At 32.8% G+C, this 72,089-nt stretch overlaps 5 protein-coding genes across 7 annotated transcripts in view; 1 reads left to right on the top strand and 4 right to left on the bottom strand.

The window, feature by feature from the left end:
- Positions 1–5,234: 5,234 nt before the first annotated feature.
- On the bottom strand, positions 5,235–8,060 carry LOC148608592 (uncharacterized). Its single transcript, XM_088546060.1, has one exon. The coding sequence runs from the start codon at positions 7,553–7,555 to the stop codon at positions 5,282–5,284; it is 2,274 nt and encodes a 757-aa protein (XP_088402186.1). The 5' UTR covers positions 7,556–8,060; the 3' UTR covers positions 5,235–5,281.
- Positions 8,061–21,383: 13,323 nt separating this feature from the next.
- On the bottom strand, positions 21,384–24,556 carry LOC148608591 (uncharacterized). The gene is made up of 5 exons (XM_088545574.1): positions 24,423–24,556; positions 23,110–23,273; positions 22,666–22,826; positions 22,382–22,563; positions 21,384–21,488 (listed from the first exon to the last, which is right to left on the bottom strand). The coding sequence occupies exons 1-5, from the start codon at positions 24,475–24,477 to the stop codon at positions 21,439–21,441; spliced, it is 612 nt and encodes a 203-aa protein (XP_088401700.1). The 5' UTR covers positions 24,478–24,556; the 3' UTR covers positions 21,384–21,438.
- A 3,824-nt stretch (positions 24,557–28,380) lies between these two features.
- Positions 28,381–30,739, bottom strand: LOC148608590 (protein toll-like). The gene has a single exon (XM_088545573.1). It carries the CDS (start codon positions 30,700–30,702, stop codon positions 28,396–28,398), a length of 2,307 nt encoding a protein of 768 aa, XP_088401699.1. The 5' UTR covers positions 30,703–30,739; the 3' UTR covers positions 28,381–28,395.
- Positions 30,740–43,148: 12,409 nt separating this feature from the next.
- On the top strand, positions 43,149–60,464 carry LOC148608589 (sodium- and chloride-dependent glycine transporter 1-like). 3 transcript variants are annotated; one of them, XM_088543875.1, is made up of 13 exons: positions 43,192–43,617; positions 48,243–48,374; positions 49,636–49,888; positions 50,650–50,782; positions 51,624–51,758; positions 52,009–52,112; positions 52,817–52,941; positions 54,380–54,492; positions 55,386–55,514; positions 56,053–56,152; positions 58,265–58,365; positions 59,444–59,614; positions 60,272–60,464. In XM_088543875.1, exons 1-13 carry the CDS (start codon positions 43,440–43,442, stop codon positions 60,413–60,415), a joined length of 1,818 nt encoding a protein of 605 aa, XP_088400001.1. In that variant the 5' UTR covers positions 43,192–43,439; the 3' UTR covers positions 60,416–60,464. The 3 variants fall into 3 exon arrangements, 2 of the variants coding, with proteins under 2 accessions (XP_088400001.1, XP_088400002.1); XM_088543876.1 differs by lacking the exon at positions 43,192–43,617 and adding an exon at positions 46,657–47,160; XR_015914936.1 differs by lacking the exon at positions 60,272–60,464 and having other exon boundaries at positions 43,149–43,617; positions 56,053–57,966; positions 59,444–59,469.
- Positions 60,465–68,332: 7,868 nt separating this feature from the next.
- Positions 68,333–72,089, bottom strand: part of LOC148608588 (sodium- and chloride-dependent glycine transporter 1-like) — a 13,146-nt gene continuing 9,389 nt past the window's right edge. Inside the window, exons 10-14 of the mRNA XM_088543604.1 lie at positions 71,697–71,825; positions 70,851–70,950; positions 70,190–70,290; positions 69,111–69,281; positions 68,333–68,531 (exon numbers count right to left, since the gene is read on the bottom strand). Coding sequence (XP_088399730.1) covers positions 68,388–68,531; positions 69,111–69,281; positions 70,190–70,290; positions 70,851–70,950; positions 71,697–71,825 — 645 coding nt within the window. The 3' untranslated portion in view covers positions 68,333–68,387. The remainder of the gene's footprint in view (positions 68,532–69,110; positions 69,282–70,189; positions 70,291–70,850; positions 70,951–71,696; positions 71,826–72,089) is intronic.

Below are 72,089 nucleotides of genomic sequence, written 5' to 3'. Positions count from 1 at the left end.
TAGGTTTAAATGGGTTTGTTTACAACTTTAGTAACAATATTGGTGTATTTATCAGATCATTTTATATCGAATCATAATCACAACGTTGACATTTAGTAATAATGACAACAGCGTGGAATGAGGTTTGAATTTTGTTAGGGACTGATTTGAGACTGCCAATGCTGCAATAAACTCGACGCTGATAATATTCAAAGGAAACAAAATCGGCATACTTCTAAACAAATCATTTCAAACTCAATTGGTTACAATCCTAAGATTTGCAATAAACTATAAGAAATTTAATATTTTAAAAGGAATAATTCCGGTAATATTTGTAAAAAACTATCTTCAATCAAAGTTGGCTAATCGTAAACCGCTTACAGAAAATATGCATAATAGTATATTGAACGTTGGTATTTAATTCAAACAAATTTTTTGATAAATTGTAATTATAATGTGTAATTTGAATTCATCTTTTAGATTACCTCACATGAATGCATGGTTTTAAGTTTTACAAAAAATAATAAATGCTGCATACTTTATTCTGTCGTGTACGCTAATTGAAATTTGCCATCAATCATCATATTACTGTTACGTATCAGTAAAACAAACTAAATCCTCTAAACTAGTATCGAATTTCTTAGAAATCAATAGTATTCACTCAATTAAACATTCCATATCAAAAGCTCGTATTATCTAAAAAATGAGCAAACGAACGATTAATTTGGTTTCTATTGAAATTGCAGACATTCATCATTGCTAAATAATTTCTGTCATGATCAAATGTATAGGACTATGATGGCCGTTACTGGAAAAACCATAAGTGGTGCCATGAAAACAGCATTAAGTCATTTTTAACAAATTCCATATTTTAGAGCTCAACATGCATCCACAAAATCAAACACAAATTACGATATATTCCATTATCTTTTCCCTTGAGACAAGTTATAGAAAAAGTAATTTTACATGGGTATGAATAAAGGATTTTTCTGCTATTGCTTTATATATCACAGGAATATCGAAAAAAACACCGAAGCATCAGCAGTGGGATGTGTGAAATACGTCAAACCTCAAAAACATGGCATAAACTTGGAAACAGAGACGATCTACATACAAAATATAACGAACCGAATAAAACAGATTACACTTAAAAAATAAAAAGATAAGGGAAACAAGACGTCTCACAAAAAACTAGCAATATGAACTCTAAAGCAAACGAGCGTGACAACACGTGCTTGTCCAGCCCCAACAGCGGCACCCGTCATATTGCACTTGAGCATAATCCGGTAATAATCTAGCAACAATAATACGCGGCAAACACTATTTACACAAGAACAAAATAATTCAATTCAACTGACTGTCATGATGTTAAAATAGTTGACGATTTAACTTGACAAAATTAGATTAAGTTTACAAAAAGTACAATCTAACATTCACCTTTATCCACTATTTTTTAAACTGGCGAAATTCGATACCACAAAACAATAAATTATGCGATAAAAAAAATAGGGTCAAAACTTTATTTTACGATTTCAAAATAAATAAAATGTATATCACTCTGGACGCAGAAATCTGATCGGTCATCATATTCAGTTGTGACAACAATAAAAAATCGCATTTGGATTTTGAGAGAAAAAACAAAAAAAAAATTGTGAGATCAGTGTTTTTATTCGTCATTGGCCTTTATGTAATTTAGATAGAAAACCCCCAAGTATTTCCATAGACTTCCATTTTTATATCTAAACCACTTTATAATACAGATATAACTTTTCAAGGACATTAAATACTCCAAAAATAACCTTTCACATGACCCGACTAGAATAATTGTAGTATATAAAGTAGTGTAGTGACGGAAGGTATTACACTATCTTAGATCTATTATTCGAACTTCCTCGTTGCAGAAGAAGTCCCTTATTTTTAGCGTTACATTTTCTAAACATTATTTGTTGTGTTTCTACTGTAAGGGAGATAACAACACATTTATTGGTCCAATCAATGCATCGTGAATTCACTTTAAGACCTTATGTTATTCATGTTATCTATTATCTTTAATTTGTAATAGTTGATATACAAAATTTGTCGATATACCTAGTCATTGTGTGACGAGAGCGAATTATTCCGATAAATATTCCGGTACATAAATGCTGTAGTTGTAATAAGTTTTGTAGTGATTGTAGTTCTACTAAATACATTAACAAGTGATCCAAAAGATATGTTTTATTCAAAAGCCAGCTGATACTTTGTTTCAGTTTTAAAATCAGAGTTTGAAATGAAATGAAGTAGTTCTAGCCTTGTCCGGTGCCATAAAAGTTAAGAAAAACTTAATAGTTAAGAAGTGAAGACAAACATAAGCTTTTCAAGTCTTGTGGCGCAGGGGCCTCCAGTTTCATTGATTGAGCAATTCAAGTTGGTTACACACTTATTATTTAAGATTTTCGCCAATGTCCAAAAAGGAAATTCCCTATAACAAATGTCAATATCAAGGTAAAACGTAAAGTTGGAAACTACAGCAAGAGTCCAAACTTGGAACAGGAACAGCCTAATGAAATGTTGATTAAACCATGTTTTATAGCGCGCTTAACCTCACGAATCTAATACAGTACATTATATCCGGTATAGTTCAACAAAAGTGGACAGCATACAATTGTCACTAGTCAAATGATATAACGGTTTTCGTCGGATATAATCTGTGTTACCCTACACCTCACATCCAAAAATCACTGATGGAAAGAACTGTAGCACGGCCTCGCTTAATTAAGTGCGGAACACAAAACTTTCCATCCCGTTTGCACATCAGGCGTGGTTAATTTGTAGCATATGACTGTGTGAAAAATTAGACAAGTTTAATGTTATATATACATCATCTGACACATCGGGGAGTTCTCAATCTAAACATATTTACAAACCATAATAAAGTTAAATGAAGAATAATAAAGGTTTCAAGATACATCAATACAGCTTCTTTTCATTAAAAATTAGAATCAGATTATGGAGAGAGTGCCACATATGATAATCATATAGTTTGCATTTTACGATAGTCATATAAAACGAACGTCATTTAATAATAATAATATGTTTCAGTAATCCTATGGGTATTGCATAATTATGAAATGGTAATCATATATTTTCACAAAGATATGATAGCCAAAATTTTCAAAATTGTTACTATAATCAGGAAATTATTATATGATTTTAATATGATAATCATTTGATTGCCATGTGAATCGATCACCATATGATAATCACATGTGGCACATTTAGCTGTGTAAAGCAGATTAGACAGTGTGAATCTATCAATAAACGTACTTAAATTTGAGTTTAGTTCTGTTACTGCTTCTTTGTATAACGTTGCCGTTAAAATATGTTGCACCAATATACAGTACAATTTGTGCGGAGTTTTGAGTTTGGAAATTATTGGTCAGTTTGTATGCGTAACAGTTGCTTAGTTTGACCGTTCTTATAGTAACTATTACAGAAGTATGATGTAATCACTTTAGAACATGACAGGCTGCTGCTTTGAATATATCCATCATTTCTTTTAATTACATTGTGCATGTTGTTATTCTGTCATTGCCATCCGACATACTTTACACAGTAGAAAAATTTGCTATGGATTACTTAGATTCTCGTGTAGTATTTTATTTACGTTCATTTTAATATCAGATAGGAATTTTGTATTACTTGTTTTTTATTGTCTTCACTTGTTACATGGTATGTTTTGTTTTTGTTTTTGTTTTTGTTTTTGTTTTTTTTATTTGGTTGTATTGTGTAAATAGACAGTCACCGATATCATATCTTAGCCATGCATCCAAACTCTAATATATCTGAACCAAATTTTCGTTTTTTATACCTCGGTAAAGTTTACTGCTATTGAAATGTGATAATGGTATCAGGCAGCAGGTGAAACACGGTATGGAAAACATACACAAACAAAATCATTTTGATAGAATAACTAGATTATTTGCACAATCAGAATCATGGAAAACTGACGAGATCATGCTGGACAATTGAGTTACAATTTCAATGAAATACACTGAAAATGAATATTTCAAACACCTCATTTATCTAACATTCTATTGAAAAAATTTCTGAACAAAGCCAGTAATGCAGAGACCAGATAATGGTCTTTTCAAATAGAGAAAGTATCCTGGAGTTATTTTACATTGTCAGATTGATGGGTTTTTGACCTGCATGGTTCTGATCTTTCCCATTTTGTTTGATTCTAACAAACACTTGTATTTAATATTTGCTTTGTTATTTTCTTATTTCAAAGCACTTTAAATAGACTTTTCATTCGGAACGTCGGTAATTTTAAAGATTTCGATTGAAAACCAGACTAGATTTTCCTTCAGATAAAAAGCTTGTATTAAATAAATCTCATGCTTGGAAATATTTAAATGCAACCAATAGTTAATAAATTACATAATTTAGGCGATATATTATCTTACAACACCCTTGAACTCGAGTCTACTTTTTCAAGTATTGTTACAAAAATATTTAAATAAATAGTATGCTAGACCTGAGATCAGCTTCCTGTTAATATACAGTAACACTGACAAATAACGGTAAAAAAACTGTCAAATATTGAAACGATTTTTATGTAAAACTTGTGCGGAAAAAAAAACGCAACAGCTGGATAGCTGGAAAGAAAACGGCAAAAGCTACAAGGAGAGTTGTTTTTTTTTACGTAAATCAAATGAAAGTTTAAACATAAATAGATATAAAAATGTATTTTCAAAAATATAGTAAAAGGGTCGTAAGGAGCAGTTCTGTACGTATTACTTCAAATTCCAAGACTCGAGTCATGGTATTTCACTTCCCCTTGTATTGGTATAGGGAGTTTATAGCGGACCTCGTAAAATGGATAATTGTCTATTTGTTACAGAGTAACCTATGTCCTTTTGAATCATTGCAAGATTGAAGTCAAACGTGTTTTTATCTCTTATAATGTGGTGTATGCTAAGTACATTTAAATCAATGAATTATACTGTATAAGTTTATTTTTTAATTAGTACATCTCTCAATTATTCAAAAGTACTATCACACAAGAAATACTCCATTTTTTGTTAATCATACTGTCTGTTGTTTTGATGTTATTAAAATAAAGTACAAATATATTTTTCTTGTCACAGCAAAACGTATGGCTAAATGTGTAGCTCTCTGTAATATCGATTTGTATATGTTTCGTTTGATAAAATTGTCATACAAGTATTTATAGTTTGTTACCAATTCATAAATAAAAAACGACTAAAATATCAAAGTCTTTTCTTTAATTGTTGATAAGTGATAAACAGGAGCATTCCTAATTTAAGCTGTCTACTCCGTAAAATAATAAGTCTCTGTCACTTCTTAGTAAAGGACTACCTTCGTCCATTTCTTTCATTTCATTACCTTCACAATACGATCGTTTTCTGAGATAACTACTGTTATTAAATCTTTTCAAGATGCGACTTTTGATTTCATTTTCAATACATTTTTTTTGGTTTGCAAAATCAATATACATTCCTAGGCACAGAAAAGCACTGATATATTTTGAATGTATCTCTTTCGTAGATACCATGTCGTAATTGACAATAATTAATTCGCGATTGATGTCACGAGCTACGTTATGCCATGCGTGCTTCCACTCTACCTTGTACCAGTTGATTGGCCCATTATAATTAGCGCTCAAAATAATCAAAAACGTCCTACATTTACTCATTACATCAATTATCTCTTCTTCTCTTGGAGCCCCAAACCTACTGTGCAAGCACGGCCAAAATACGTTAAGATTTGATGTTGACAAGTAAGGTAATAGTACAGTCAAAATCCATTGTCTTATTGTTAGATCTTCTTCATTGTGTGCAATGTAGCAATCGTAAGAGTAAACTCTTCTGCACTTAAATTTCCAAATACTTTTTATCCTAGCACGAACAATCAAAAATAATTCATAACGAAATGTAAATGACATCACTGCTGATATCAATACTGAAATAAAACCAATAATGACGCAATTACTGAAAAATGGCAATTTGTCTTTAGGAAAAACACAACCGAGTTGCTGTTGATTTAGAATTTGTATCGGTTTTAAACCTTCATGAGTAATGCACATTACCTTTACACGACTTGAATACTGTCCGTTTAGGTTAGGAAGCCACTCTTGTAGCCATTTATCACTACATCTGCATTTTTTTATTCCATACAGAAAAATGTTACTCGAACTTAAGACTTCAAATGATCGTGGTATTTCGGTAACAGGGTTGTCTCGTAAGTCTATAACGGCGGTTTTAAGTGGGTTAAAATCTGTTTCTACGATAGTTCTTATTTTATTTTTTGTCATATTCAAAATGGTTATGTATGGAAAATAATGCACGATACCTGGGAGATGTGGAAATGAGTGAAACTTGTTCCGGGAGAAATCAACCTCCAGATTATTACCAGAGGGAAGTACTGCCGGAAATTTCCAGTATCCAGAACTAGAACAATTCACAACGGTCCGATTCCGAGTGGCTGGCTGATAAAAGCAGTGACATCTTGGAGGACATTGTTTTACCATTGAAATATTGCATATAAACTTATTCAGTTCATTTTGTCTCAATAAATCAATAATGTACGTATCCCGCATTTCTGGCGGTGAGGAGCATTTTACCTTGAAATAATCCCGTTCCATAATTTTTGAAGATCTTTTAGCAAGATCGGCATATGGAAAAAATTTACAATCACAATGCCACGTGTTGTTTCTCACATCTATACCGTAATACATTACTCTTCCAAATGTTGATAAAGGGTAGAACCCTAAGTAATTAAATGCTTGTACATCGAAAAATTCTACCATGAAATTGTTTGACAGATCAATCATTCCACCGAATCCAACACTGGTGTCTTTTCTGCATGACCAGTGATTTGTGTTTATAACTGTTTGAATTTTATTATAAGCATATCTAAGTTTACAAAAACATTGCTGCTTTTCCATTATAAAATTTGTAATTTCGACAAATAAAATGTTATTGTGTGAAACATCAAAGTTGAACAAACTGCCATTGACATTGATCATAAGTCCTGGATCAATATATTTTATATTGTTAACGGCTAAATCTAGGCTCCGGAGATGTTTAAGACTAACAATGTCTTCATTTCTGATGTGCTGAATATTGTTTCCTCTCAATATAAGAGTGTCTAGCTCTTGTAGACATGAAATTCCAGTTATGTTATGAATTTTGTTGTATGATAAATCCATGCGAAACAGACTGTTTTCAAATTCACATGTGTTAATTGGTAATTCAGTTAAATTTCCATATCGATGTACCAGTTCATAGTATCTATATTTGCCACCTTTACAAACGAGCTCTGTCCCGGGCTGATGATGTAAATATTTGATTTTTAAAGTCCCAAGATTGTGTTCGTAAACTGAGTTCGAATTGCAAACACAGCATTGTAAACGATGGCTCTGTTCTGAAGTATGGTTATTACAGACGTCTGGACATCTCAAATCATCCCGATGAAAAAATTCCTGCATTTCTTTTTCAATGTTGTTCACTGCACTACAACTGTGTATGTTATACATTAGAAACATACATGTTATAAAAATCTGAAACATGTTGCTTATGACGACACTTCCCAACTGCTAAATCAAAATGCACTCTTATTTGTTCGGCATAAAAATAATGTAAGATTTTAATCCAAATAGTAAGGTATAAGTTTCCGCAATATGATATTAACCGAACAAACACTTCAGCAGCGGACATTTGTACTTAGCAGTATCACATTGGTATATGTAAGGCTTTTAAAAAACCTATGTAATGGAGGTTATTTGAATCGTGTATTGATATAATTCAAACTATAAAATTTACACAAACGGTAGGACGAAAACTTCCTCATTCAGTTAAATAAATTTAAACATTTGACGTTTTGAGGGAAATATGATCAATATCACTCCGATGATATCCGAATGTTACCAAAATAATCAATAATTAAACCGATCACCCGTCATTGATATCAGATTGTTTACAACCTCTTCGCAGCCACAAACGTTTGTTCTCTCCTTACCCTTACATTCATGAATGAATTAACTGTTTCGCTAGTCCTTTTTGTACTTTAAGATCGAACAAATACATATACCTTCAAGAAACTAATCAATGAAATGTGTTGAAGAAAGTTTTTCAATTGTTTTCTACCGTTGACTTGTAAAATAAATCCACTGTTTTAAGAATAAGATAACGTAACATAAATGGTTTTATTGTTGAGTTAAAGGTATCATAAAGGGTTTTGACTTTAATATATTACAAATTTGGTATATGGACTCGATAGTTTCCTATTGATATAAAAGAGTAATCAGTGGAACCAAGGTTATAGCGATAACCAAATGAATGCAATCCAGGGAAAAAGACCAGACATGGAAAATAGACATACACAACAAAGAACATAAAGTAACTAAAATCATACATACAAAGTATCATCGATTTCTAAGTGTAGGTCAAGATATGAGGCTGACTTCACAGTGTATGTATCCTTTATCTCAAATTCTTTTGGGTAGATACGATGTGTTAAATCCCCGAAATTAGGATTGTTTATAGATAATCATCTTTATAGCGGAAACTAAAATTGAAGGATCTAGCCAAACGATATTCTTTCTTTCTGATCAGATCAGCTATAAAGTCAGCCTCATAAGAGTGAAGGAATAGGTCAGCAAGTAAAGGAACACAATTTGTTCCCATTGGAATGCCGACCGTTTGTTGAAAAACACGTCCACCACACTGGACAAACATGTTGTCAATTAAAAATTGCAGCATTTTGTAAACATCTTCCTCTGTATATTTGGAAGATGATTTGGAATTATTTCTTAGAAAGTAAGATGAATCTCTACCAAGAACTATATATTTGTATCTAGGTGTACCATCATTTTTGGAAAAAACAAATTTTTCCTGAAGTTCTATGAAATGATTGTGAAGGAATCGTAATTGTACGAGCGAAACTCCTCCCTTATATCCCAAAATTACTCAGAAATAAAAGAGAGATATTTACAAGGATTATTCCTATGTTATCACGACTATTTCATTCCTAGTAACCAATACCACGTTTTTGAGTTTTGACAATCAGATAAAGGCACTTGTGTGTTGGGGGGGGGGGTTAGTTTATATTGTTGCAGAAATTTAAAAATCATACTTTGAATAGTCGTTTTATTGATGAGATGTAATTTATTAGTCTTCATTCCTGCATTCGTCTTTGTTAATTATTGTCAGTTATTTAACAACCTTGTGAAGCCACTTTTGGTCCCATCCCTAACATTTCCTTGCTTTTGAAGGTATATGCAATTGTTCGACACCCATGAAAGCTTCGACAATGAATAGAATGTTATGTTGATGAACAATACCACTGACACAATGACAAAAGATGAGAAAGAAAGTTTCGTTTTGCATATTGTTCTGATTTGTTCTTTTTACAATTATTATCTTAGACTAAAAACGTCTTGGTGACGGTACATCTAAAAAGAACAGTAAAACTATGGCAACCATCTTGAAAACGCTTGAAAATCAAATATTATTATTTTCATGCTTCCAACGTTTTACTTTTTAAAAAAAAATGTTATTATAGCAATAGACAAATGAACGGAAAAGGTGAAACGCAACAAATGCATCAGAGTATAACTTAAATAAAAAATAATACATTCCTTCAGATATCACCAAAAAGTTTAAACAAGTGTAAACACAACTTAAGGTAAGCTCTGAAAGGCCTACAACAAACTCAATTCAATCCACGGTAACATAATAATGACACTGCTTCAAAATAAAACCGACATTAAGACTTTTTAATTATCATAATTATTTGACTTTGGACAGGTGTATGTCTGTGATATTAAGATAGAAACACTTTTTTTTCACATATTCATAATTATTTCTTGTCGGCAATGCGTATGATTATGAAATGGTTGAATGTCTTTGGTTTGGTCGTTCCAGCGACTTATTATCTGACGACTCTGCTTCGCCATCATGTATAAGGTGATAGTGACAACTGGGTGCTTTAGAGTGAGAATTATGTGATATTACAGACTATTGCCTGTGTGAGTTGGCACTTTTGAAAAGCTAGTACTACTATACGTTTGATTCAACTAAACTATTTCATCGTTAAATACATAAAACATTTAACCACGTTAAATATATCAATCAAGCGTTTGACCATTAGCAATTTATTAAAGATTATTTTGTTTTTGTTTTTTTTTTTACATTAAAAATTAACGATGAAATGTTAACTTATATTTTCCATTAATTTTGAAGATATGTTCCTCTTTCAATGATCACTAAATCACATTGACTAAAAGCAAATGACTCCTGGTTTGCAGTTGTTTTCTGTAAGGAGAATCAATACGAGAAATGGGAAATAGTTTGGATTGTCTTAAACTAATAAGGGTGAATTTAAAACAAAACAAAACAAGTAGTTTCTTCGGTCAAAACGACTATTAAAAGCACAATAGTCGAAAAGGAAATCAAACAATACGAAGACACTATTAAACGAAATATAGGAATCAAAAACAGAAATAAATTCCGTGCTAAAATCAGATGTTCTAGAAGGGTTAACTTGCTACGGTTAATGAAAACAAAATGTGCTGCTTCTGGAAATTCGAGTCAAGTGAAAAAAAAAAGAAAAGATTGTATAATAACTTCAGGTTGTTTAAACAAATGGTTCAAATCGTAAAAGGATTTTTTAGCAGTATAATTTCCTAAACATCCACATGAACAAACTTATTTTCGTCACAATCATTTATAACACTTATATAAAATATAACAGAGAAGTAAAAGAATAGTCGAAATTTTGACAGAAAGAAGTATTTGGGTTTTTCGCTGGGGAAAATTCATTCACGTGATTCATTTGTTCTAGAATAATCAAACTTTTTTCTAGTAACAATATATATTTATCTAAATATAACTAACTGTAAGGAAGATTTTGTTAAATACAATTTATCACATCTGACGGCGGTGTAAAAAGTTTAAAGTTTAAGGAAATATAGGAATTGCATAATAGTATGGTGCCTACAATATTGTTTAATTTTATGATATGTTGTTACGCGCGATAATATCTTCCGTTTCGTCAGTTTATATATATTGTTTGTTTGTTTGTTGTTTGGGTTTTTTTTTTTACCATATACATATACCAAAGTAGATTATTTCGTTAAGTAATGAGTGATTGTTTCGATTGAATTTACAGCTAAATGTTTCAACTCGTGTTTTTTTTTTCCTTCTCGTCATTACACCACGTATTAAGACCAATTATGTTCAAAAAGAAATGCAGACAATATTTCATCGACAAGATCTTAGATGTCCAGAAAGATGTAACAAATTTAAAACCGAATATGTTTTCAATATGCGTTGTTGTATTTGTCGTTCTAGGTCTATTATCACCGACCAACTGGGGTCGTTAATATTGAAATATCTAGAATCAGGAACACGTATGATATATCCGGAAGATGAACATAAATACTACGGATTGTTTCATAGTCATGGAAATCTCACAAAATCAACAGCCAACACTTGCTTTTACAGTTCAAGCATGTTTCAATTCGATTTGTCATTCAATATGATAAATACCTTGGAATGACTTTCTTGTCTACAAAACATAGACACCCTGATATTGAGAGGAAATAAAATTGTTGAAATCAGAAATCAGGACTTGCTGAGTCTTACATTTCTTCGACTTTTGGACCTTTCATTCAACAGGATACGCCATACAGATCCTGGTTTAATTATCAACTTTAATGGGACTTTGTTTAATTTTAATGTATCATACAACGAAATCAAGAAAACGGATATGACGATTTTGTTTATGTCTAAACAACTATATTTCTGTGTGCTTGACTACAGCCATAATAAAATACTAACAGTACTTAATACTAGAAACTGGGTCTGTAAAAATGACACAAACCTTAGTCACGGTGGAACAATAAATCTGTCGAAGAACTCGCTTGAAGAATTTGTAGATAAATCAAGAGTAAAGGACCTTGGTTTTGGAACCTTACAGTCACTCGGAAAACTTTTTGACTACGGAATTGATGTTAGGGATAACATATGGCACTGTGATTCCAAATGAGATTCGTAACTACCATGAGAAGAGACTATTTTTATATCAAATGTTTTACACCTGTAGATTTAAGAAATAAATACATTATCCACATTATAAGGAAAAATGAACTTCATAAATTTGTGTAACAATGGCTGATAAATGTCCCCCGAGATGTTTTTGTTTTTATCAAACTGTTATTCGAAATCAAACTACTGTGTTTTGTTCTGATGCTGAATATCAAAAACTTCCTGTAATCTTGCCATCTTATCAACATCTTGAAGTTGACTTCTCTAGAAATCAGTTTTCATCATTTCCGGCGCATGCAAGTAGAATGAGGTACCTCACCACATAACTAAACTGACAGGGAATAAAATATCAAGCATTATAGACACTGATTTTTATCACCTGACAAATGCAGAGATTGACTTCAGAAATGATCAGATCACCGAAATACCTCGATCATTTCAAATTCTTAATCCGTGTAATATAGTTCTTTATGTCGTGAAAGACTGTACATGTAACGATAAATGGCTACATCAGTGGCTTCAACATTTGAATGGAAAATGTTCAAAACGTGTTCAGATTAATGCACTACGGCAAACCGGTGTTAAGTCAATACAAACCCTTAACAAATCACAACTGGGATGCACATTACTTAATGACAACATACCATTCATTAGTAAATGTATTATTACAGCGTTGTTAATTTCGGTAACGTTAACTTTCACGTTCCGTTATGAAATTTTCATCATGAGTAGTATAGCTATTAAACGTCTGTGGATGAATGAAATAAGAGATCTGTATGTATGTGATACCCATATAGCTTGCTTTGAAGAGCATAAAACGTTACGAAATTTTGATAATGTTTGAGTTATTACCCTTTTTGATGCAAAAAAACTTAAATGTATTCTGGCCATGTTTACATAGCAATATAGGTGTCTCAAGAGAAACTGAAATGATTGATGTTATGTCACGATGTAGGACATTTGTGATTATATTAAGCGCAAACTACAACGGTCCCATACCCGGCACGATATGGAATGGAGACACGCATGGCTAAACTGGTCACGTGATATGAACCGTAAACTGGTTATTGTTAACTACATGATTCCTACCAAGTTCATTCTAAATATATCCGAGCTTTTCTTCGACTTGGTATGTTTATTGATTTTTCACACCGGCACAATAGCATTAAAATGGACATAAGAAATTGTATTTCTGCCGATCGGTACAGAAATGGTCTATGTATGTCTCTTGTAGACTGTGAGACGAGTGGTATGACAGAATCAACCCCATTGTTGAATAATGAATGAGGGAAGAGTATTTAAGTATGCAAAAAACCACGATGCTGACATAAAAACAGATGATCAGAATTTCAGTAAATGTCAAAATTTGTCTCAAAATATTTAAAAGGTGGGAGCCAATTGTATTATTGATATTGTACTTTTGACAACATATGATAATTCAGAATGTTATGAATTTATTTGTATGTATTTTCACATTAGTATCATAATTAATACACTGTTTTAGGAAGCAATTTCACCAGTAAGAAAAAAAAATCCTTTATTGTGTTTTTGAATGAGGATACATTTTGTTTACATCTACATTTATACATAAGTGAATGTCTTGTTGAAGGAAACAAAATGTTAGTGGAAAAGTAAAAGTCAATGCGTAAGTAAAGTTTGTCACGGAATAGCTACGCTGAAATATATTCATAACTGTGGAAATCAATCAGTCTGGAATTTAAACTTTTGACAGAAAGAAAGATTCAAGTACATCATTTTAGTAACAATCCAATTGTACATGTACTTGTCATTTAACATCAACGTAAGAGATGGTGTTGGCTTTTCCAAAATTGCAATATTTCATGTTGTTCGGACATTCAGAGATGAAAATTGTTCTCGTGGCATTATTCAAGATGTATAAATATTTAAATTGTTGTCGACATACATATATATTTAGATTTTTGAATAATAGTTTAATATTTTCACTTTTATGCCTAAAGAACCGCAAAAAAGATAAACGTAATATATTCTAAAATAACTATCCAGAGTTAAAATATCAATGGCAAGTCAAACCTGTCAAATACTAGAAACAAAATCATAGAACGCAAAAAAAAGAATTTTACAAAAATACATACCGAAAACGCACAGCAATTTTCAAGAACCCCACTAAATTCCTATGTGAGCTCTGGGGCTCCAAAGAGATAGGAGTTTAAACTTCAGGCAGAATATTGATAGTGCAACTCGTTGAAGTTCAAGATGATGGCAAATAAATGATTAGAAAGCCTGATCACAATCATTAGTCATATTGAAAACCGGAACTCAAATATCACGACAGTGACGACAATATAACGTTTTAAATCTAATTACCACAGCATTCAACTATTTGAATTACGTCGATATTTAGGTAACTGTTATGTTTGCAGCGGATTCCTGTAATGCATACCAGTTTAAAGCTCGCAATTTCTTGAAGGCATATTAGTTTCGACACAAAACATCCATAAGGGTAACAACAAATTTAACGAACACTAATCCGATTCATAATCAAGTCAAGTCCAAAATAAATCCATCAAAATAGATGTTACACTACTGAAGCAGCTGGTACCGCAATGATCCTGACTTGATACAGGCACCATAATCATAGTGTCAAAAATACATTTATGTCATTATATAATAAGTTGTCAAATACCGTGTACTTTATTTAACGTAAATGTTTAATATGTGTCCAAAACTTTTAAATTCAAGTAAGATATTATTATTTCGAAACAAATAAAATGGAATATACGAAGAATACTTTTTCCAAATGACATAATTTTCAAACTTTCGTTTTTCAAGAAGCTCATCATTATGTCCAATGTCGCATCACCCAGGAGTTGTTACATTAAACCAACAAAGTTCAATGTTAGATAAACATAAAATGGTTCCGGACATTAGATTGATCGTATGGATCTATCTGTTCTTCACCTATGTATTCTATATATTTTTACATTTAGAATCTGAACAAATTATTATTTTATAATGACACTGGTGCATTAATTTATTTTCTGATATTTAGATATAAAATAATATATTTTTAGCAGTTCTAATACTAAACATTTAAAACGTCCCGATGCATTATAGACATTTGTTGTGTTTTAGTTATTCCTATCTGGGGAAATACACAAACAAATAAAACAAGTAAGTTCTATATTATTAGTTACAGACAATATATAATGCTAAGAATAAATCCAAATGTATTTTCCTGTAATTATAAACATGTCTATGTTATTCGGGTTTTAAATAAATGTTGTATTTTATTCAAATTTACCATTGTAATATTGGGTGTCGCTTAGTGCAAGAAATAATTGATAATTAACGAATAACGAAAGATCTCAGTAGAGTCAGTATTTTAAATTATGGTTGTCTCCCTTATCTCAATTTTTGCGATACACTGTAACAGTAAAGATTCAACCTAGGAATATGTTAAGTTTGATATTTGCCTTGTATAGCAAAAGTGAATTCTATGCGTTGCGTAATTTCAACCCATGGAAAGTATATTCTTTTTTGTAAATCTCTGGATCCGCCACCTGTTTGGTAATAATTCTTATTATAAACATGATCTATTGTTGGCCATGAAAATAATTTACAGTTATTTTCAAATGTTTGAGTCGTAGCTTTTTTGACGAAATGCACAACTGACGAAGCATTTAATTAAATGTAGATACAAGTTACTTCGAAAAAAAAATGTATCGGGATAGTTTAGAAAAAAAAGGCTCATGACTGATCATTTTACCAAGTTAATTAAAAAGACAAGTGTTTGTGAAATTCATTACCGTTCGTGTCATCATAAATCTATATAATATGATTTGAGTTACATGAAGCACAGGTAAAGAAAATAATTTGACATATGTATGTACAAAACTGTGTTGCAAACTTGAATATCATACACAAGTTTTCTACGTCTGAGAACGAAAAGTTTATATTAAAAGATAAAATGGTCGGTTAGCATTGAACTTGATGTATTATTAATCGGTCTCCGATTCAGACACAGGGACTCGTTATAATTAACTATATAAGGCATAAACGTCTATATATACTTCTTTTCATGGACATGCATAAGGCCAATGCTGAGAGGTGTTCTTGGTGCATTGTCGTCCACAGATAAGTCTTCTCCCTTTTGACAACACTGAACAACCTCACAGCAGTAGCGGTTGCAACATGCATTGTCAATAGGACCTAAATAAGTAATTTAAGCTAAATGCATATCTTTACCACACCTATAGCCAGGGGGGTTTGTTAAGATTCCCCTTCCCTTAAAATCGGAGAAGCACTAGTAAAGTCGAAGTTGTTTGTTTGATTAGTGACTATCAAATTCGAAAGCGCCTCGCGGTGCGAGATGCAGGATTAGCTTCGCGAGTCTAGACAACTCCTGCCTATGGTCCTGTTTACGTACGTCGTCGTCTTTAAGCGTTTTCCACAATGTAACAATTCATAAGTTATATGTGCTTTTTGGAATGTTTTAAAATTCGGGTTATAACCTTTGAATTAACATGTTCAATATTTTTAGCATACTTCGCAAACTAGTTAAACACAACCAGAAAAAAAACAGACCGAACAACAAAATTACCGAAAGAAAAGTTTTCCCCTTATCAGTCACGTTATAATTTGTAGACATTCACGAACTCAACAATAAAATGCATTTCCATTTTCAACTGGTATGTTTTTATGCCAGAGTTAGATGTGGACATTAGGTTATTATTTTTTTTTAACTATGTTGATCTTGAATTTAATTGCATTCAGAAGATACGATTAGGACGGGAAAAAAGATTGAGTGGTATCATATATTATTTACATTATTAACCTGATATGGCGGTTCACCACCTAAAACATCACTGGACTGCATGAGGTGGTAATGGATATATAATCTCTGCTTTTACAGTTATAAAGTTTTTAAATGTTTTTTTTTTTGTTTTTTTTTGTTTTTTTTTGTTTTTTTTTTTTTTTTTTTGTTTTGGCATCGGAAATGAACCTAACTTTAAGGTCCTTGCAACTATATTTTACCAAGTAGAGAATGGTACTGTTTTGTTAGTTTTATTATGTTCTACATAATTTATTTTTTTTGACGTTTTGTATATTGGTGGCTCATGTCATATTGTCATTTGATTACCTACTGTCAGATACAAAATGCCACCCCTCCCCCTCAACCCAATGTATGCTGTTATTTCGGCATTACATTTATGAATAAATATATGTTTTAATTGCTTTTGAATATTCAGCATGGTTTCAATGACATCCAGTAGAAAAGACATGCATCAACCAGGGACAAGTCTATATCATTTTATTTAATAAACCCTCCCCATACTCTTCAATTAAGGTACATTTACAACTAACCAATTTCTTTAAGAATCGATCCAAATCCTTACCACTGCAAACCATTTAAGGATAGTAGGAAAACAGTTAGACATGGAGGCACTATTGAAGCCTAAATAATTGATGTTTCTTTGTAATTTCTCCTAACCCTTTTGAAAAATAAACAATTCCCCGTAAACATAATTCTGAGAAAAATCAAACAGTTTCAAGAGGTGCTATCTCAGCGACGACAAGTTGTGACGGAAAGACCAAATACATTATATATATACCGCAACTTTGCACTACCTGGTGAAGTCCTAGAGTTTTGGTGGTTTTACTTTGACCATACCTTATTTTTGTTTGTACTATGACAATTGTATATATGAATACGTCAACTGGAAAAATATGACAAACATTCCTTCTTTGACTGCCTCATAGGCTTCTCTAGCCAGCTCATTTGTAAACTTTCGTTTTGATGGTGTTAGTTGGTCATCATCATCCGCAGCAACACCCCTTTATAGTTATTTTATAATCACGGGAATTGCTTTCTGTCTTATGTCCCCCTCTGGCTCATTTACTGCACGATTAAGACCAGGATTTCCCTCCTTATTATCTCTACGAGTTCCTCTTCTATTTTCCTGTGACATGTATCGATAATTTGATCCTCTATCCTACATATACAATAACACCAATATGAACTTTTCCCTACTACCATACACCGTGTACTAAGTTACAGCCCTAGATTTATCCTTCGAGGAGGAATGATGCGGCAAGTGAAAGCTATATTTTGATGCCTAGCTGGTCGAGTTGTCTACGGCGCTACTTTTTGTGCATATACACTCCTTGAAGCGTTCACGTTACCCATTTTTCCATTTTGCATTTTCCCATCGTTCATCGTGCGTTCACACATCGTTTTGCGTTCGTTTAAACCAACGTTAGGAGCGTCCGTTTAAACGCACGAAAGAAGCGTTCGTTTATTTTTGTTCCTTGATTATTTCCTTGATTTAACTGTTATTTTTATATATTTTGCTATCATTAATTTATTTATTTTCCTTCATTCCATTTCTTCTTTTTTCGTTCGTCAATGTTTGTAAATATTATTATTTTCCATCGCTCGTCTATCGTGCGTTTAAACGCACACTGTAAGCGTTCGTTTATCGTTCTTTTAAACGCACAATGGGAGCGTTCATTTATTGTGCGTTTGGTGATCGTTTAGTGTGCGTTTAGGTATCGTGCGTTGGAGAAACCTAAACATCTCAAGGAGTGTATATATATAGAAGGGTCTTATATATTCCCAACGATGTTAGAACTGTCAATTTGTGATGCATCATGTTTATCTGGCATTGAACTTCATTGGTTTAATGTAGTAACCACGTGGTGATGCGACATTGGACATAACGAGGAGCCTTTTGAAATAAATATACCGTTATTTATAATAACTTCAAAGGTGTCTAACTGGAGAAAATGACCATAGGCTGAATATCATTCCTCAATCGCATTTTGAAATAATTTTTCATATAGTTGTTAAGTAATAACACGCCTTGTCTTTAAAGTAATGTACACAATGTCTACTACGTAACATATTTTTGAGATGAAACATATTTACATTAATACACAATAAAACCACAATGTATCAACAACAGTTATTTTAAAGTTACTTAAGCCTTAGAATATTATGTTTAGATGGCGAAAAAGTTTCAAAATAAATATTTCAATAATGATATTATCAAGCTTTTATATATTGGTTATATCCAATATTACAGATGTTTTAATAGACCGAACGTATTACTCCTTAGACTGCTAGTTGTAGAATCGTCAACGTTTTAGTATTTTTTTTTATTGATTAATATGCCGACAAATCAAACATCGGGTAAATTTGAACCGATACGTAACCTATTTAGTTGTGCGCCTGTTAACAAGCGAAATCATATATTTATTTTCAAAAATTTGAACCAAAAAAAAAAAAGACACGCTGTTTCATATGTAGAGAAAACAACAAATTAATAAGTTTATTATTGGTGAGAGAGAGCAAGAGCGCGCTCGCAATTATTTTTAATACCCCATTTCAATGCGCAATTCCGTATAAAACTGCAATAAACTACATAATATGAGTACTAATAAATATTCTATAGGGTAATTACTTTATTAGTACTAAATAAACTAACAGGCATCTTCAGCTCTATGAACTTTTCTCTAATTGCTGCCATTCTGTTCCGACATCGACAAAAACGTTTGTAATTTTAGAACTCTAACCAACCAGTATATTGTCCACGGAAATGTGAAATATAGAGCCTATGCAGCATGGTTACAATAGATTACTTTGGTACAAAAGGGCTGTTGCTATACCCGTTATTTAACTTGTTTTGACTACGGTGATCAAAGATTATTTCATAAATTATGTAGTCCCCTATTATGTCAGATAGATATGTTAACCTGTCAGATGCATTACATCAAATTCAAATATCTAATATTTATTATCTGATGAAGTTATAACGCGTAAGTCGCACAAAATTGGACGAATGGTTCAAACATAACAAAACTATGAACATATTAGTCACCAGTAATCGGTCATCGATCCGTTAGCAATCAATCAGTCAACGGTCATCGATCAGTCAAATCGTTGCGCGGAAAAGTTCAAGGACTCTATTATGAATTCGGATAAAAAATAACAGAAACATTCGTTGTACAAAACCAACGATGTTTTTTGTTAAATTCAGAACTTTACCAGAAGAATTAAGGATTTCTGTTAAGGTCATTTCTTGAATACACACGGGGAATTTGACCTGTCGATATTATTATCATACACCTGTTGAAATATTAGATTTATATGATCAGCAAATTCATATATGCACATGGGAAAAAGTATTGCAACATTTATTTTTTAAAGAATGAATTATTTAGTTTAATTCTTTGGTACTAAGTATTAACATCGGCAAGGAGATAATGATGAAAAAATCATTGAATTATTTAGATTAAATTACCCAAGTATTTCATTTTCCTTTCAACTTCCTAGTTTTGTTTCTATATGTGCGACTTGAAACAGTTGGTCTTGGTGATTCCAATTTGGCTGAAAACAAGCCAAAATATACAAGAAACGTTTGTTGTGTTGTAAGTATTTTTTGTTAATACCTTTTAATAGTGTGTAACATTTGTATACACCGTTGACAGCCTCCAAATTCATCTTTATATGACCAACTTAAGTCGAATTGGTTGTTAAGTCAAGTGTAATGCATAGATTATTTTTAAAACTCTCTATACTAGACGCCTTTATTCTCGCTAAGGATGACCGTCGGGGTTTCTTGCTTACCATAGTAATGTTTCCATCGACTGGTCGAGCAAATAAGCTCTCACAAAGTTATCTATGAGCATAATGCGGTCTAGTGTTGAATTAAGTCCATGAAGATTGTCTTGTTCTTAATGTTCTTGCTGAGAGCACACGTTAAGACATCATCTGTCTTTTTATTATAAATTGTTTTTGCATGTTGGTCACGATCAGGTGTCTTCTAGATTTTGGACGACACTTAACTGTGTTTTACACCGGAGAGTATAAGTGTTTTCAACCAAAAATGCATGTGTTTAATTGCAACAACAGAAGGTTGCTTTTAATTTTAGTGATAAATTGTAAGTGTCACTCAACGAATCAGTACAGTACTAATCCTACTTTTTAGAGAATTTTATGGTCTTTTGTTGATGTTTTGCATGTGTTATTGTTGCAGTAAAGAAAAGCTTATTGAACAAAATACCTATTTTAGTTCAAAGCATATTTATTGTTTGCATAATAGTTTGGTTCTTAATGATTTTACAAAAGTCTGATGAATAAGATAGAGAATGAATAGATGCATGCACAGCACAAATTGAACGTGTTTTTAACAGTGATGTAATAAGTGTTATGAACTACAGATGGTGTTTAACCAGAAGGGATCAGAATATCAGTGCCTTGCTATGACTTGGAATTTCCAGTGGAAGGTAAGGTAGTACTACTGGAAATATGGGGTTTTTGATGATTTTTAATAATAATATTGATTGGATAAAGAATAATGCATGTTGATAATAGATGGTTATTTATTGCTAGATAAAGTATATGTAGTCATTGTGTATTTCAGAGCTTGAGTAAGACTGAAATTACCATTGTATCAGCTGAGAGAGAATCTGCAATATGGAAAGGAAAAAATATAGTCAAAATTTGTTTCAAATATCACATATTAAAAGGACTATGGTATGCACCAGTGCACATATATCATAAAGGCAGTCACCTAATTATTTCAAAGATCTATTTGTAAAACCTTGGTTTTCAATATAGGCTGTCCCTTCGTTAAACGAGCAAATTCAGTAATTCGATTTACGGGCCCAATTTTTATCCCAAAATACATTTATTTTATTTCTACCTTTGGTTGTTTGTTCAGGGAAATATCTTATAGCATACTTAAGTTCATGGAAGTTGAAGATGCTTTTAAATATTTTAACCTTTGGAATAAAGTACTTTTTGGCAAAATGATAGATAATGGCGTTTGTGAAGGTTGTGAGAAAGTATGGTTGGCCGCGGTTGTGTTGAGACATATTTCATCATAGTGCCGGAACTGTAAATACGATATAGTTGTTTATATTCGAACTATTTTTATTCTACACGAATACGGCAAATATGAAATAAATTTCTTTTTTTTATTTTTGTTTATATGCACGCAAAACAACAACCTTCCCCCGTAATCGGTTACTTCTTTGACACGCTTACTCACTTCTGATAAGAAGAATGCTCAGTTGTGAGAAAGCTAAAAATCATGAATACAATTTTATCTTTTATATAACAACAGAACCGAGTTGCAGATAAAATTTATAAAAGTTACTTAAACATAACTTAAATCAAAGACGAAACAAAAAATGGAAGAGTGAATATTTCAATTCTATCATCATGTCAATCAACAGTTATTGTTAAAATTCGAAATATATATTAGTGAATATGTGACAAAATTATGACATATACGTGAAAAATATATTCGTTATATTAGGGCTGAAATAAGACAAGTATTATTGTTAGATTCTATTACCGTTGGTGTAATTTCGTGGCGAATAATTCTTGGTGTAGATAAAACTCGGAACAGTGCTTTTCTTCTCCCATGGACATGCTTGATATTTGTCAGCGATGCAAAACCACCCAAAATCGTTATCACAGTTTCTATACGAGCGATTGATAAAAAACTTTCTGTCTAGTGTAGTTTGTCTGGTTTCCCTAAAGAAAACATGAAACAAAAATAATATGAGTTATACCCATTTTGTTTAAAAATCAAACTTCTAACAGAGGGAGGGCCATAATGGATTATAGTCAACTTACCCGTAGAGTGAAAAGTAGTTAAAGGTGCTACATGGTGCCAAGTCATTAAAACTGCTGTCCAAAACTCTCTCCTTTGAAAACCAATTGAATTTGTTACTTCCTTTACCGTTGAATTTTATCCACATCACTCTTCTGTTCTTATTAAAAAGTTCAAGTCTTACCTTTAATAAATAATGAAAAAAAATCAAAATAAAGATATAACATCATTTGTGTTTTAAAAGTTTGTACAATGCTTATAAAACATTTAAAATGTAAAACTAATTTAACCGATATATATATTGAGACTAGCACTTTTCGGAAACATGTCATGATGTATTGTTTAAATAAATCGAATATAAAATAAAAATATAAATTAAAATTACTTCGAGCTATAGGTAAAAAGAAGCAGAAACATTTTGGCAAATACCCACGCGTAAGGTAAAACGACATATTTTATTCAAATACCTGTATTACGCCTTTCCAGTGGTCAATGAAATGACTCCTGATATGAATTTTTTTTCCCATAACATCGAGTAATGTTGGCATGTCATATCCTATTCGGGGTGTGATCCACGCATCGTATACGGATTGTCTGTTACCACTATAGGCAATAAATACTGGGAAATAAACTGGAAGAAATTAATTTTCATGGTGTTAGGAGTTCGCTGCCGTATTTTGACCAAAACAATAGAACCTTCAATTTTTTACTGTATTATTCTGCCAAATTATTTGATTACAACCGCAATTAAAATTAAGTTAACCGTTTACTCAACAAACTACGTACTTGTTTTCACACGATATCTTAAAACGTTCTAGAGACAAAAAGTTTGAACATGACAAAAGTCAGGATGAATTTGGCACAAGTGTAAACATTAAGCGTAGAACAAATATTACAAACGTATTGATGCAAATGTGTAAGAGGCAGAGAAACGTTAAACAATAAATGATGCTAATGTGTAAGCGACAAAGAAACGTTATACAATTCATGAGGCTAATTTGTAAGCGACAAAGAATGTAAGCGTAGAAAGAACTTCATACAATCAATAAGGATAGAATGTAAGCGTACAAGAAAGTTTATACAATTAATGAGGATGTTTAGTACGTTATGTATGGTTGGATAGATTGCTTGTTACCGTGAAAGACTTGTGAAGGTTGTCATACTATCGTACTGTCACAACATGTATATCAACAAGTAGTGCTTACATATGACATGAAACGTATTTTCGCTCCTTATGCCAAACTTTTTCTTTCTAAATTCCATGCAGTTTGACATACATAACTTTTAATTACGTAATTAACGCTTCTCACGGTTTATCAGAAACTTTGTCCTTACTTGCATAATATTAATTATTTAAGAAATTGTCTCATGTTCTCATTGTCTCAAAGCTGAATATATCATAAATCTGAAATTTAAACGTCTGGCAGTAAAGTTGTCCTACGGTGCATTTCGTGAAAACTCCCTTTGTAGGTTTTTTTAGCATCTTAAAAATGGGGTTTCACATAAGTACTTCATGTTAAAAAAGAAGATGTGTTTACATTTGCATTAAATGTATATTCATTATTCACCTTTGGAAACACAGAGAGATCCACATATGTTAACTAAGTAAAAAACTCTCCTTTCATTTATAGTATGATCTTTAGTGAGCGAAATGTTTTTTTTACATATTTAAACGAAGCGTACAATATTTAAAGCAGACAAATTATCCAATTTACCTTTATATATATATATTTGTTTTTATTTTGATATTATCATACGTATTAAAAACTAAGATACTTACCATATGAAGTAACAATTTGAACCATTGATATTAGTAATAATAATATAGGAATCATTGCTCAGTTTACAAAAGGTCCTTCCTTCAATGTAGACATCAAGTATAACAATGAATACATACATTTAAATTGTTAATAACCCAATAGCGTGCCGTTCCAATGTTACCTTTTTAAGATTCACGATTACACGACATATCTTTTTTCATACATCGATTTAAAAATAACTGTTATTTAATACATTAACATACTGGTAATCTGGGGAAAAGGCATTATGATTTATTTTTGTTTTCGTTTTGATTACTTGTTTTTGTTCCATTTAATTTCAAATATTTTAAACAACCAAGACCTCAATGTTCGTTTAAGGAGGTAGACCAAGGGTAAGGGAAACAACTCTGAAAATCAGTGATATGTTTGTATCAAGTTCAATTCACCAAAGCCTAGCAAGCTTTTTATTTAAAACAGAATGAAATCAATCCAAGTTACTTTGATACTTACATGAGATTGATGTAAAATGCTCAATACAAACGTACCAATGATTTTAAGAGTTGTGTCCCTTACCCTAGATCTACCTCCTTAATTGTTGTACTTTCCAACCACTGTCCTAGATTAGGGGATTAATCCCGCGACATACTTTTTTCACCTTTTGTGATGGTAGAACAACACTTTGTGTCTACTCTGTATTCTACTAAAAAAAAGTTTTTTGTGATCTAATTCTCCAAAACGTCTATACAAAATAGGAAAGTAGAATACAAACGTGTTTAGTCTGATAGTATTTAGTTAGGTAAAAATGCAGACTATATAGGAATAGCTAGTAGGAAAGAACGCAATTCTCAGCTGATCAATTTCTACATATTTGTATGAATCTAGGTTTTACAATGGTTTTTTGACCTGCCAAATCGTTCACTTTCCATTATGTAGAAGATGCATAAATAGAAGGTTTTTATCCTAATATTTGAGAAAGACAATATGATTGTTTATATTTAGCAGTAACATTTTTTATGCAATACATAATATTTACAGATTATAGATTAAAAACAATAATTTACATTTTCCCATCACACGTACACTAAAAAAGGTGGTTAACTTCAAGTTTCTTTTTTTAAAATCAACATTCTTAAAACTCTCAGACTTGAGTATTGTTATCACATTTGTTGGACTCAGTTTATCTGGACAAAATATATCTGATAAAGGAAACATTGTGCTGAACGATATTAAGAAAACTTTGATAATTCGGAATAAGTTGATTAGAGGAGTCGGATTTATCTCCCTTTAAAGTATACCTCATTTCTATTTAGCTATTTATCAGAAGTAAGATATGTATACTTCGAGCAGTAATCTTAGGAGATATTCGAACAGGTAATCTTTATTAATTCGTCCTTTTTTCAGGAGCTTGAAAGCTGCTCGAGCAATAAGGACAATTTCGTAACGACATAAATATGAAACACTTGTAATAATAACTACAAAACGAAAAATGGTTAAGACGCAATTACTGATGATGGATGACTTGTCATGTATCACGCAACCGAGGTCTGTCAAATGTAAAGTTTGAATATGTCGAAGGTAATTGGGCAAACTCGGCTACGCTGGAAATTGTTCGAAATTATTCCAAGAAAAATCTACCTCGACAACCAGGTAGTTAGGAAAAATGGCCGGGAGTTTCCGATATTTTGCATGTGAACAATTAACAACAGTTCTGTTTCAAATATCCGGTTGGTATCTACAATGAAATTTTCGGGGGCATTTATCTACCATCGGAATGATACATGTAAGCATCTGCAGTTCATCATTTTTTATTATATTCAAAATGTTTGCAGCCCTCAAATGTGATGGGGAATAACACCTAACGTTGAAAAAGTCCCTATGTATAAAACACAAATTCTGTCGCTAATTTGGCAAATGGATAAAACTTACAATCGCAGTTACAAATGTTGTCTCGTATGTTAAAACCGTAATGAATTATAAATCCACGTATAAAGATTGGACTGAACCCTAGATACTTAAGAATTCTACCAAGAAGTTATTTGACACATCTACCATACTACCATTCCCATAGTACTAAACGAAACATTTTTTTTATTATTTAGACTTGAGAGAGGATTCACTTGATATACCCTTCAATTGAAAACAGTCATGATTTTTTGTTTTATCTTAATCAGATAAAAGTCATTGTTAATTCAAACGTGTTACAGTTAATAACCATAATTACGAATTGTATGTAATTCCTGAAATTTAGTTACTACGAGTAAAATTTAAATGGTTTAGTAAATACACATATTTTCTGGTTTTCTTTAGTTATCACGAGTAATTACTTAAAATAAATTATTCAATAATTTTAAGCTTATTTACTAAGCATAAATTAAATATATAGGTTGACTGAAAATTAAATATTTTAGATATCTAAACTGGTTATACTGAGGAGTGTATTTATAAATCAAAGGTGAAATACATGTAGATTTATTAATCAAAGTTGAAATACATGTAGATCAGTTGATCCTTGTCATTTGTGAAAAACATATTTTAACAAAGAATAAATGGATTCGAATTAGTTAATGTTTCCTTAGATATTGTGTAAAGAATAAATGATAAATCAGGATTTGAATTGTTTTTCTACGTCGTTTGCGTGTACTGAAACTATTATGACAGTGTATGTGAAGATTAACAGGGTATTCGCAGCGTTTTTGGACCTACTGGTTTGATTCGCTAACTATATGATCTTTGGATTAAAGATTCAATGTAACTCATTATTGACCAAAGCTATACAAACATGAGCAGTGCGGTTATGAAGAATAGTGCGCGGTCACGATGGTTTCCAATAAACCAAGGTGTGCGGCAAGGAGGAGGCTTATCTACTTTCTTGTACAAACTGCATTCATTAGTATCCTTTTTCCACAGTTCGGAATGTTCGCTTTATTCAGTTTCACGAATCTGGGTGCGGAAATCCATTCGCCGACGACATTGCCTTGTTTTCGTGAAGTGCGATCGGTTTATAAGATCATTTGAACGTTTATAAAAAAATATCCAAAAAAATGGAAATTTGAATTTTGTGAAAAAAAACCATTATACTGATACTTAGAGGTAAGAAGCAAATCTCAAACTTCCCGTTGGTAGGATTTTCAGCAGTAGCATAATAAATATTAGAACAATTAAAACTAAAAAAGAATTAAACGGAACAGTCGGCGGTCGTTCCACGGGGTGATGTGAGTATCTGGCTTTTAAACATTTTGAAACCTACGTCCAGTTTCCAGTTTTATCGATCCGGCGTAATTCCATCAGTTCTATATGGATGTGAGCTATGCAATGCTATGCCAATACCTGACATTTAGGCATTAAGAACATTTCAACCTACCTGTTTAAAACGCATCGTATCATATATTTTTTTAATGTTTTTAGGATGCTTACCCTACCGGTGCACCTGGTCCATGCTCCCAGTTTTTAGTGGAGTCCGAGTTGCTCATTTGCTTTTGTTACTTTGTATGTATGATTTTAGTTACTTTATGTTCTTTGTTGTGTATGTCTGTTTTCTATGTCTGGTCTTTGTCCCTGGATTACATTCTTTTGATTACCGCTATGACCTTGGTTCCCTTGATTACTCTTTGTAATGTAAAAAAAGAAAAACATTTAAATTCATATTATATTGAAATTTTGTTTTCCTTCTTAATAACTGCTTTTAGATTTCCAGTATATATCTTGCAAAGAAAAAAACTTAACAAACTTACAAAGTGCTCAGACAAATCTTTAAAACAAGTTCTTTTCAGTAAAATATTATTTTGTTTTTCCTTGATATTTTTACTTTTCATAATCAATCAAATAATGTTTTAAATGTCCGTGTAAAGAATAAAATTCCTAAAGATACGTTATTCTTCAATAAGTGTACTTGTATTGTATAATGTGATATTTCATCGATTTCGCTTTTTTAATGTTTTTGTGTTACCCTGGTTTGCTCTATAAAACAGTTTCGCTATGTAAAGACAAAAATGTTTAATCACAATTGTCTCCCTGTCCATAAGAATTAAACAGTGTGCCATTCTGCAATAAGGGTATTACTTCATCGATTTTTCTCTCTTCATTGCAACCATAACAAAACCAATCCCTTACAGGTCTATTTGGGTTCTGGTTCATAGAAATACGCATTTGAATCTCCTTTTCGATACATTTCTTGTTGTTTGAAAAATCAATGAACATACCAAGTTTAAGAAATGCACTTAAGTACTTTGAATTAATTTCGTGGGCGGAAATCATATCATAATTGATAATGATTAATTCGCGGTTAATGTCACGTGTCCAGTTATGCCATGCGTGTTTCCATTCTATCTCGTTCCAGTTTATATTGCCGTTGTAGTTCTCACTAAGAATAATCAAAAATGTTCTGCATTTGTACATTACATCGATAATCTCTTCCTCCCGTGGCGTCCCTAAGCAACCGTGCAGACATGGTAAAAACACATTCAGGTTGGATGTTGCCAAATATGGAAACAGCACAGAAATTACCCATCGTCTAATAGTCGGATCTTCTTCGTTGCAAGCAATATATGCATCATGAATATAAACCTTCTCTATTCTACTTTTTCGAAGAGTTTTTATTACGTTTCGACATATGATAAAAAGTTCATAACGAAGGAAATATGATATCGTTCCAATAACCGCTACAGAAACGAAAGCGATGATAACGGTTTTACTTATGTATGGCATGTTGTCATCTGGTGTACTACACATGAGCTCTGCTAAAGTCATCATTTGTATAGGTTTTACACCTTGGCTCGTGGTGCACATTACTTGCACGTGGCTTGAACACTTTCCATCCAAACTCGGAAGCCATTCCTTCAGCCATTTGTCACTACACTTGCATTCTATTTTGGTAAAGAGATATATATTACATGGATTAAGAACTTGAAACGAACGGGATATTTCTATAATGTTGTTGTCTCTTAAGTCTATTACAGCATTTTTCAATGAATAAAATCCTGTGTTCAAAATATGTCGTATTTTGTTTTTTGTTACATTTAAAATTCTTATTCGTTGAAAATAATTAACTGCATTTAAATGTAGTGGAAAAGAAGGTAACTGGTTTCCGGAAAAATCTAATTCAAGATTTTTGTAATCAGGTAGCACTGCGGGAAGTTTCCGATACCAAGTATTGGAACAATTTACAATGGTACGATTACGTGTGGCTGGCTGATAAGTGCAGTTGCATCTTGGTGGACATTTATCTGCCATTGGAATATCACATGTAAGAACGTTAAGTTCTTCTTGCTTCCAGAAACTTATTACTGTTTTATTACGTAATTCCAGAGGTGTTAAACACTTGATAAAGAAGTAAGTTCGGTTCATTGTGCGTATCAAAAAGCTTGCCCTACTGACAAAGGGGAACATTTTACAATCACAGTGCCACTTGTTATCACGTAAATCGATTGCGTAATCATATATCTTCCCAAACAAGAATATGTTATTGAATCCTAAATATTTGAATTTTGCTACATCAAAAAATTCTGTCAGGGAGTTGTTAGACAAATCTAAAAAACCGCCATGACCAAGGCTTGTGTTGAATTTACATATCCATTGTTGGGTATTCGTTATTGTCTTTATATTATTATGAGTGTAATCCAAATTGCAGAAATAACTCTGCTTTGACATAAATCCATTTGTGACGTCCACCGATTGAAGCTTATTGTATGATAAATTAAGATTGAACAAATTACCATTCATATAAATGATAAGTCCGGCATCCACATGCTTGATCTTGTTAGAGGATAAGTCGAGGGTACGGAGGAATTTTAGGCTATGAATTTCATGGTTATTTATAAAAGAAATGTTATTACCTCTCAAGAGAAGAGTATCTAGATTTTTAAGACACGATATTCCTGTTATATTTTGTATGATGTTATAGGATAAATCAATACGAAACAAATTTGTTTCAAAGTCACACGAGTTAATAGGTAATTCAGAGAGATTTCCGTTACGATGTAACAATCCATAATATTCATGAATTTTATCCGCGCGAGTCAGATGTGTTCGTAATGGTTGGCTTAAAAATGTAATTTTCATTTTTCCTAGATAACTCTCGATCACAGAACTTGACGCACAAAGACAGCACTGCATGTTCTGACTCTTTTCGGAACGAAATGTATTACATGAGTATGGACACCTTAGATCTTTCCGGTGAAACAAGTCTTGCATTTCGTGTTCAACATTAATATACGCACCACACCGTTGCAATATATGAGTTATAACAATAAACAAGAGAATATTTTCAATCATCTTGGTACATTTATAGTAACATTCAAACATTGTGAACAAAGGTCTAATGCTTAACTGATTTCAAACATATCTGATACTTTTTGTTATTCTCCTTAACTTTTAGCACTTATGATAATATATTGTGTGTTGCATAATTCCGTTACCAAACGACTTTTATCTTCAATCTCCTTTCCTCCTACATTTCGATGATTTTAGTATATATTTATCTTGTTATGTTATCAACTTTGGTACTTCCTTGTTAGTAGTGACATGTAACAAAGCGAGGATTAGATAATACGATGTTTTACTTCAGAAGCTGCTTTATTTTATCCTGTTGGAATACATTAAGCACTAGATTATTCATAGAGTATGACATTTCTAAGTCTAGTCATCTGTGTGATAGTTATCATAATAGTTTTAATATTTTTCACAAATATAACACTGAATTATAATAATGAAATGTAACAAAAATATGTTAAGAGCCAATATCAACAGCGTTCAAAATTCTTAGTAGAAACGATGACCGTCAATTAAGTACATTCTATCTTTTTTACAAACAAAACCATGTTTAAAACTAAATACAAATACCAAGGTGAAAATCACACTGATACGTCGCTAGTAAGGTATCACTTTTATACCTGTTTTATTGTCTTGTTCTCAATAACACAAATATTTGTATCTTTAGCATAAATGTGATGAATTTACTTGACAAAAATCCAAGATGGGAAAGGGGTCATGGCCATCATCAATATACGTCACCTAATTTACATGATGTCTCAATAGATGGTTCCCTTCCTTTCATACAAAAACCTCTTGGACTTCATCACATCAGAACCAAACTCTATTCTCTACCTCTCACTCTACTACACTCCTTTTACAAAAGAAGTCTTGACACTTCTTTTTTCTGAACCAACCTCATCATTATACAGACTTGTTGCCATTATTTTGGATATTGGTTACCACAGACTGTTTAAAAGAGTTTGTATGAAAAGTCAAGATGACTTCAAGGCTAAACCACCCGACTGTTCTTGCAAAAACTCTCCATTTAAATATGGCCCGTCCGGTCACGTCGTTACTGGAGATTTAACAATCATCGATGCGTAATATCCTTTCTAAAGGTCCCAAGTACCGTGAACCACGCTCCATAAATTGGAATTATAATTTTTAATTTCTTATGGATGCCGTCGAGGACTATGCAAGAAAAATGGATAAAACGAGAACAAGAAGACATTGATTCTCTGTCAGAGTGGTTAAAGGCCGTGAGGTCTTTAATTTTGAACGAATGAAAGTTTTAAGGAGGTCAATGAGTGCCAAGACAACATCAGTTTTCAAAGGCCCGATGTAGCTATTACTCTTGTTATTATTGTCTACTTTACATGCCTAGTATGTTGTCGTACCAGCAGACAAAGCCTAAAGCAACTTTGTTTTTGTCTGCAAGACGTTTTACATCCAATGTTTATTATCGTAGATATACGTAGAAAATAATAGCAGTGATAAGACATATACTACTACCATACTTTCCAAAGAAGAGATTGTGGAAAACCATAAAGCTGAGCTATCCTCTTTTGGTCTCTCAACCAAAGTCGATAATTATGATTTGCCGTCTTTGTACTTGATTCCAAAGCTCCACAAGAATCCATACAAACAACGTTTCATAGCTGGATCTACAAAATGTACCACCAAACCTCTTTCAAAATATTTAACTTCTATGCTCACAACTGTCTAAGAGTGCCTGCAGCCCTGCCACAACACTTGTTACTTCCGTAGTTGTATTTATTCAATGTGGATCCTGGAAATTTCGAAAGATCTTTTGGCGACAATCAGTTCAAGACTATTATCAGAATATCATAGCATTATAACTTATGACTTTTCAACACTGTATATCTCTATTCCCACTACTCAGTAAAAATTCCGACTTAAAAACATTATACATCGTTGTTTGTTTGTTTGTTTTTTTTTTTTTTTTTGTTTGTTTGGTTTTTTTTTTTTTTTTGGTTTTTTCTTCAAAAAAGATGGAACACCTAGATACAAATATATAGTTCTAGGTAGAGATTCCTCATACTTTGTAAAAAAGTAATTCCAAATTATCTTCCAGACGAAAATGAGTAGTCTATGACGTCACTATAGACCACTTTAATGACCTTTTTCTATTGTAAATGTTCACTCGAGCGGACGATCTGTGAGGATCAGTTTTCAACATAATGGACACCTGGTTGTGCAATGTGATGACTAATGGTCTATTATCGATCGGCATACAGGACCTAGTTAGACCTTTTGATGACAGTTTGTCTTAGACTACGTGACCGGGAGATTGTGGGGGACCAAAATTGACCAGCGGATAGAGGGGAACCTGAAGTGACTGGGAGGGGAAGGGGCTAAAGTGGACGTTGGGGGAACTGGAAGTGGATTGAGGACCAATAAAGGGGATATGGGGACCTTCTGATGTTGAAATGGGGAGGTCTTTAAGGTTGGGAGGAAAACGACTTCCATTGGTTTCCTCATTAAGTGTCCTTATTAGTGTCATTATACAGTATACTATAAACAGGTAAGTATAAACAGGGGGAGGGGTATTATGACTTGTCTTTCTGTATTCATACTGCCTAATTATTTTAATTGTTTTTTTTTTTAATATTTTTGTCAATTATTTGTAATTTCATTGTTTTTGTGTAATAATTGAATGGGCACTTTGAATAGATTATAAATTTTGATTTGAATTTCTTTGTGTTCATTGGATTGTTTAATTTGAATAGATGTCTCACGAATTAGACAGAGGTTTGAAACTCCGTTTTACTGGCGATTTCAATAGCCCATGTATTGATTTTTAACTGCTTGTGATTACATTACAGGTGTAAGGACGTGTTGTGCAATGTTTACAACAGGGAAATCAACTGTTTTGGTTATTTTTGTTTAATAATGTTTGATACATTTGGAAAGTTAAGAGCTATTGAATGGTGTATTGCCTTTCAGTTTTATTATAATTAGATTTGATAGTCGACTTGTTCATCACCTGTGACAGACACATTCAACTTTTTCATCGATTATATCCGTGTTATGGGGGTCTAGTTGGTAAATTCCTTTTTTCATACTTTCAATGTTTACATGTCGCGTGTACTTGATTTGACCCGTTTATGGGGTTCTATAGGGTAAAACCTTTGATTTGTTGATTTTTTTTCTCTCTCCATAATTTCATTCGTAGTTTGTTTCCTGTGCCCTTTTTTGTTTGAGACTTGTGTGCTCGTTTAATGTTTTTCTTTTGTTATTATAAGGACATTGAACTTTTTTACTGCTATAATATTTTCGATATTTGCATGTCGCGTACACTCAAACGTTTCATCGCTTGTATCCGTGTTATGAGGCTCTAGTGGGTAAATTCCTTTTTCATATTTTCAATGTTTACATGTCGCGAGTACTTGATTTGACCCGTTATAGGGTTCTTGGACAAACCATTAATTTGCGGATTTTTTTTCTGTCCATATTTTCAATCGTAGTATGTTACTACGCCCTTTATTGTTTAAGTTTGAGACGTACGACCGTTATATTACTTTGTATGTATGATTTTAGTTACTTTATGTTCTTTGTTGTGTATGTCTGTTTTTCATGTCTGGTCTTTGTCCCTGGATTACATTCTTTTGATTACCGATATAACCTTGGTTCCCTTGAGTACTTTTATACTTATACTTTAACCCGTGTTATGAGGCTCTGATAGTAAATATGTTTGTTATTGCTAACGGTTTTAATAGGTGTTATCGGTTTTGAGCTACCCGGTTTTGTAAGGAGGTCTTTCTTTAGAATAGTTTTATCATACAACAAGATTTTGTTTCTTTTACATGTATATTTTATTTACAATTCATATTCATTGTTCCATTCGTCGGAGTGTCGTCTGTTTTTCAAACGTGGGTCTTGCCCAATGGCCTGTTCCATAAAGTGTTTTTCTTCCCCCTTTAAATAACACTTCACGATCCGATCTTCTGATGATTCTGCTTTACTATAAGTAGTCATGCCGTCCCAATATAGTTGGCGACCAGGCTGTTTTTAATCTTCTCTTCCTTTTGTTTTTCGGTTTACATGATTTTTGGTCTTCGAATTAGTTTTTCATTGTACATCCCATATAGCTCCTGCTATTTTTGATGAAACATCCTCTCCTTGTATAAAGTCCTTTTATCGTAAATCAATATGATTCATTTAGTTGAACTCTTGTAACTTTCTCAATTTATTAAGGTCATCGAGTCTTATACAAGGATGCTCGATACTCCGCTCTCGTTTCCTCTTGTATTTGATATTCTGACACTGTACGTTTTACGTCCTTAATACATCCGCACTATCTTTGTCCCTAAATCCTCTCTATACAGTTCCATTCATAGGTGTCACATCTGTTTTCTGGTCGACCTTCTTCTTTCCTCCAGCTGGTCTTCCACGAAGTTTTTTTGGGGCCGCACATTCTTTTGTCCATTGCATGTGTACGGTATCACGACTGGTGACTTCTTCTAAATGAATTCCTCTACAGGGAACTACCTTGTCAATCTCTATTGCTGCGGGTGCGTCCATTTCTTTTGCGGGTCATTCACGAAGTGAACCAGTATTCTTTTCCATTTCTTTTTATAGTCATCTGCATTCAGCGGTCGACTGTCGGGTACATAAAAATGTGTCCATCTGCTGGGGTTTTGAATTGCGATTTTCATTCGGGATCAGGCTTTCGTGCTTGGGAAAACATGAGTGCATTGGTTGTATACGGATCTTGAAGTAGTCCGTTCATCAAAGCATCTTGGTGTATTTCTGTCGTCAAAGCTTCTTGGTGTTCCACTGTCATCAAAGTATCATTGTCCGATATACCAGATTGCATGGGTCCTATCTACTTGCATCTGTTGGTGCTCGACTGTGCGAGTAATGTAGCTGCTGCTACTGCTGCTCGAAAAAGGAAGTATTCCAGCTGCTGTTGCTCGTAATTCGGGAATGGGATATTTTTGCTGCTGCTGGCCGTATTCAGGGTTATTCTTCCTGCTGCTTCAATCTGCTGCTGCTCGAGTATGGGCGTATTCTAGTTCTTGCTGACAGTGTTCGGGTCATTCTGTCACCTGCATTCGTCTGCTGCGAACAGTCAGTGTTGCTCGTTGGGTTCGTTTTTGTCGTGTTTATTTTTCAAGTTTAAATCGGAAGGTCAAGATTTAGTTTTTTTTTTTAGTTTATTTCATGTTGCCTTCTCCTAAGTAACTTGACGTCTGTTACTTTCAGTGGGGTATTATCGATACTACAAACATGGTTACTGTCTGTTATAGCTTGGTTTTTACCGCCCCATTATGTTCAATGTTCCTATATTACTAACTGTCTCTTATTGTATATATTTTGTTGTTTTTGTTATATTTTTTTTAAGTTAGAACATTGTTTTGTTTGTGTGTATGTGTTTGTACGTGTATGTATGTACCTGTGTGTTTGTACGTGTGTTGTATGTACGTTTGTTGTATGTATCTGTTTGTATGTACCTGTGTGTTTGTACTGTGTTGTATGAACGTTTGTTGTATGTATCTGTTTGTATGTACGTGTGTGTTTGTACGTGTGTTGTATGTACATGTTTGTTTGTACGTGTTTATATGTACTTGTGTGTTTGTACATGTGTGCGATAAGATAATACCAACACTAACGATAACATTCATAACACAAAAGTCTAACACTAAGCCTTCACCAATACAAAACCTGCGATAGACACAAGTTACCCTGTGCAATTCTTAAAATTCAACCCTAATCCTATACTTAACCATACACTTATCCATAATCTTAATCCTGACCCTTACCCTAACCTAACCCTAACCCTTACCCTAACCTAACCCTAACCCTTATCTCTAATTCCTAATCCTTAACCATAACCCTGTACATACATCAACATCTGACCCGAACTTTAAATATAACCCCAAGCCTAACCTAACACTTAACCATAAACTGAACCCTTGCCATAGACCTCAGCCTATAACTAACGGTTGACTCTAACGACTTTCTTGACAGCAGACCTTATCTGAAACTCTAACCCTAAACCTAACCCTAAGCCAACCCCTACTGACCTTAACTTTATACATAACACTAGGCGTAACCCTATACTTAACCATACACTTAACCCTAACCCTAACCCTAATTAGGGTTATAAGTCACGGGTAAGAGTAAGATTTAGTGTTAGATCTCGGGTAAGTTCTTCGTCTTGGATACGGTTAGATCTAGGGTTAGGTCTTCACTTGGTTACATTTAAATCTTTTGTTCGGTATACGGTTATGTCTACGCTTATAATTAAGTGTAGGGCTGGGACCAGGTCTTAGTATTTGTCTAGGGATAAGGTTATGTCTAGGGTTAGGATTAGGTCTTGAGATAGGTCTTGAGATAGGTCTAGGTTAGGTTTTGGTTATAGTTAGATCTAGACTTAGGTCTATGGCAAGAGTTTAGTTTATGGTAAAGTGTTAGGTTAGGCTTAGGGTTATGTTTAAGGTTCGGGTCAGATGTTGATGTTTGTCCAGTGTTATGATTAAGTTCGGGTTAGGGTTAGTGGTAAGGGGGTTAGAGTTATGTTAGAGTAAGGGTTAGGATTAAGTGTATGGTAAAGTGTTTGATTGAGTATAGGGTTACACATAGTGTTATGTATAGTGTTAAGATCAGGTTAAGGTTAAGATAAGGCCTAGTGTCAATAAAACTGTTAGAGCCAACCGTTAGTTATAGGCTCAGGTCTATGGCAAGGGTTTAGTTTATAGTTAAGTGTTGGGTTAGACTTGGGGCAGTGTTTAAGGTTGGGATCTAGGGTTATGTGTGTCGGGGGTTATGGTTGTCTAGGGTTATGTTGGTCTAGGGTTATGTTTGTCTAGGTTCATGTTGGTCTAGGGTTATGGTTGTCTAGGGTTATGGTTGTCTAGGGTTATGTTTGTCTAGGGTTATGTTTGTCTATGGTTATAGTTGTCTAGGTTTATGGTTGTCGAGGGTTATGGTTGTCTAGGGTTATGGTTGTCTAGGGTTATGTTTGTCGAGGGTTATGGTTGTCTAGGGTTATGTTTGTCTAGGGTTATGGTTGTCTAGGGTTATGGTTGTCTAGGGTTATGGTTGTCTAGGGTTATGGTTGTCTAGGGTTATGTAGGTCTAGGGTTATGTTTGTCTAGGGTTATGGTTGTCTAAGGTTATGGTTGTCTAAGGTTATGGTTGTCTAGGGTTATGTTGGTCTAGGGTTATGTTTGTCTAGGGTTATGGTTGTCTAGGGTTATGGTTGTTTAGGGTTATGGTTGTCTAGTGTTATGGTTGTCTAGTGTTATGGTTGTCTAGTGTAATGGTTGGTCTAGGGTTATGGTTGTCTAGGGTTATGTTTGTCTATGGTTATGGTTGGTCTAGGGTTATGTTTGTCGGGGGTTATGTTTGTCTAGGGTTATGTTTGTCTAGGGTTATGGTTGTCTAGGGTTATGGTTGTCTAGGGTTATGGTTGTCTAGGGTTATGGTTGTCGAGGGTTATGGTTGTCTATGGTTATGGTTGTCTAGGGTTATGGTTGTCGAGGGTTATGTTGGTCTAGGGTATGGTTGTCTCGGGTTACGGTTGTCTAGGGTTATGGTTGTCTAGGGTTATGGTTGTCGAGGGTTATGTTGGTCTAGGTTTATGTTTGTCTAGGGTTAAGTCTATGTCAGGTATTATATTTTATGAAAGTCACACATAGAGTTTGTTACTGGGATGGGGGTCAGATGTTGATGTCTGTTCATGGCTATGGTTAAGTTAAGGTTAGGTTTTGTGGTAAAGGTTAGGGTTAGGTTAGGATACGACAAATTAAATGCATGATTTAGTATAGTATTACGCCTAGTGATATGTATTGTACTAAGGTCTAGGGTAAGAGTTAGGGTAATGGTTTTCGATGAGGTCTAGTGTCAAGAAAGTTGTTAGAGTCAACCGTTAGTTATAGGCTCAAGTCTACGGCAAGGGTTAAGTTTGTGGTTAAGTGTTGGGTTAGGCTAAAGGTTATGTTTAAGATTGAAAGGGTGAAATCGGATGTTGATGTTTGTCTAGGGTAATGGTAAAGTTATATTTAAGGTTCGGGTCAGATGTTGATGTTTTTGCAGGGTTATTGTTAAAGTTCAGGTTAGGGTTAGGAGTTATTGATAAGGGTTAGGGTTAGGTTAGGGTAAAGGTTAGGATTAAGATTATGGTTAAGTGTATGGTTAAATATAGGGTTAGGGTTGAATTTTCAAAATTGTACAGGGTTACTTGTGTCTATCGCAGGTTTTGTATTGGTGAAGGCTTGGTGTTAGACCTTTGTGTTATGAATGTTATCGTTAGTGTTGGTATTATCTTATTGCACACATGTACAAACACACAAGTACATATAAACACGTACAAACAAACACGTACATACAACACACGTACAAACACACACGTACATACATACACTTACAAACACACACACAAACAAAACAATGTTCTAACTTTTAAAAGAAAACACAACAAAAACAAACAAAATATATACAATAAGAGACAGTTCGTAATTTAGGAAGGAAATCACAACATTGGAAGTGATGGGGCGGTAAAAACCAAGCTATAACAGACAGTAACCATGTTTTTGGTATCGATAATACCCCACTTAAAGTAACAGACGTTAAGTTACTTAGGAGAAGACAACAAAAATAAACTAAAAAAACTAAATCTTGACCATCCAATTTAAACTTGAAAAGTAAACACGACAAAAACGATCCCAACGAGCAACCCTGACTGTTCGCAGCAGACGAATGCAGCAGAAAGAATGACCCAAATACAGCCAGCAACAACTAGAATACGCCCATACTCGAGCAGCAGGAAGAATGACCCTGGATACGGCCAGCAGCAGCAAAAATATCCCCATATGTGAAAAGCAGCCACAGAAATATCCCATTCCCCAATTACGAGCAGCAGCAGCTGGAATACTCCCTTATTTGAGCAGCAGTAGCAGCAGCTACATTACTGGCACAGTCGAGCACCAGCAGATGCAAGTAGATAGGACCCATGCAATCTGGTATATCGGACAATGATACTTTGATGACAGTGCAACACCAAGATGCTATGATGACAGAAATACACCAAGATGCTTTGATGAACGGACTAATCCAAGGCCCGTATACCACCAATGCACTCATGTTTTCCCAAGCACGAAAGCCTGATCCCGAATGAAAATTCGAAAACCCAGCAGATGGAAACATGTGTATGTACCCGACAGCATCCTTGTATAAGACTCGATGGATGACCTTAATAAATTAAGAAAGTTACAAAAGTTCAATTAGATGAATCATTCCAGTCAAGCAGAATCATCAGAAGATCGGATCGTGGAGTGTTATTTAAAGTGGAAGAAGAAAACTTTATGGAACAGACCATTGCACAGGACCCGGTTTTGAAAAACAGACGATCATACATTACTTAAACCTAAAAAGGGGGCGAAGGAAACAACTACGAATGCAAGTATGGAGAGAAAAATAAAATTTCGTAGTTCTATGGTTTACCCCTATAACGGCTCAAATCTTGTACATGCGACATGTAAACATTGAAAGTATGAAAAATCGGTTTCCCCGAAAGAGCCTCTTAACACGTCCAAAGCAAGTTTGGGGGTACGCGACATGCAAATATCGGGAAATACTATAGCAGTAAAAAGTTCAAAATCCTTATAATAACAAACGCAAAAAACATCGAACGGTCGTACAAGTCTCAAACTTAAACAATAAAGGGCGTAGGAAACAAACTACAAATGAAAACATCCGCTGAGAGAGAGAAAAAATCCGCAAATCAATGGTTTATCCAAGAACCCCATAACGGGTCAAATCAAGTACACGCGACATGTAAACATTGAAATATGAACGAGTAATCAAGGGAACCAAGGTTATAGCGGTAATCAAAAGAATGTAATCCAGGGACCAGACATGGAAAACAGACATACACAACAAAGAACATAAAGTAACTAAAATCATACACACAAAGTAACAAAAGCAAATGAGCAACTCGGACTCCACTGAAAACTCGGAGCATTGACCAGGTGCACCGGTAGGGTAAGCGTCCTCTGCTTTTCTAGAAACACCCGTCGAGTTGCTCATAAAAAGTCAAGTTCGGGGTAGAAAAACTATGACCCGTTGAATAAATCAGTTTTCATGGTGCAGATGGATACACCATAATGATCCACGAGTTCATCGTTGTGGTACGTGCAAATATATTCATCCCGGTACAGATATTATCACAAAAAATGGAAGTAAAATTTATACAAATGCAAAAATGTACTGCAAGAGTGCTAATTTAATTTATTGCATTAAATGTCCTATATACAATGAAATCTACATAGGCCAGACTGGGAACACGCTTGCGAAGAGGATGACGGTACATCGGCAACAAGTTCGTGAGGAGGTATATAGACAAATCCCGCTCAGCGAAAGGAACTGCCCCGTACCACCATACATCGTGTACTAAGTTACAGCTCTAGATTAATTCTACGAGGAGGAATGACCCGGACAGCGAAAGCTATATTTTTATATAGCCTAGCTGGCCGAGTGGTCTAGGGCGCTGGACTTTGTGCAGGCGGTATTGCCATAGATGTCACAGCAGTACGAGTTCGAGTCCCGTGGAGGGAACGACCAAAAATTTGCATCGCAAATTTGACAGTTCTAACATCGTTGGGAAATTTTCAGACCTTTCTGTACGTTTATATATCTTCCCTGTATCAATTTGATCCGATGGAGCAGTGTAGCAAATAAAATCGTCACATTCTGAGACATTGTATAATATTGATTTGTTGTGACATGCATCATTAATTTGATCCTCTATCCTACATGTTAACATCTAAATGAACTGTCCCGTACCACCATACATCGTGTACTAAGTTACAGCTCTAGATTAATTCTACGAGGAAGAATGACCCGGCCAGCGAAAGCTATATTTTTATATAGCCTAGCTGGCCGAGTGGTCTAGGGCGCTGGACTTTGTGCAGGCGGTGTTGCCATATATGTCACAGCAGTACGAGTTCGAGCCCCGCGGAGGGAACGACGAAAAATTTCCATCGCAAATTTGACAGTTCTAACATCGTTGGGAATTTTTCAGACCTTTCTATATATATATATATATATATATATATCTGAAAAATTAACACGTACAGCTGTAACTTCTATGGCAACACCGTCTGCACAAATTCCAGCGATCTATATAGCCTACACTATATAACAATATAGTTTTCGCTGGGCGGGTCATTCCTCTCTCTTCGTAGGATAAAAATTGGGTTTTAACTTATAACACGATGTATGGTAGTACGGGACAGTTCATCAAGGTGTTGTTATGTAGGATAGATCCAAATTAAATATATGAATGAGATTTTGCTTGAAAATTACTAAATTATCTTGAACTTGACACAAAAGTTCAAGACTCATTTTGAGAGTTGTGTCTTGAATTATCATTAGGTTTTAACTGGTGGAAATTTTATGCCGCCCATTTGTTTTAAAATAATCCGAAACTGATAAACCATGATTGAAGCGGAGGGGTTGAGCGCACTATTAAAATCTTGTTACTAATCTTTTCATTTTGAAAATGCGTGTTTCAAGTACGAACCATTGGTGTGGTTTTCAACTTTCCGTTTTTTCCATCTTATTTTCATTAGGGTGATAAAGTAGCCACCTAATAATGTATAAACTCATTTGTTTAATGTTAACTACATATAATGTAAAAAAAAACCTCTGATATATATTTTTGTTCTCTTTTCTACGTTTTGGTGAGTATTAGGTTATTTAAAATTAGGCAGATTTTAAGCACATTTTTCCAGCTCAACATTTCATCCTTTATGTAAATATTATTCGTTGACACAATTTTTTGCGTTTCAAAGGCAAATGTTTTGACGTAAGCTCTTCCATATGTTCTCTAAATTATTAATACTACCACTTTATCATACATTGTGTAGCGGTTTACATTCTATCCAAATTAAAAGGTTAAGAAACCAATTAGGTTACTGTCCAGTGACTTTGTGAATGAAAGCGAGAAGCGTAACGTTATAAAATCGTCGAAACTTCTCGAGGAACAAATTGTCACGGTTCAGTGTTAATGCACAATGTATAGAAAGGAAACAACTGAATCGTGATTGTAAAGTTTATTCATACTACAGAGACCTCGTAATATGAAGTTACAGCCTAATCGGTTAGAACATTGATTTTCTTTTTTTTTTTTTTTTGTAATATTGCCGTTCATTATTTGATAACAATATTTGAAAATGAAACTTTAAGTTGCAATAAAAAGAAACTTTGGATGCACGCTTTTTTTTTTTTTTTTTTTTTTTTTTTTTTTTTTTTTGTTTTGTTTTTGTTTGTTTTTTATTCTTGATCATGTTTGATTATCAAATGCGATTTAGATTATACCTTCCGTGTGAAAAGTTTTCAAAAGTCATCGCTCATTTTTCGAAATCAGGAAAAAATTTCCGAAACTTTTTCCGATGCGTATCAAAGATCAGTGTGAACGCAACGTAGTGTAATAAGTTCAACCAGTTTGTGATAAATAACATGCTTAATTCGGCTTTATTTTCTGTTAAACTTAGCTGATCTTATTTTAAGCACTATGCCTTTCTTATGTATCGATGCCTATACACATAAATGTATTCGTGCAAATGTGGGATCGCACAATCATTAAGGAAACAAGTGAAGTGAAAAGGGTTCAGTAAGATATATTCAAATGTATGCAAATTGCATTGTATTTATATGCCTGAACGCATAAAACCATAGCAATTCTGATGTTGAAATCGGGACAGTAAATTATCCATTATATTACTTGTAACCAAGAATAGGATTAATTGTTTTACGTCATGGAATTGGAAAAAATTGAAGAGGAGAGAAAATTCTTGGAAGATTCGAAGAGCTCAACAGTTTCCGTCAGAGAACAATGGGGAAACAAACTACAGAGTATTCTAACAATGCTTGGTTTCATCGTATCAGTCGGCAACCTTTGGCGATTTCCATACATGTGTTTAAAAAATGGCGGAGGTAAGTACGTCTAGCTAAAACCTAAAAAGAAAACGGAGAATTTAACCTTTCCCTACCCTTAAAAGATTTACATATACTACATGTAAAAGTAATGGTAGAGGATACTGTATGTTGACAGATTCCCTCTATATTGTATAACAAGAATAAAGGTATGGTTTATATGTCAGACAACAATTCTATCGGAAGGAAAATGTTGAACAAATGACGTGCATATTATTAGTATTAACTAATAAACAAATCGCGACACTTGTGAATAACCCTTTTTTTATATTTACGATATGCAAGCAGCTTTAACATTTTTTTTTTAAAAAGAGACATAACACACCAACACATAGCAACCTGGTTTGCGGTCTCATTAGGGGAAAGAAGGACACTGAATAATTTTATCTAAAGGTATAATGTTGAAAGATTATTTTTACTAGTCGCGATTGTTACATGAAAAAAAGAGCTTGTTTCATGTTGTCATTCATATGACATCTAATGTTCTAGTCAGCAATGAAAATCAAATAAAATTCGCATGATAATATTCTGTTCAATTGTGTAGTTAATCAAGATAAGGTAAGATGTGTGATACGAGTCCAGGAGGTCCTGACTTTCTTGCTTAGCCATACATTTATCTAAGAGGTAGAAGGGCTTATTAATATGCACAAGTTTTGTCAAGGCATCAAAAAGACTGTCGATCTTATGACCTAGTAAACAGGTTGGAGCTGATTACTTTCTAATGTAATCGATTACATTATTCTTACTAATAATTTCAAATGCATTATGGAGTTGAATACACTTGGTTACTTTTGTCAAAGTAATTAATCACTTCAAATATATCCACATTAATGAAAGAAAATATTTTATTGGCATTGGTAATGTAAAATAATTTATATTAATTGAAAGCAAAAGATATAATCATGTCTGATATACATGATTTCCAAACTTCAGATATTGCACAACAAAAACAATATTGAAACTGTAATTGTAAATCAACAATATTCAAATATTCCGACCCCCTGAATCCGCCACTGATTTACTCAACAAGCGAAATATTTCAAAGCGTGTGCTAACGGTTTATGCAGAAATATGATACAGTCTTCATTACTTCATATATATCTTCTTTGAATTTTAAATTATCACATACTTTTAATGTTGAATACATGCAATACTTGTCAGCGGCATTGTAATTAGTAACACCATTCTAGTTGTAACATAAGACAGTTTAAGCTTCAAAAATGTTAAAATACTTAAATGAACGGGAGAATCAAATTTAAAAAAAATATCAGGTAGATTATGGTAACCAGTGAATTACGTTTTAATTAAATTCAAATACATGTATTACTGAATTTTACCGGAATTACATCCGTTGAACACGATTGTGATTAGTACTGTCTTGTTTGTTCATGATGTAGTTGCTAATGGATATTGTAAAATTCAAGAATTAATTTTAATTATTGATATATATTTGCTATCTCTGCGGGGAAAAATATGTGATATCAAGTATCTGTCTCTCTGTGTAAGTAAAGTTATCCACAGACAATATAATACCATTATCATACTCGGTCAAGTCAGAGCCATAACAAAAACAAATTGATATCAAATAATAACGCTATATATAAATGTCAAAATTTATCGATTTCCTGCATATTAGACGAGTTTTCTTGTGTTAACAGGCAGAAAAAAATTAAAGATTCATTTAAGTTATCAAAGTTCTGACAAGTGCTAGCAATACAATGAAACTTGTCTAAACCGAATCTCTTTGTATTTTGTTACATGGAACGATATGTTTATAAATGTGTGTTTAATCATCTCAGAGATAATGCTCTCATTCATAGATAGCAATCAGGTTTTCTACCCAAATTTTCAACTTTACATTAATCGACTGAAATGTGCAATGATATTATCGATTCGCTTGAAAGCTGTTTCGTATTCTGTGACTGTACGAAGGCAATCGATAAGGTATGACATAGAGTAGTACTTCACAAAATGCATGGCCACGGTATTAAATGAAATATTCTCCAATGGTTCAAGAATTATTTAGAAAATAGACAACATAAAGTTGTAATTAATAACTCAGCCTCTGAAATCTGTACTACTAAGGTCGGAGTATCACAGGGTTCACTTCTGTTTATTATTTACATAAATGACATAGCAGACAATTTCACTTACTCGGTTGTTCGCTGACAACATCTCCATGGGCTATTCGAGTAATTCTGAATATAATATTAAAACCGTGATCAACCATGATATTAAAAAATGAATGATTGGTCAAAAAATTTCTAATGTCATTTAACCCCTTATAAACTAAAATAATGTTTTTCAGTAATGTGAATCTTCCGGGGATGCATTTTGCATTTAACGGGAACAACGTCTGTGTCAGTGGTTCTCACAAAAACTTAGGAATAACTTTATCAAGTGATGCTAAATGGAATGCTCACATCCTAGATACAATTTACAGCACATCCAGTCACATTAAAGTCTTGGGAAAACTAAGATATTCATTAATTTGTCCGATAGAGGGCACTGAATTATTCGAGTTAAAAGGGGTCCCGTGTTGCGATTATTAATTTCACGAATATCTCACTACAACTTCCTGTTTATAGGTTAGTTTATTTTTCAACATTGACAGTCAATAATACATTAACATTTTCATCTTCATTGGGGATAGTGGGGGTATACTGATTGAGCAATGGCTCACATGAACACAAAAACACAAGCAGATGTTTACGTTTATATAAGAATTTCTCCACAGATAGGGCCCTTGATTATATAGGGCTCCCTTTTACGAATTCCGGTCCGTTCACCGCGAATCTTCTTTTGTTCTTTTGTTATAAAAAAGCACAGTAAATTTTATTCTCGACATTGGATAAAGCTAAGAGTCGGCTAGCTTTTTAGAAAAGCTATCACTTTGTATTTGGAATTTACGAATCATCGACTCTGACCCGTGCCGTGCACGTCTTAATAACCGAAAAACTGTTTTTATTTATATGTTAATTACTATACTCGGCGTCACATAAATAACATACTGTTAAAATTTGAATAAAAATATTTTCTACGACTTTATTGACACCAGCCGTCGTTTAAATTGTCTTAAATGACTTGCTCATTCGTTTAGCCAAACAGCTTCTCCCTAAACAAGTCGCTTATTAGCTTAAATCATGCGTAACAAATCCTTACGGGAAAATCCCATACTAATATCCGCCATGTTGGTTTTTACGGGACGATTTGTTTACAAACGAAGTTCGTAAGTTCCCGTCGTACTCCGGTGACAATCGTCTGCTTGATCAACTTCTCGGTATTGTACGTTGTTCGCGTAAAATAAATCCGAGATATCCGAAATAACGCCGAAATGCATTCTGGGTTCTTCGGTTTTTGGACAAACCATTTAAACGTAAACAACATCTCCTAGCAACCCGATCACTGTAAACATGGCCGACTTTTTACAATGTAAATATTGGCACCGAGAATTAAAATCTGACCGGAATTTAACGATTCAATCTTTAGGGAGAAGCCGTTTGGCTAAACGAATGAGCAATGAGCAAGACAATTTAAACGACGGTAGGTGTCAATAAAGTCGCAGAAAATATTTTTATTCAAATTATAACAGTATGTTATTTATGTGACGCCGAGTATAGTATTATGATGAACGTCGCGCACGAATATGTACTAGTATTCAGATTTTTTCCATTTGATCCTGTACATATATGTGCACGTGTATATAAAAAAAATGTCATGTTTATTTTTTATATTTTCTTCAAAACAGGGATTTATCAAGCCATTACAAAAATTGATATGATTTTTCAAAGGACTATATAATTAGATATGACAATTTTTCTTTAATAAGTTTGTCCTTTTTGTATTACAATATATGTTGTGAAGTAGCTTAGATAAAACATGGATAAGAATAATGAATAGGTACGCAATAGATACGTTAAAGAGGTAAAAAGGAACTACAAATGAATAATACAGCAGGGCACCCTGTCTCTGTGGTGTAATTCAATTCGACAGCTGTCCTTCTTCTTTTCATTACTCTTTGTTTCTGACCTAGGCCTAAAGGCCGAACATTTGGGCCCTTATTATTTATAGTTCTATACGTTTTATTTGTATTTTATTGTATGTATTTCCTGTTTACCTTTTTAATATGCCATTGTCCGCAGATTTATTATTCTTTTTGTATATGGTTCTCTGTTTTAGAGCAAACCATACACCCTTCTTCCACTTAATACAACCAAACAAAAAACCATATTTCTTGATATGTTCAACAACCGAATGACTAATTATGTTTTTGACATGCACGACGTCCCCCTGACTGATATCTAGAAACACTGATACATAAAAAGACAGGTACTCGAACGTATTGTACATAAAGTAAACATCATTTACGGTTCTGTTCATACTTCACCAGTTTAAATGTAAACACTTTCCTGCAGACATGCTGAGTATTTTGTAAATGTATTATACATGACCTTCAAGTTGCAGTATAAATATTATGCAATGGTGATTTAATGTTGAAATGACATGCATATTTTATTTTAATTTGGTTTAGCAAAGCATAAAGAAATAAAATGCGTTACTACTAAAAGACCAAATGGGTATAAGTCCAGTAGGACTAAATATAATTTATATTCTTCTCTTTTCAGGTGCATTTTTAATACCATTTGTTTTGAGTGGGATATTTTTAGCTTATCCTATCTTTCTTTTGGAAGTCTCGGTCGGACAATTTACTTCTAAAGCTGTACACAAATGCTGGGAGGCTTGCCCCCTACTTAAAGGTATATCATGTAAAAGCCATTTATAATATTTCGCGATATCATGTGTGTGAATATGCGTGAGAGTAGCAGGAAAAATGTACATTGTGTAAAAAATCGAAAACTCGTCACAACTGATCAATAGAACGGATCATCGATCACTTATCAGTCACAAAACGAATTATAATCCGTGGAATAACTCTGTTAAAAGAACACTTGTTGATCACGCTCCAAAAATGTTTAGTCAATACTTTTGATTAGAACATTAATTGAGAAGTTATATGTTTAAAAAAAAATTATATAAATTACTTTGGTGATAAAATTGAGATAAAAGAGCGAGAAGTAAATTGTACAGTAATGTTGAATCCAAACAAAAAAGTGATACCTGCTCATAATTAAACCTTTAAACATCGATCCCTCTTTACTCACCAAAACAAACGATTATTTCTACTCACCAAAACAAACGATTATTTCTACTCATCAAATTATTCGAGGAAATTTTCATGAGACAAAGCTGTTATTAAAAAAAAACAAATTTCCATTGATTTTGATTGATTTGAGATGGAATTTGATTAATTGAAAGATTAATCATGTGGGGTGACTACAATTCAGTTCCTGTACAGTGTTGTTCAGGACAGGTGTCAGTAGGTAATATATGTGCTAAGCATTCAATTTTAAACATGGAGGGGAAATCAGATGTTCTTACAAAACTACGATAAGGGAGAGGCAGGTTTCTTTTTATTTGTTCAAAAGCATTTCAAGTATCCCATACATTTATATATGCATTATAATAAGTGAAAGAAAACAAATTTACGGACTTTAAGATCTGCAAATGAAAAACAAGTACTCGAATAAAACTAACAGAATATCAATGACAAAATTTCTAAAAAAGTAATTTATTCTGGGTACCAGGACAATATTCAATACAAGTAAGTAGTTGAGTCGTATGAAAATGCTAATCGTAAAAACAATTTAAAAATTTTATGAATAAAAATCGTCATTTACTAATATTTATCAGATTTAAATTGTCACATCAAGAAATGAAATGCAAGAATTTTAAAATAAACATATTTTACCGTGTTATGTGTTATGGAATGATTTAAATATTATGTATGTATGACTTGTCATATGCAGGTTGTTTGTAAAGAAACAGCCAATTTGAGTTAAAAATTGTTACACAGTATCATACGAAGAAATGGTAACAAAAGTATATTTATCCCAAGCTCTCGTAAAATCTCATAGCTAGGCTAGTGTCTGACTACTAATTTGACCTATTGTATTTCAGGAATAGGCTTTGGAATGTTGATAAGTATGGGTTTTTGTGTATATTACGTAATGATAGTCACGTGGACGATGTACTTTATTGGTTCGTCCTTTACCTCTCCGTTACCGTGGACGACTTGTGATAACTGGTGGAACACAGACAGTTGCCATGCCAACGGAGGTACAGCCGGTGATTCTGCTAATTTGACATCACGTTTACAATCAAACAGCAGTGCAGTTATAAATTTTACCTCAAGTACCGAAGAATTCTTTGAGTATGAAATATTCTGAATATTTGATGTTTTGCTTACAATGTTGTTGCACATCTAAAATGAAAATGAATGCATTACGAATGATTCAAAACTTTCGCTAGGAGAAATGATTGACATGTTAAGTTTGGTATGCCTGCTGAAAATAATCCTGCCTGTAAATCATCAGGAATTCTTGGTTGTCATCCCACGACCACTACAGAAATCTCATACCAATCACGGAACATCCACATGATTGACTTTAGCAAGACTAATAAAACCGCTTGTGATATAAGGTGCATGGTTTCATATGTAGGAAAACAATTTATGATTTTAATAACTGTGCAAGTATTTTGTATGTCAAAATACAAAAAAAAGAAATATAAATCTTAAAACAAAACAATCAAGAAAGGCATTGATGATGAATGTAAAAACGTTGCATTCTCGTTAGCTACATGTACATCGCTCTCGAGGAAATGTGTATGTTAAAACACACAAACTTGTTAGTCCTTTCACTCAAATTATGCATGTCAAATGAAAATGAACTTCCATCTGATTTTGAAGGTAAACTTTCAAAATAATGTTTTATGTACTGCTCGATTCTTATAAAAAGAGACGACACTTAATTACGAGTTGTCAAAAATAATTGCAATACGTCTATATGTTTACTTTTACCCTACAATTATTCTTTGCGCCTTCCTTAAGTCTGGAGTTCACACACACACACACACACACACACACACACACACGCATTGATATAGAAGAAAGACATTTATTTTACATTTCAGACACAAAGTTTTGCAGTTAAGCTCTGGGATAGACGACCTTGGTGGATTTAACGTTCCTCTATTACTCTGCCTTGCTGGTTCTTGGTTCATCATCTTTTTATGTGTCATGAAAGGCGTAGAAACCATAGGAAAGGTAAGATATATCTCATCATGTAACGTAAGTATACGTATACTGTAAAATGTGTGTTAACTGTTATGAAAAGCGGTGTTATTACTGTAGGTGGAAAGGAGTAGACATCCTTATTAAAGAAGACGCCGTGAAAATAAATAACATTTTATAATTTGTCAAATTAAGATAAATTGTAGTTAAAATAAGACTGCAAAAGACTAAATATAGAAAAAAAATATATCAATTTATTAGCTTCGTTACCTTAAAAGGTACACATGTCTAATATTACATGTTATTGGTGTATAGTTTTAATATAATGTGTTGCCACCATGGTAGTATTATCTACGCCGTATATAGATAATACATCAGTATGAATTATCCTAGTCCAAACAATGGTATGCATGAGTCAAACCCTGAGTATTGATAAAGTGTACATACAAGGTCACAAGTGCCATAATGAGTTGATAGTTCAATGAAAAATAGAAGAAAAAACTTGAACATTACAACGGTGAACAATTAAACAAAATAGGTGTGAAAGAGATCTTACAAGCAGATTCAATTATAGATGCTCGCTTTAACACCGCATTCCTAAGTGTAAACGCTATAAATGGTGTGATTGTAAACAAATGGTTGTGGTTTTACCGTAAGTTTCTCGTGATTTATTGTAAAAGAAAACCAAACTTTTTTATTTTTATATTGACTATAAAACGTTTTTTTCGTATAACCGACAGGTTTTATTTCCTCTACAGAGCTTGCTTAAATATGTGTTTACACTTGTTGAAAAACTTTAAGGGAACTCTGAAAGTATCAATTGTTTTGTATTTAGGTTATACGCTGATGTATATGTTTTGTTCCTTATATTTAGGTTGTATATGTGACGGCTACTCTGCCTATATTGTTGATTGTCATCTTATTTATTCGGAGTCTTTTGGAGCCAGGAGCGGTAGATGGTGTCATGTTTTTAGTGAAACCAGATTTGAATAAGCTTAAAGATATAAATGTAAGTTAATTTTCCCGCTCTGTTTCCAGTGGCAATCAGAATTTGTCGACCCATTGTCCTTGTGTCCCGTCCCATTTTCATTTGATCATCCATTTCATGTTCATCGCCTGAATATATAGCTGAAATATTGCTGTTCGGGTGTTAAACCCCAACAATCAATCAATCAATCAATCAATCATTAATATATTTAATATCTTGATTTGTATAATGTTATAATCATGATAATATTGCTGTTGTGTATTTTAAATAGGTATGGATAGAAGCAGCCATACAAATACTGTACTCATCTGGTGTTCTTTGGGGACCACTTATAACCATTCAGGGTTTCAACAAATTTAAGAACAACTGTGTCCGGTATAGTACATTTGTGTCTTGACTTTTTTTAAATATTAGTTCGTAACAAGCTGCAGGCGCCAATCGCAAAAGAAAACATTTACTTCAGAATGGATTTAAGTTGTTAACAAATTTTCCGTCTAAGAATCAGGGAAACTGTGTTTAACGTGTGGCACATGAAGAAAAAAATACACGGAGATTTTATTGCCTTATCCAAGTATTTATATTCATTGTCTCAAGAAATTACTGTCAAAGTGTTTGTAAAGTTTGTCTTTTTCAAGTTATTGATAGTTCAAATTTAGTTGAAATGTACTATGGAAAAATGGCGGGAAAATTTTCCAGAACTTTTTCTTTATATAAGCAGTCAAAACTTTTCTGCGTCACCAATGCTTCAGGATAAATTTAAAAAGCCTTTCAGTTGTTTTCTAGATGTATTTAAATATGTTTGAGAACAATAACATATTGATAAAAATGATATGCCACTCATTGCCTGATTCTTATAAAGAATGGTATTTAAAATCTTAAAATGTACTATTGAATAGAATAATAGAAATGAAAAACACGAGCAGGTAATGGTTAGTCATATAAAAAATTGAAAACAGAGCCAATCACAAAGACGAAAAAGTTGAGTGGTAAAACAAAGAAAAAAAACAATATTAAAAAATAAAAACGTAAACAGCCAAGACACCGTATAGCCCCTCAATATAAACCACATTTTCTTCCAGGGACGCTGTGTTGGTTTTATGTTTAGGAGAGGGAACAAGTTTATTATCTGGATTTCTTGTATTTTCCGTTCTCGGTTCGATGGCCCATGCTAATGGTCTGACGTTAAAGGAAATTGCAAAATCAGGTATAAAACAGGGTCTTAGTTTATACGTGTATAATTCGGGTACATTTATATGTAATATAAAAATGCTTTATCAAAATATCCGAGAGAATGAAGTCCTTGAATATAGTTTCATGTCATTTCCTTTTCTTCTCTCTTATTTCCCGGTCTTGCTCATTAAAGTCTTAAAATAGAGTAGTTAAACTGTTGTATTGTTTATTAACTAGACACGAATAAACAAAGACAGACAAGTCCTTGTCTGTATTACAAAATAAAAAAATACAAAAAAGTTTACATGTACGGTCAAATCAAGATTGATAACAAATTTAAAATTATGATTCTGTTTTCCTCAGTAGCATTAGATCATTACTTGTCTCCGTTGGTGAATAAGTTTCTGTGAATTATAGAGAAAATAAAATAGTTCAATATGCAAAATAAAACTTTGAAAACCTTCTTTTACTCTGAAATTAACATTTTCCAATGAAATTGATGTTAATAACGCAATTAATACTTAACATGATGAACTTTATGTGGAAGGCGCACCCATTTCAACAAGAAATTATAATAATATACAAAAATACCAGAGAATTTGTAGGTATTATGAAAATCCATCTTCTTTGACCTCTTTGTCAGAAACACAATATTTTTCAATAAGATGTGGATATAGGAAATACAACAGCGTCTGGAAGGTTTTTCTAATAGCCCTGACCTCTTAGACAGAATAGTGGCTGTTACCTCTGACAAACCATAACTAAGAAAGATATAACGGGGCTAGCTTGTTTATTTACTGCATTAGAAAGGGAAATTTATAATTTTAAAATATATTCGTGTCGTGTGTCAAATAATTTGTATTCAGACGATTACTGTTGTCAAATTCGATGTGAAAGTCTAAAAACTACGTGGAGGAGGCTGTGTCTAGTTTCTCTGATAACAAGTTCTGGTGGATAAATAAACGGAAGACGTTCTCCAAATTCTGATATACATGTATCCATATGTGGACTCACAGGATCTAGACTCCTCATCATTTTTGTCTCTCACGAGATTTTGAAGGAACTCTCGGCAAGTACTAATTGGAATGCCGATACTTTGTTGAAAAATGTTCCCCTAGAAGTGAAAAAATTGTTGTCGATTAGTCATGTCAGTACAAAAGATTTGAACGACAAGTAAGTGATAATAGCCACATTCAAAAGGTAACAAGGAATTAAATTCTTCGAGGAGGAATGATTTTTATATAGCCTAGCTGGGCGAGCGGTTTAGGGCGCTGGATTGTGTCTAGGTGGTGATGCCACAGATGTCACAGCGGTACGATTTCGGGTCCCGAGGAGGGAACGACCACACATTTGCTTTCCAAATTTGACAGTTCTAACATCGTTAGGAATTTTTCAGACCCTTTTATGCTAACATTACCTAGAGTCGTCACGTTCTGAGACGTTGTATATATATCAACTTTGGTTATTTGTAGGTCCAGGTCTAGCGTTTATTGTATATCCTGAGGCAGTGTCTAGATTACCAATACCAAACCTCTGGGCAGTTCTTTTCTTCTTGATGATCTATACCCTGGCATTAGATACAACGGTAATAGATTTGTTATATTTAAATAGTAAAATGGTTCTGAATAAACGCTGACATTTCTTAAAGTTGTTAATGCCAACTACTGGTAAAGATCGATGTAAAGGAAAACTATTGACCAAATTATACGACAAACGCGATGACTTTTCATTCCGTATTGTCAACTTTCCTTTGATTTGTGGTAACCATGAAAACTGATTTGTTCAACATGTCATAGTTTTCGTTTCCACTTTCGTCTACCCTGGACATAACTTTTTATGAGCAACTCAGTGGGTGTTTCTAGAAAGAGTAATCAAGGGAACCAAGGTTATAGCGGTAATCAAAAGAATGCAATCCAGGGACAAAGAACATAAAGTAACTAAAATCATACATACAAAGTAAAAAAGCAAATGAGGAACTCGGACTCCAATAAAAACTGGGAGAATGGACCAGGTGGAGAGAAGAGGATACTTACCCTACGGGTGCATCTGGTCCATGCTCCGAGTTTTTAGTGGAGTCCGAGCTGCTCATTTACTTTTTTTACTTTGTTTGTATTATCCTAGTTGTTTTCTGTTCTTTCTGGTGTTTGTCTATTTTCCGTGTCTGGAATACATTCTTTTAAAACGTATAAACACAGAAAATATATCCATTGTGACGAGTTCTCGTTTTTGACTCATGGCAGCTATTACCAATAGAGATGTCTATACCTCGTTTTAAAGATTATATTTTTCAGAAAAATCAAAATGGGTTAATAAAAAAGTATGTAAGACATTCAAATAATATATATGAACAAGTCGGATGCTTGATGTAAAAAGTCAATATTCGTGGTAGTGTCAGAAAATATTTGAACATGAAACCAAACTTCTTTTTTTTAATTTTGTGGGCTATAGCGTTACTGTTGTCGATTTATATTTAAACAGTTTGGAGTGTTTGAACCAATCATTACAGCCGTTACCGACAGTTTGACACTGGCCAGAAAACATAGGATAAAAGCAACATTTCTTATTCTGTTCCTCATGTTTCTATGTTCTATTCCTTTTTCTACCAAGGTAAATGCAATAACAGTTTTATACAGAGAGACAACATAACTAAAATATGATTTTTTTTTTTCAAATATATGAACCAGTTAAATAATTCAATGTTTTGTTTCCGTTTTTCTTTGCTTGATAATTCAATATTTTGACATAGCCCTGAAAATTCAGGGAAGAATAATATGTAAATGACCAATAGAAATGAAAGTACTGACATAGTAAATAAAGTCATAATGTTCTTTTTGTAAAATTACTATTATGAGTAAAAAAAGACAAAACAAAAACAAACAATCGAACAATCCAATAATAAAAATAAAAAGCAAAAAGGCATTATCCTCCAAATTTACAATTTCGAATAGCATTGACAACAAAAACGCATACATTGTTATATTTATCTTTTGTTGAAGCTTTAAAACCAGTCTACATACCTTCTAACATCAACATGTAAATTCTCTATCAGTCATACATACCTTCTAACATCAACATGTAAATTCTCTATCAGTAATACATACCTTCTAACATCACATGTTATTTCTCTATACTTTTTAATTTTCAGGCAGGATTTTATTTGTTCCAGCTAGTTGATTGGTATATCATATCAATTTGTTTTCCATTGTTTGCATTTATTGAATGCCTAATATTTGGTTGGATTTATGGTAAGTATGATCAATTTTATGACAAGTTATACAACTCCTTTCTGAAAGCAGCACATCGCATATATACAAGTCTCTGGATAAATAAATCGTGCATATATATGTAGGACTCACAAACGTGTCCGTTTCCACAAACATGTATGAATTCAAAACCATGTCCGATAATACGTCACACAATCACAAAGTGATTGCTCCCATAAACATAATTCATTGTTGTAATAGATATGCTACAAATAAACAACGTTAGGTGTTCAAACGGACAGAAAAGTCGTGTCCTCGACGATGACACAACATTTAGCGGTGGCAGGCAGTCCGAACACTCCTTCATTAGTTTTTCGTGTGTTGGCTTAAGTTTAACAAAGATTGTTTCCAACGCGAACCAGTATATTGTGATCACGTTCTACTTCTCTACTTCTTGTTTACTCACTATTTAAGTTAGTACGGATTACGCAAAGTAACCAGTCCTGAGATGCGTTCATAAACTAACCATTGAACAAACATATAAAGATTAAGCGCTTAATTTCTAATTATGGCTTAATCATTCGTGAGAATCTACAGGTACGTAAGCGTCTGCAAGTTAATGAATTAACTGCTAAATTTGCATTGTAGGAAACACTTGGGAATAATATGCCAATGTATTGGATATGGTATATCCATTTACGCCAATTTTGCGCCAATATGCGTCTTTTGACAACTCCGTTCTTTTTTTTTGGGGGGGGGATAATTTTATTTTTTTTCATTTATTATATTTTTTTGTTATGTTTAAGTCTCTTACCTTGAACATATGTGAACTCATTTACGCCATAGATTTAGTATTTCATTAAGAACATTTTATTAAAAGGAGTGAAATGTACAAGAATGTACATGTGAGCACGAAAGGACATATGGTATACATCTCCCACAAAACAATCATGGTTTAACTTAAGTACTCGAGAAGACAAAGTTTCTTCAAATATCTAAACTAGCCCTTTGTAATCTTTTCTTTTTTCCGTTAACTGTTTTGCGAATTTGGTTCAAACAATATAAAATAGTTTTTGTTTTGTTTTGTTTTGTTTATTTTGTTTGTTTGTTTGTTTGTTTGTTTGTTTGTTTTTGTTTTGTTTTGTGTTGTTTTGTTGTTTTGTTGTTTTTTGTTTTTGGTTTTTTGGGTTTGTTTTTTTCTGTTTGTTTGTTTGTTTGTTTGTTTGTTTTCCCTTTTTCTTTGTTTATTGGTTTACTACCCTAGCACACATTTTAGGACTTTTAAATGATGAAGATGAACCATGCATTGTACTGGACACACACATATTTGATGAAGATATCAAGATATATCGTTGTCTCTAAGCTCTAACAATTCTATAAAACGAACATAACCCGTTTTGTAAGATATTTGTAAATTGGACATGCTGGTGAGATGGAAATGGACATGTTTGTGAAATTGACTACGTCATTACAGCATGTATGATGGTTTGCAATATCTTAGACAGGAAGTGACCTCATTATTTGATCAGCTGTATTTTGTTAAATCGGACACCTTTGAAGAACTATACATGAATCTGAGACTTACATATAAACATTACAGCAGATCATATACAGATACTAATTAAGATAGTTATACTTTATATTTCTTGTATATAGATTTTCTCAAAGATGACTGTGAATGATTATACTTTAGAATTAAACAAAAAACAATATGCTCCGCGTATCATTAACGTGTCTCAAATGTTTTTAAGGAACTTTTACTTCCGGTGTCAGTGTATCAGTGTACTTCTGCTAGCTGCATTACTTTGAACACTGTGAAAGGAGCATTGACGACTATAGAACAATTGTGCAACTGTGTAAATATTGGCTAAAATAACGAAACATCAAACTGTGTGAATTACTAATATTTAATGGTGTTTTAACCTTTTACAAATATCTTAGAGTGTACATCTATAGTTAACTTGTAGATCTATATGTATTCAACGACGTTAACTCAAACTTACTTTTACTATTTAAGTCCATATAATCAGTATGTGGCAAGTTAAAACTTGGCAACAACATCTCATATTTCATAAAGCCTCTTTCCCATCTTTTGAACATGCACGAAATATGAAGGCACAGTATTCATTTTGTTTTTACTTATGTTCATTGCAGGCGCTGATCGCTTCTCTAGAGATATTGAACTGATGACAGATACACATCTTCCAGTATTTTTAAGATTTTGTTGGTGTATCATCACTCCTATTGGAATGTTTGTAAGTTTGTACCTTATTGAATGTTTTTTATAATACCCGAATGTAACAGGCCAGCATAAATACATGATAAATATAACTATCGTTCAAAAACGGCTATTACATTAAATAATCTCAAGAAAGTGAGAAGTTTAAAATAAACAAGCAACCATTTACTCAATTTAATCAGAACTAGCTCAAAAAGTTTCTTCATTACGTTTCGGCGTTTAAGACTAGCTCTTGTAATTTGTCTACTACGTTTCCGCATTCAAAGACAAATTACAAGAGGTAGTTTCAATCAAATTGAAATTTACCCCAAATTGACAAAAAAGTGTATACATTTCTGCCTATATTGTTGTCACTTGTATTGTACCATTCAAAATGTTCCATCGGTGTCATTTATTTATGTCAACAGACTTCCGTAACTGCCTGGTTGTAAATGTCATCTACGCTGTTTATCATTTAACGTAACGTAAGAGAACCGTCTGTGCAACGATGAAATTTTCATATAACACTGTTACTTGTATAAAATTTGTATTTGAATAATCATCTTGTGACGCTTAGTTCTTTGGCTTATGACAAGAAGTAATGTATATATGTTAAACCCTTAACAACGCAAACCACTGGAAGGAGATACTTTTAACTTTGTTTACTTTGATATAAATATTGGATCGATAATACTGGCCTTTAAACGTAATTTCAACAAACTAGGCATTGTGGTTTTAAGAACCCACAGTCTACAGTAGTCACATGTATCAGCCATCCCTCCGTAAGAATCCAATACCGACAACAGTCACTTGTATCAGCCACTCTTTATTCACACTTCAATATTGAATATGCCAGAATTGTATTTAATTAAACCACCGTCCTTTGATTGTTTCCAGCCTCTGTACCCCTCTATACGTTCAGGTATTGTCGCTGTGATTTTGTTTAAGTATATTACCGTTATTTTAGTGGGTGTAAACTTCTCGTTTCTAAATTTATTTTCAGAACTTTGACAGACCATAAAAACATTACAATTAGCTCCCCAAGAAAAAATACCACGATAAGCAGTGAACCATTGTTTTATTGTAGTAATCAGTCAACCCTCTTTTGTTTCCAGGTATTATTGGTATCAGTTATGTTGTTATATGAACCTCCGTCCTATGGTGACTATCAGTATCCAACAGCAGCGACGGCATGTGGATTTGTTATTGCTCTGATACCTGTCATCCCTATACCTGTTATAGCCATTAACGAAATCAGAAAAGCAGAAGGGTACACATTCATGGAGGTTATTACTAATATTAAATTAAGAAGGCACAATTGTTGCTTTACTTTTGGTGGGTTTCTGTCATTCGCAATTATACCATATCTTCCATGATTTAATATAATGATACAAACATGCACAAAAAGGCAAAGTTGTGGTTATTTTATTTGAACAAAAAGACGGAGATGTAAAGAGTGTTAGCTGTCAATAGCTACAAATATCAGAAAAAAAATACTGATACACATGTATAAGGTATTCAATAAGAATTGATTCTTATTTATAGGGGTAGGTATAACTTCATGCAACAACGAAATACTTGTGACTCAATGAAAGTTTGTCAGACGAAAAACGAATTGCGTCATAATACTTGTATTTAGGTATTATTCAAAGTGGCACAAGTAGAGTTCATTACATTAGAAGAGTATACATATTCAACACTGCATCAGAGTGTAGGACATACATTGACTGAGTTGGAGCTTATATTTTACATTAATAACCAAACATAAATAGAGAGTGCATAAAGGCTTTTATAACAAGTGGTTTAATAATAATAATAATAATAATAATAATACCGATATATCAATGCCATTTTAATTTTACAACAAAAAATAGAGCCATGAAAATTTGATTTTGAATGACATGGATGGAAAACCGGATTAATTCATTTTTACTGTTTTACAGAAACTAAGGAATGCATCTAAACCTTCGAGAAACTGGCGACCACGTATCGATGAATTAAAGCTACATTACAGGGTAGATAATAAATTTTACAGTGACAAATCGGTGTTTGATATAATAAAGCTTAATCTACTGGGCAAAAGATGACCATAGTAAACTTTGAATTTTATAAACAATAAAATATTCATTTCCTTTATTTTAAATGGTATTTTCACTACCGTCACACTTTTATTGAAATAAATGATAGTGAATAGTTTTGACAGACATCTTTGACAAAGATCATGCACTTCCCTTTTTAGACTAAGCTGCAGAACTTGTCATATAATTTCAGTATACTTACAAACATGTTATTACTTGACAATACGACGGGCATGATTTTACAACATTCCTATCCTATAAAACATATTGTTTGGATATTATGATATAATCATATGCTGTGTTGTTTGCAAGTTTAAAATGACAGAGAAATTGTGCCAAGTTTAATTTTGGAGCATAGTTGATGAAACCTCTTAAAATTAACAATTTGAAGGACAAGCCAGATTATTTAATGTATCGAATTCATTAACTACTAAAGTAAAAGTTATAACTACAGGGTATAGAGACCAAGCTTTCTCTCTAGTGAAATCACTCCTTTTTTTATTATCTTAATAACTACTTTGTCTATTTTAAAGACAATTTGTTTTTGAACCCCAAATATATAAAGTAACTAGCACTGGGAATGGCTAAAATATTTAAATAACAGACCGTCATCGAACTATGTCTTGCTCAGCCATTTGAGTCAAGTTTCCGCTTAAATCGTATACCATTGCTCTGCGATTGAGACCAGTTTGTTCAGACCGTTATATCTAGACATGTTAATTTTGTTGAATGAAAGATATATGGCAGCAAAAGCGCTATGTCAATGGTAAACCAAAAATGACTGCGGGCACCAAGTTTTATTGAGATGAAATCGGTCGTTAGAAATCGCCCAACATTAACCACTACAACGACTATCATATGTGTCAGCCATTCTGATGTTTTGCGTATACTAAAAAAAAACACTTTATATTCATTTTTTCTGGTGTGATATCAATCAATACAATAAATGCAGGGGTCCATACATGTATGTTTGATATCCTGTTTTTCCTGGAAGATTTTACTGCAATTTGACCACCCTTAATAATAATAGCACTTGCAATTTGTGAGTCAAGAGCTGAATGCAAGTTTCTGTCAACTATTTATTGTATGGTCATGCTTATATACTCTCCTGACAGGATGTTTCCTTTATAATTTGATATTACTTGTATGTGTGAACTAACATTATCTTATGGACGAGGGGACATGATAATGAATATTCATTAAAAAATTGCCTAATACGGTGATATGAGAATATTCCACTCTTAACTCATTAAAATTTGCTAGTTAAGAAGTGTTGTGGATTAACTGAGATACTGTGACCGGGTCTGACACACTTGGGAAGGATGTCGACTGTGATTATCTAACTGTTAGTGCAATTGGTCGGATCCTTACATAATTGGGCTGCCATCTCTTCACGAAACAAAGAGCATCACACATTTAATGATGCCGAGGTGTACTATCGGTTGTGGCAAGGCATGTCAATCTATATTGACAAATTGTTGTACAAGTACTTGTATACATCTGAGTGGCTCGTCCGTCATTTTAAAACTTACACTGTATATGTTTACTGTATATGCTTGCATTACATCGATAAAATTATCTACAATAGTACAAGCATACACCAGAAAATCAACTATTAACCTTGTAAAATTATTTTTTAAGAAAAGAAATATATCGACAGAATTGAAAACAATACGAAGCAATCACTTAAGAAGAACGAAACATAACACATACAATGAAATATTGGTTATCCAAATAAATCAATGATATGCCTGTTCTTCCTTATATCACTAGATAGAAAACGATATTGAAAACGAGATTGACTACACCTAAGTGAATTAGGATCTTACGATAAACTACAACCATGCAAACTTAATATAAAATATTTTCACAACATGAGCATACATTTCATTGATAAAAGGAATTTTTTTCCGTACTTTATATTACAGCTACAACAATTAAATCTGTAAAACCACGTTTACTTTTCACTTAGAAGTTGCACTTTCAACACGGTGTAATTATGCAGTTGGAGTACAAAACTGACATTATCGTGCATTATATACTTTACACATTACTATTTGAAATAGTCTCCAATGAACGGTAATAGTTGCATACACTATATACTTATGACCACATACATGTATAAATAACGGAGATTTCCATTATGAAATTCAATATGAGATTATCTATAAACAATATAAACAAAATTACCAATTGTGGACTGAAATACATCTGGTTTCTCCGTTTAACATTTTGTTTTATTTGAATAAAAACTGCATTCAGTACGTTTAAGGAAATGCCATTTTTTATCAAATAACAGTACATCGGACGACAAGACTTTATAGACTGGATAAGACTTTATAGAATTTTAATGGGCCTAGAGTATACGGCTAATATGTCAATGGAACGATAAATCAGATTATTCGAAATATGATTTCGTATTTTACAATTTAAGTTAAATTAATAGTTAAAACATGTGTAAATTTGCAGTTCAAACTCATTTGACAAAGCTTGTGTTGCAGATCGAATCGAGAAAGTTGTGTGTATTTTATGATATTTATTCAGTTCAGAATATTTAGAGATTCTACACTGGTTACACTTCGTACACACGCTTTACGCTCATCAAACGCACTATGCACGAACATTCATAGCGTACCTTTCAACGCAAGATAGACGAATGATGAAAAATAATAAAAACTAAAAAGTTAATGAAGAAGAAAAAATAGAACTAGAATTGATGAAAATATACAAAAAAATATCGAAAAATTAAAAAGAAAATAACAGTTGATTAACGGAAATAATGAATGTTCAAAAATAAACGAACACACTTCTATCGTGCGTTTAAACGAACGCCCCTAGCGTGTGTTTTCACGAATGCTTCTATCGTGCGTTTATCATGTATTTAAACGAACGCAAAACGATGTGTAAACGCACGATTAACGGTACACGAACGCTTAAGTGGAAAATGGGAACGTTTCAAGGAGTGCATCTCTTAATCATTGAAAATGCACTAAAATGTAGCCAACCAAGTTGAAAAAATATTTGTTTTTATATATATATTTAAAAAATCTATACACGTTATCTTTATGTGTTGCATGTTTCCCATTACCTACAATGAACGATTTCACAAGACTCATTTATCAAAATGTATAGGGGTCGATTGTTCTTTTATCCTTCCTCTTATTAATGAAAAGTAACAGAAAAAATAACCGTTTTTCCCTTTGATACGATATTAAAACAACTATACTGATTTTTCTTTTCATTGACATATGATCAAGCCTTATACCCTTTAGACCCATTAAACTCGAATAGAGAACTCTTTTCAATACCTATATGTTGATTCTAAACAAGGTCCTAAGATATCAAATATTAGTTCATTTAATTTAAAATTACGTCCGATAACATCCTTTTACTATATGAGAGATGAAAGACAACAGGAAATGGGAAAATGAAAAGAATTTATCGTCAATTTTATCGTGTTTTTATTTAAACCGCATTTTTTTATAAGCTCGGTTGTGATACAAAACTTAGCAGTAATTTCAATTGACAGTTACGTCAAATAAAAAAAACATGATAAAGCCAGTGTTAGTGGCATTTATCCTATTTGGATACTTAAAAATTCCGGAGATTTACTCGAAAACCTTAAATCTCATGGTTTTTCGGAAAGGAGTACTCTTCAAACGTTTTACTTCTCAACTTTTTACACTACGTTGACACTTAATAAATTGAAATCTGCTTTAAACGGTCTAATTCGTAAGTCTTTTGTTGATTAGTGTGCTACAAAGAAAAGCAGGTTTGCAAAATGCTTGATTTCCTCGTTTAAAACGTACCGATTTGCTTATTTATTTATGCGTTACTGGATTTCCTTAGAATATCGTAAAGAATAAAAATATTATTGATGCTAAATCATGTAATTTCACACACAGATATTTTGATGATGTATTGTCCATTAACAACCCTTCATTGGGTGATTTGTTTCCTTCAATATATCCAAAATAGTCGGGATAAAGGAGAGTACAGTGACAGCTTTTTCAACAATATTTAGCCTACATCTTGAGTTCGACAACAGTACTAAGTACTAAGATTTATGATAAAAGTGACGACTTAAAATTATAAATTTCCTTACTTGTGTAGCAACATGCCTTTACCTCCTGCATACGCTATTTACATTTACAATTGATTTGCTACGCTAGTACTATAGTCCAAGTCACCTCAGATTGTTTGCGTTTTTTTGCGTTCATTTTTGTAATTACTCGACGGTTCCTTTCAAAAACTTGCCATTTTATTCCTGTCGTTCTGTACTACGATTCCCTTACAATTATTTTTCGTTCTTACCTCCGAGATTGAAAAAAATTCAAAATTTATTTTTCCTACGAGAATTTTGCATTGAATGTATTGTTTATCCGCCATCTTGTTTCTATGGATATTTTGAAATGTTCCCTATTATCTCACAATTGAAGAGCCGAAATACCATGATAAGGGAATCGTAGTACAGAACGACTTGAATAAAATGGCAAGTTTTTGAAAGGAACCGTCGAGTAATTACAAAAATAAACGCAAAAAACCGCAAACAATCTGAGGTGACTTGGAGTATAATTACTCTGATTTCATTGAACAACGTAACAGGCTGCGTAACAGATTCCTGATTCAGGGGTATTAGGACGTCGTTGCATTAGGTCTGTTATAATTTTTTTTTCAGATATCAGTCCTTGGTTGAAAAAAAGTACACAATTTATTATAAACAATGATTAATGATATTGCTTTTTAAATTATTCTATGTGCAGATGTGACCACTGATTTACCAATTACATGCATGACACTTTAGTTGTCAAATGCTATTTATTGTCCGGCGTTTTATTCACGCCGCAATGGAAGAGGGAGGTACGGTGCGCTGTAAAACCTAGTTTTAACCCATCATTTCATTTGAAATGCCTGTACTAAGCCAGGACCATAGCGGTACTAGTTACGCCGGTGATGTAATATATAATTTGTCAGATTTTGTTTGAACTTGACTTCACTGTGGATTGGGCTAGTGTTCGGTAGTTTTGTTGCTACACTTATTTCATGTCTAGCCCTCAGACTTTGAATGTATTTTTATGATTTCCACTGGAATATTGGTATCTTTGATTACTCTTTTAACATTTTCAAACTTATAAGTGTTTACTTGGCGCAATTACTCTGAATATAAATCATTGTATCAGATGTTTCTTTAATAGGATAATTTATTATTGTTATTATCATTATTATAATTATTTTTATTATTAATAACATTCAAATAGAAGTTTATAAAGCAGTTTCTCTAAGCGCTTCAAAAACATGTACATGTACAACAAACCAATTAAAGCACATCATTAAGTACGTAAAATATTTCATGAAATGAAGAACAAAACTTTAGAAAGATGACTTTCAGTTCAAATTGAAACATGTATTAATTAAAAATCAATTAAAGAAAAAAATCATAATTCAAAGTTAAATCAAAATAAATTGAAACAAAAATAAAAGAAATCACTGTCTACTGATTATAAAAGTAAAAACCCTGAAAATGTAATACAGAAGTCTCAAAAAATGCAATTTGGAAAGTTTAATTTTAAGTTATTTTATAAAGACTTCCAAAGATGATATACCATGCAACAACAGTGGTAGACTACTCCACTTTTATCAAAGAGTAATGAAGATTCCAGAGGATATAAAAAGAATGTAATCCTGGGACAAAGAACAGGCATGGACAAAAAAAACTACAAAGAAAATAAAAAAAACTGAAATAATACATGCTAAGAAGCAAAGAAAAATGAACAACTCGGACTGGTTATTTTATGTTATTTGTTGTGTGTCTGTTATCCATGTCTGGTCTGTGTCCTTGGATTATATTCTTTTGATTTCCGGTAGAATCTTTTTTCACTTGAATACTCATACATTTCATTTATATCATGAAGTATTTCTTTAGTACATAATAAAACAACAGTATCAATTAAATCTATTGAAGTTTTCACCTGGAAGTTTCCTTTTCAATTATAATTAATTATAATGTAATTATACAGTTGGAAAATAAAAACGATATAATCTCACATACACACTTTACACTTATCTATTTAAAAGTAGTCCATAATGAACATGTTCACTTTCGTGTACTATGAACTACTCATGCCCATAAACATGCATGCATAATGGAGATAAGGGCATTATGAAATTATATATACGATTATTTACAAACAGTATAAAAGAACCTTCCAATTGTTGATTGAAATACACCTGGTTTACATATGACATCAGTTTTATGGTAATTTTTTTAATGCCATAAAAACCAAATACAAATATAAGTATATATTCTACACTAATCTATATACGTATTGCTGACAAGATAACAAATAATGTGGAACTCATAATTACTGGCCATCATAAGTATTATCTGAAAATATCCTACGTAACTTAATACAATACTTTTTAAAATATTTACGCCCAAAACAGTGCAATTACAGAATGTAAATTCTGGTTTACTGGTAACTAGAAAATAACAATTGATCTTTATCATGGTTTGGATGTTCTCTATCCACTCACAAAAATTGGTCACACAGGCGTTAGGAATCGAACATACCGAAATGCAATGAAACGTAGAGGTGTGGCCAAGAAAATGTAATTTAACTTTAACCTGTTGATTCTATCATTAATTAAAAATATGGAATAGAATAGAATAGAATAGAATAGAATAGGGCAACGCACGTCTTCTTCATGTCATTGTTACTGTGAATTCAGTAACGAAACCGTGAGGCAATCCAAGGGTGAACTAAATTGAAGATCGACTGTCCAGCTGGAAATCTAAGACAAAAATTCATGAATATGAAATCAACAGCAAAAAGTGTGACTCACTCAAGAACCTATCAAAATCTACATGTGTTAGTACCAAAACTCTTTAACCCTAGTTTACATCCAAATTTACATATCAAGGGAATGTTAATATTTTTATTTCTATACATATTTATTTCATATAACAATACGAGTTTTTTTTACAATTACAAATAAACACTCTTCTACATATACACCGTCCGCAGGTTTTAAAAGAAAACTCTTTTCCGACCTATGGCTTGGATCTGATTTTTGTGGGGTTTTCAGTTCCTTGGGGTACTTAGTGGCCTTTCCATGCTGTGCCTTGTACACATATGTTTACAATTTGTAGTAACAATGCTACTTTAGCGAAATAAGTGATAGACTCATATTCTTTCCTGGTGATAAGGCTGTGTTGCAGTGTTTTGTATCCGATACGAACTATAGTTAACATATTTAATTAAATTGGCATTTGATCCTTTCCACAAAAATTACAAAAGTATTGAAGAGGTTACAAATTCCATGGACTTTGAATGCGTACGATAAAGAACACACAAAAAGTACCTAAAACATTGTTTTTACATTTTTGTAGGTAATTAAAGATTGACAAGCTATTTTTTATTGAGTAAAAACATAAAGATGTCTAATCACTTGTCATTTGTTTGTTTGTATTTTGATAAACTTTATTAACATGACCAAGTTATACCTACAATGATCGTGAAGAAGGTGGTTAAGATTTTTTTTGCGTATGATAAAGAACACACAAAATATACCTTGGCAACATTTCGTAGGCATTTTCTACTTGTAAATTGCACAGCATATGATTATATCATAATATTTGGTAGAAATTTGAGGCAAAGAATATTTTTCATATTTTCAAATCTCTCTCATTGAACTGTCAAATAAAGACATGTTTGTAAGTAGATTGATAGTATATGACAAGTTCTGCGTCTGGTCTAAATAGAGGAAGTGAATGATAGTGAACAAATTTTGTTAATTTTACGGCAATCATAGTAAATCTACATCGAAAAAGAAATCGAAGGTGTCTCTTAAAACAACCTGTTCACAATCGATTATCTCAATTGACAGTGTAACAATAGTGAAAATACTACCTGTAAATAAACTAAATGCAGATGATATTTTATTGTTCATACAAAACAAAAGTTTATTATAAGACAGTTGGTCATCTTTTGCCAAGTAGATTAATCTTTATTATATCAAACACAGATTTGTCATGGTAAAATTTATTATCTACCCTGTAATTTAGCTTTAATTTATCACTACTTGGTCGCCAGTGTCTCGAAGGTTTGGATGCGTTCCTTAATTTCTGTAACACAGTTAAAAAACATGTTACCAGCTATGGCATTGACAATCACATTTACACGGTTCAATGTATTTCCTATAGTTATGTAGTGTTAGTTATAGGCCTCTTATAAGAGATAACTTTACCTGAGCAATTGTGAATAATTCATTCATTCTCACATTTAAATATCTTCCGCATTTGGTCAGATATATCTGTTCTAACATTGTATCACAAGTATTACTCTGCTGCTTCCTATTAAGGTAAGGTAGTTTACCTTCATGTAAAATTTAGTGTCTTCCAGTTTGATGAAATTATACCTACCGTTATAAATAATTTATCAATTTTTATTGAATTTAATATGTGTGTATCACTAACACTTGCAGCTCTTGACCGCCTCAAATCTTTACATCTCCGTTTTACTGTTCAAACAATGTTACCTTTGCTTTTGTAAAGGTGACTACGGGAGCCGTTTTTTCTTGTGTATGTGTATGTTCGTATCAATGTATAAAGATAGGTGATGTGGTATGATTGCCAATGACAGTCATCCACTAAACAGTCAGGCAACAAATTATTGTGCTTTCTTAAATATATATTAGTAATAACCTCCATGAATGTGTATCCTTCTGCTTTTCTGATTTCGTTAATGGCTACAACAGGTATAGGGATGACAGGTATCAGAGCAATAACAAATCCACATGCCGTCGCTGCTGTTGGATATTGATAGTCACCATAGGACGGAGGTTCATATAACAACATAACTGATACCAATAATACCTGGAAACAAAAGAGGGTTGACTGATTACTACAATAAAACAATGGTTCGATGCTTTATATTTGCTTATTTTGTATTTTAATGGTCTGTCTAAATTATTCAAAATATTTAATGCGTTCAAAATAATTTAGGGCATCACTTTGCTTTGATTTAGAAAGGCCAAGTTTACACCCATCAAACTAACCCACCTTACAGAAACAAAATCAGCAACATTATCCGCAAGTTTAGAAGGGGGACGTGGGCTGATAACAACCACAGGACGGTGGTTAATATTAATTGATACAATTTTTACACCTTCAAAGAAAGAATGGCTGATATATGTGACTACTGTAGGATGTCGGTTATAAAAACCACATCAATATCTAGTTGGTTTAAATTACGTGTATAGGCAGAGTGTACTCGATCCTACATCAATATTAAACGTGTTTCATTCTAGTATAACCAAAGGGGTTTGTAACGGGGTTTGTACATAGTATATTCGGACAAAAAACCGAAAAATGCATCTAAAGATGATTATTCAAATAAAACAATTATACAAGTAACAATTACTGTTCTCTTACGTTACTTTAAATCATAAACAGCCTAGATGCCATTTACTACGACTAAGTTATTTCAGGCAACCAGGCATTTAAGAAAATCTATGGCTTCGGAATAATCTTTTGAGATGAATTAAACAGAACAAGTAACAACAATCAAGGCAGATGTGAATATACTTTTTTTTTGTCAAGTTTTGTTACAATTTGGTATGAACGCGGGAATGTGGAAGGCAAATTACTAGAGCTAGTTTTCATTAGATTGAATAACTGTTTGCTTATTTATTTTTAATCTATCATGTTCCTCAGGTTATTTAACGTAATAACCGGTTTTTGGTTTTATAATTCAACAAATATTCATTAATGTATTAACTTACAAACATTCCAATAGGAGTTATGATGCACCAACAAAATCTTAAAAACACTGGAAGATGTTTATCTGTCATCAGCTCAATATCCCTAGAGAAGCGATCAGCACCTGAAATATACATGAAGAATAACATTTTATATTTATCAACTGTACAATCTCCAATCTTCTGTTTCAAGCTATATGTTATATAGTATCTTTTTTCTTGTTTTGTTTTCTTTCCTTTCCTTTCGTTCGTGTATTTGTTTGTTTGTTTGTTTGTTTATTTTTATTGTGTTTGTTTTGTTTTTGTTTTGTTGTTTTTTTTTCGTTTTGTTTTGTTTCGTTTTTTTTTGTTTTTTTGTTTTTTTGTTTTTTTTCTTTTGTTTTGTTTTTTTTAATTATTTCGAATATTACACTGTTGCATGTAGATATATGTAGCATTAGAACAACGTTAACACGTCTTCCCTTATACACGGTGAATTATTTTGTGTGGTCTTGCAAAATCATACAGAAATTAATGTTTTTAATTATATATGTAAAAAAGTTTATAGTTATAAAGTATACCTGAATTTAATATCTTTAAATGCTCTGCTGTATATGTATATTATTTATTCAGAAACCTTTATATAAGTGATGTGCTGCTTGAAGAAAGACTTTGTATAAATTGTCATAAGATAGATTATATTTACCATAAATCCATCCAAATATTAGGCATTCAATTATTCCAAACAATGGAAAACAAATTGATACAATATACCAATCAACTAGCTGGAACAAAAAAAATCCCGCCTGAAAATTAGAAAATATAGAAAAATTACATGTTAATATTAGAAGGTATGTATTACTGATAGAGAAATTACATGTTGATGTTAGAAGGTATGTATGACTGATAGAGAAATTATATGTTGATGTTAGAAGGTATGTATTACTGATAGAGAAATTGCATGTTGATGATAGAAGGTATGTATGATTGATAGAGAAATTACATGTTAATGTTAGAAGGTATGTATTACTAATAGAGAAATTACACGTTGGTGTTAGAAGGTATGTATTACTGATATTACAAAATTACCTAATTAGGCTTAAACCTTTAAAGCTTTAACAAAAGGTAAATGTAACTATAACTATGTAAATTTGAAATAAATAACTATAATCTTGGTCGTCTTGATTAATCGTAATACATGATTGAGCATGATACTTTTTATATGTTTTTCCATACATGAAAAGAAAAAATACGCAAAAAATACTAACCCAATGAATAAAAAACTGAAAAAGGTCTTCCGTATTCAATGGCCAGAACATTTTTTCAACTGGTTCATATATTTGATAACGGTATAAACAATTGTCTTTTACAGTATGTATACACAAGTACAGGTGTAAGACAAGAGATAAGAAGGTTAGATAGATTCATCGTTTATAATTTCAGCCATTCTTGTCAATCTGTATATTGATAAATTGTAATTACGAAATTGATGACGTCAAATATCATATTAAAGTTTTGTTTTCTCTCTATATAAATTTGTTATTGCACTCACCTTGGTAGTAAAAGGAATAGAACATAAAAACATGATGAACAAAATAAGAAATGTTGCTTTTATCCTATGTTTTCTGGCTAGTGTGAAACTGTCGGTAACGGCTGTAATGATTGGTTCAAACGTTCCAAACTGTTTAAATATATTTAGATTAAACATACAATTCAAAAAACGTATAAGATTTTGGTTTCATTTTTGAATATTTTCTAATACTACCACGAATATTGGCATTTTACAGATAACCGCCCAAATTAAGTCGATTGTACAAATAAATTATTTTAATGCATGACATAATTTTTGATGAACTCAATTTAATTTTTTTTTTAATTTAATTTTTAATATTAGGTATTAGATATTTTGAACAGTTGTCATAAATTGAGAACTCATCACATTCGA

Source organism: Perna viridis, chromosome 9 (assembly GCF_037379345.1).
Source record: "Perna viridis isolate PV_CMFRI_1.1 ecotype Kerala chromosome 9, ASM3737934v1, whole genome shotgun sequence".
Lineage (NCBI taxonomy): Eukaryota > Metazoa > Mollusca > Bivalvia > Mytilida > Mytilidae > Perna > Perna viridis.
This window is presented reverse-complemented; position numbering and strand designations above follow the sequence as displayed.

What these genes read in the sequence shown, in the direction of transcription:
- LOC148608592 (XM_088546060.1), bottom strand. Translation starts at nt 7,555, where the DNA reads ATGTTTCAGATTTTTATAACATGTATGTTTCTAATGTATAACATACAC.
- LOC148608591 (XM_088545574.1), bottom strand. Translation starts at nt 24,477, where the DNA reads ATGATTCCTATATTATTATTACTAATATCAATGGTTCAAATTGTTACT. An exon ending in TCAAATTGTTACTTCATATG is followed by an intron (nt 23,274 to 24,422) that starts GTAAGTATCTTA and finishes AATTTCTTCCAG; the next exon opens with TTTATTTCCCAGTATTTATT. An exon ending in ACTGGAAAGGCGTAATACAG is followed by an intron (nt 22,827 to 23,109) that starts GTATTTGAATAA and finishes TATTTATTAAAG; the next exon opens with GTAAGACTTGAACTTTTTAA.
- LOC148608590 (XM_088545573.1), bottom strand. Translation starts at nt 30,702, where the DNA reads ATGTTTGAATGTTACTATAAATGTACCAAGATGATTGAAAATATTCTC.
- LOC148608589 (XM_088543875.1), top strand. Translation starts at nt 43,440, where the DNA reads ATGGAATTGGAAAAAATTGAAGAGGAGAGAAAATTCTTGGAAGATTCG. An exon ending in AGTACCGAAGAATTCTTTGA is followed by an intron (nt 49,889 to 50,649) that starts GTATGAAATATT and finishes TTTACATTTCAG; the next exon opens with ACACAAAGTTTTGCAGTTAA. An exon ending in CTATTCCTTTTTCTACCAAG is followed by an intron (nt 55,515 to 56,052) that starts GTAAATGCAATA and finishes TTTAATTTTCAG; the next exon opens with GCAGGATTTTATTTGTTCCA.